The 72089-nt window shown below is 45.7% G+C and overlaps 2 protein-coding genes and 1 non-coding gene across 3 annotated transcripts in view; 1 reads left to right on the top strand and 2 right to left on the bottom strand.

Moving 5' to 3' along the window:
* Positions 1-33188: 33188 nt before the first annotated feature.
* trnat-ugu (transfer RNA threonine (anticodon UGU)) lies at positions 33189-33261 on the bottom strand. Its single transcript has one exon. It is a non-coding gene; the product is annotated as a tRNA-Thr (tRNA).
* A 4361-nt stretch (positions 33262-37622) lies between these two features.
* On the bottom strand, positions 37623-57648 carry hhipl1 (HHIP-like 1). The gene is made up of 9 exons (XM_056296080.1): positions 57032-57648; positions 54810-55456; positions 52400-52543; positions 47208-47536; positions 45557-45683; positions 44646-44791; positions 41754-41835; positions 40387-40469; positions 37623-38747 (listed from the first exon to the last, which is right to left on the bottom strand). The coding sequence occupies exons 1-9, from the start codon at positions 57323-57325 to the stop codon at positions 38167-38169; spliced, it is 2433 nt and encodes an 810-aa protein (XP_056152055.1). The 5' UTR covers positions 57326-57648; the 3' UTR covers positions 37623-38166.
* A 5147-nt stretch (positions 57649-62795) lies between these two features.
* The window catches only part of ccdc85ca (coiled-coil domain containing 85C, a), a 66166-nt gene continuing 56872 nt past the window's right edge, over positions 62796-72089 (top strand). Inside the window, exon 1 of the mRNA XM_056295810.1 lies at positions 62796-63947. Within this exon, the coding sequence (XP_056151785.1) occupies positions 63242-63947 (706 nt within the window). The 5' untranslated portion in view covers positions 62796-63241. The remainder of the gene's footprint in view (positions 63948-72089) is intronic.

The following is a 72089-nucleotide window of genomic DNA, read 5'->3' as shown; positions in this document are numbered from 1 at the left end:
CCCCATTGGCTGTTGCTCTTTCAAAATGAATCAATGCGAACATTTTCTATTACGTAATCAGCTGTTCACAGAGCCGAGGTCAAAACAGCCGCTTTTAAACGTAGTCGTACAAAAACAGCCGTTTAATTAAACGTAGTCACAGTCTAGCCATATACTAGGTTTTAACCTAGTCTCGTTTAAGGAAAGCCAGCCTTTACAAAACCCCCTCAAAGCCATTTGTCTGATCTTAGTGTGACTCGTAATATTCTTTATCCCTAGAAATAACACAATCGGTGTCTGGAGCAGGCGGAGTGTGTTCAAAAATCCATACATCGCTTTTCTCGCAACAAAATTCTTTCTAGTTTTTCTATTGATGGTGATAACCAGGGGGACATGGACATGGGGTCGGGGGGGTGGGGGTGGGGGTATTCATGGCGTTGATGCTTTACAACTCTCATGTCGGCCACAAACTGCAGCGGCTCTGCAGTGAGTCAGACGTGAGGTTAGGTCACCATAACAATACCAGGACAGGCATCTGTTTGGACTGAAAACAAGGCATTATGGGGGAAAAACAGGCACGGAGTCTCAGGCATAGGCTTTAGTACTTCCTGCCGGCAGAAGAAAGGAAAATAAACCGGTGAAGCCGAAGCGACAAGGAAAAAAAAAAGAGAAAGAAAGCCTTCTCATGACAACAGTTTAGGAGGGATTGGCATTGGAGGCCACCATCATAGATGTTTGTGTATTTGGGTATTGTTTGAATATCGGTTAATTGAATTATCACACAGTTAATATTTAGGGTCAGTCATGCGGGTGATAAAACCTAATAACTGGTACATGTTCTCTAAGGTACTGTAATCAAAACATAAATAAGAAAAAGAAAAAAAAAGGAATATCTTAGTCTTTGGTTTGAGATTGGCTTATCTTAAAGATTGAGAATGACGGGAGTCCGGGTAGTGTAGCGGTCTATTCCGTTGCCTACCAACACGGGGACCGCCGGTTCGAATCCCCACGTTACCTCCGGCTTGGTCGGGTGTCCTTACAGACACAATTGACTGTGTCTGCGGATGGGAAGCCGGATGTGGGTATGTGTCCTGGTCGCTGCACTAGCGCCTCCTCTGGTTGGTCGGGGGCGCCGGTTCAGGGGGTGAAGGGGAACTGGGGGGGGGGGGACAGCACAATCCCCCTACGCGCTACGTCCCCCTGGCAAAACTCCTCACTGTCAGGTGAAAAGAAGGGGCTGGCGACTCCACGTGTATGGGAGGAGGCATGTGGTAGTCTGTAGCCCTCCCCGGATCAGCAGAGGGGGTGGAGCAGAGATGGGGATGGCTCGGAAGAGTGGGGTAATTGGACGGGCACAATTGGGGAGAAAAACGGGGGGGGGGGGGATTGAGAATGACTTTTGTAACTTTCAGTCCCACATATGTGCCACTGTCATCCTCCACCTATATCCATCTACTTTATTATTTGACGTTGAATATGAGTAAAAATATACAAATGAAACAAAATCCAGGTGAATAATCAATATTCAACATATGAACTCTTAAACAGGTACGAGTAATAAGATGAACCGTTGGAAAGATGCTAAAACGATCATGGCCAAAAAAAGCAACGGACAACGGTTGATGTAACATACATTATCATATATAATATATAATCTACAACGTATACCGTGAATGTTGTTGGTCAGAGGAGGACTCTTGTTTGAGAGCCTGGGTTGTATTTTCACCTTCGGTTTATTGGCGCTGCGCTAGCGGGATGACCCACGTCTGGGAATGCTGTCATCTGCGTGGGACTTGAAGAGCCTTTGGGAATGTCACTGCTGACTGTCAGGGAATTTGCTGGGAATGTTGCTCCGCCCTGCAAAACAACAGACCAGCTTATCAACGAGGTAGTTTAAACTTGGTCTACACATCGCGTCGCGCTTATTTCAAGATGCTGCTAGTCAGGCGTCCTCACCACGCCGGTAGATAAAGTTGCTTATTTCGAGAGAGCTGACGTGTTTCAGGTTTATAAGGTTTTTCCAGGGCAAATGCCTTGAAACGAGTCTTACAATCAGGAAACAAGTGCAGTTTCTTGAAATAAGCAACAGGATATGCCAGTGGGGTCAGGATTCATGTGCAGTATCTCGAAATAAGCATTCTGAGACTTAAAACAACATAAAATACCTCGATAAGCTCGCCTCTCTTTTTCCACAGGTGAGAGGATATACCGTCAGAAGGAATTGGCGTATTCCTCCAGAATCTGAGTTTTTTTTTTTTTTACAGACTTCCCTCCCCGGAAACAATCTTTTAAAAGTGTGGGTGAGAAAGGGCACGGGAGACGGCGTGAGAAGGTGAGACGGGAAAGATGATTAGAGTGGGAAAGGAGAGCAAAAAAGCAGAGAGAAAAAAGAGTGCACGCACACACACACAAACACACACACATGGACGTGTATGTTTTATGGCCGTTTGAGGGGCAGTAAATAGTGGAGGGCGAGCTCCAGAGCAGGTCTGTTGAGCGTTGCTGTGTGGATACAGAGGATAAAGACCGTTGGACCAGATGTCTGGGAGCTCTGACACCAGAACAACACCAGAGAGCAGAGCACGGCAACTAAAGAGGCCAGATTGAAGAGCCAGAAGTCTCACACGCACGCACACACACACACACACACACACACACACACACACACACACACACACACACACACACACACACACACACACACACACACACACACACACACACACACACACATTCCCAAACCAGAGATCTCGCACAGGGACTCAACATTCACACATTTCACCAAGCAAGTGAAATAAATATACTCCTGCTTCACAACACTACCTCCACTAATAAAGAACTGATAGAGAACTCTGTGTGTACTGCATGTGTGTGTCTGTGTACACGTGTGTCTGCCACGTGTGTGTGTGTGTGTGACATATGTGTATAGCATGTGTCTATGTGTAGCGTATGTGGGTACCGCATGTGTGTGTGTTGTGTGTGCACGTTTTTAGTGTGTGTGTGTACTGTGTGTGTGTCTGCTGATAGAAAACTCTGTATGTGTACTGCATGTGTGTGTCTGTGTGTACATGTGTCTGTAGCATGTGTGGCATATGTGTATAGCATGTGTCTATGTGTAGCACATGTGGGTATCGCATGTGTGTGTATTGTGTGTGCATGTTTTGTGTGTGTGTGTGTGTACACTGTGTGTGTCTGCTGATAGAGAACTCTGTGTGCGTACTGCATGTGTGTCTGTAGCATATGTGTGTGTGGCATATGTGTATAGCATGTGTCTATGTATGGCGCATGTGTGTATTGTGTGTGCATGTTTTGTGTGTGTGTGTGTGTGTGTACACTGTGTGTGTCTGCTGATAGAGAACTCTGTGTGTGTACTGCATGTGGGTGTTTGTGTGTACATGTGTGTCTGTAGCATGTGTGCGTGTGGCATATGTGTATAGCATGTGTATATGTGTAGCGCATGTGTGTGTATTGTGTGTGCATGTTTTTAGTGTGTGTGTGTGTGTGTGTGTGTGTGTGTGTGTGTGTGTGTGTGCCTGCTGATAGAGAACTGTGTATTACATGCGTGTGTTTGTGTGTACATGTGTGTCGGTAGCATGTGTGTGTGGCATATGTATAGCATGTCTATGTGTAGCGCATGTGTGTGTATTGTGTGTGCATGTTTTTAGTGTGTGTGTGTGTGTGTGTGTGTATCCACACACTGCGTGTGTGTCTGCTGTCTGCAGCCACCAATCATCTTGAACACAGCTCCCTCACATTAGAGCGCTTAGCTGGGTGTGAAATATGCTAGCCCATTAGCAAAGCCTCCATGTTTGTTTACTCTCCAGCCACTTCCCAGAACTTATCTAATATATTCCCCGGCCTGCCAAGCTCTCTGGCGAGCACTATCCTGACTCGCTAAAGGCAGGGCATTAAAAACACAGCGCTGGAACAAAACCCGGCTTGTGTTTCTGGCCCTTACACGAGGGCCTTGACAGATGTCAAGATTTCGGTAAGCAAATACCTGTAAGATATTCAGAGGGGCTTAAGCCTCCGCCGGTGGAGGGAGAGAGGGTACTCGCTGCGTGAGACACTCGGGACGACCTAAGGTAGCCCGCCTTTGAATTCGTACAATATTCTCTTTCTGCTCCCGCTGTCCCGTGTTGCTGTTGGCAGCGGCGCCGGTATTCTGGTAGTGTGTGATAATTGCGCGCAACGCTCGGAGACGTCAGCTGAGACTTTTCAAGAGAAAAGATAATGCGAAAAATATGCTGCGAGTACTCAACGCAGTTTTCAGTTCATAATCAAATGGGATTTTAGACCGCCTGAGTGATACACCTCATCACGTTGAGGAAAGCATAGCTGCATAGCTGCTGCGTTTTTGTTTTTTTTTGCTAGGGAACAAACGGTGCAAGAGCGAGTCTGCATGAAGCGTTGCCAGAACATGTCCAAATATGCTCTACGGGGCGTCCGGGTGGCGCGGCGGTCTATTCCGTCGCCTACCAACGAGGGGATCGCGGTTCAAATCCCCGTGTTGCCTCGGCTTGGTCGGGCGTCCCTGCAGACACAGTTGGCCGTGTCTGCGGGTGGGAAGCCGGATGTGGGTATGTGTCCTGGTTGCTGCACTAGCGCCTCCTCTGGGGCGCCTGGTGAAACTCCTCACTGTCAGGTGAAAAGAAGCGGCTGGCGACTCCACATGTATAATATCGAAATGCATGCAAAATATTGAAAAGAAAAATAATTATCCCACCCGATTACCCAGTGGCACATGGCCAGATCTTGTCGAAGGCCTCTCTGATTCGTGATCCACAGGAAGGAGCCCACGGGTTTGGTCTGGGCTCTGGTGGTCTCACATTCCTTTTCTGTTAAGAGCATTTTATATGGAAATTTGTCAAACTAAGAAGATGGGTCCCTTATTGGCGCCTGTTCAGGGGGGAGGGGGAACTGGGGGGGAATAGCGTGATCCTTTCAAGGCTACGTCCCCCTGGTGAAACTCCTCACTGTCAGGTGAAAAGAAGCGGCTGGTGACTCCGCATGTATGGGAGGAGACATGTGGTAGTCTGCAGCCCTCCCCGGATCAGCAGAGGGGGTGCGGCAATGACCGGGATGGCTCGGAAGAGTGGGGTAATTGGCCGGGTACAACTGGGGAGAAAAAGGGGGGGGGGGGGATTTCAAAAAGAAAGTGCTCTACAAATCAATGTACTACATCACAAAGCAGAGGAGGGGTTATGATGGTGGACAAAATTTTACAAAAATGCGAGAGCCCATTTCCTTAAATCGAGAGCGTGAAATACCATTTTGTGCGCATAAGGTACGATTCGTTACCTCTTTTTGCGCATGTTGTGCACATGATTGTAATAATTTTTCTGCACAAAACATTATCTCGTGGCGTCATTATAGGGCTCTGTAACTAGCCATAAAACGCCACTCCTTATCGCGTCTTATGATTCTCGTACGGCAGGTACGCGTTCATAGTGAGCAGCGTTAACTTCGAGGATCTCGACGCAATTGCAGCACCACGTGCACATGAAGGACGGCGACTCTGCTGCTCGCGCCTCATATTCAAGAGCAAAAATCAGCAAAATGTTGGAATGTCAAATATTAAATCTTTTCTATTTAATAATATATTATTCAAATAATATAAATATAAATACTTAAAGATGAAATATTTTTGATTTTGACTGCTGGGATACCCTGTGACCCTGAGAGCAGGATAAGCGGTTTGGATAATGGATATTTTCTATTTGCGAATATTAATATGTACTTTCTCCATATTTAAGTACCAAAGAGAAACATTGCTATCGTGAATTAAGAACGACGTGGGCACAATTTGAAATTTTACAAGCATGATTTGATTAATTTGTGGACATGATTTATTAAATGTGTACTCGAATTACTTTTTTTTTTTTAAATGTCTTGCTCAATTTGGCCCTTCCAGGGGCTGAATACCGCATCAGCTTAAAACAAATAAATAAATATCACCATTTGATCCCACTGTGATGTAACGCATCTAGGCAGTAAACGTGTTCAACTTCTCAGTTTCAACATAAGCCGCCGGTTACGGTTTGTTTTAATTTGATCCGTTTGGTCAAGAGCAAAGTCTAGATGTGTCAAATGATGAACATGTCATCTTCTCATGAAACCCCTTCATCCATTTTCTGTTTCTCAAACTGTCCCATTTCCAAAACAATCTTGGTTTTGTCCCAATATGCCACTATCAATTAGCGGCTGTCCCGGGATGATGACCTCATCACTAATTCACGGCTGAGGTTGCCGGGGGAGTTCGCTAACGGTCGGGCCGTGACACCTGCCATCTGTCTGTTTGCATGACAGCATCCTGAGAGTTTAAGCGTCTGGACCTTAATGGCCGAGATTGGCGAAACAATTATTAATTTAGAAGTGACTCAACTCAAATGGGGTGGGATGGGGGGGGGGCTTAGGAGGAGAAACCCGGCCAACACGTGTGGACCACATTTCATTCACCCGATCTCTGAGCCGTTTGTGTGTCTGCGCATGTTTGAGTGGGGGGGGGGGGGTCAGGTGTGTGTCCAAATCCTTGGAGAAGGGATCAAGGATATCAGCTGCCAGACCAGCAGTTTTCTGCTTTAGGGATATGCGATTGTATCAGCCCGTCGAGGGGGGCGCGTGCACGCCTCTGCGTGAAATTCGAAAGAATAGGAATGTGCACGTGTGTCGTAGTTTATATGGCAATGTTTGTTTTTGGGTTTTTTTTGTGTGTGTACAACCGATGCGTGCACGTGTGCAAAGTGTACGTGCACGCGCCCCATCTCCGGAGTGAGCTCGCTAAGATGCCGCTTTCCTGCGGGGAAGTGAGTGTTAAGTCGGCGTCTTAAGGCCAAGATAGCTTACAGATTTCTGCCAAGTGTTTCTCCGTGCCTGTGATTAAGTAAGTGTTAACAGTGAATGGGATAAATAAGCCAACACTAACAACCTGGCCTCTCCCCGGCGCTTTCTGTCCATTAAAGCCTCCTACCTCCCAAAAATGTCCGAGGCCTGCTAAGTTGTTTTAGATGAAAGCGTCCCCTAGTAAAAGCGCAATAGCAAGGGCACATCAGCAGGGAATGATATTTAAAACTTTATTCATGCAGCTGTTTCCACGCCAAGGCTGCAAAACACACAATAAAGAATAAAAGAAAAACAAAAGCAGTAAAAGAACAAAAGCGAAACCAGTGATGATGAGTTATATAACCTATAAACATTTTCAGTGAGGTCTTGTTAATGGAGAGGGACTGTATAGACTCTGGCAAAGTAAGAGCAAGTATATGTACTTTAAGTGCACTACAGTTTGGGGACTTCCGGCTTTTATCCCAAAACATATTAAAACAAATATCTGCACTTTCTACTCCACTACACAAAGTTGCATTACTTAATTAAAAAAAAAAAAAACGGAATCTATGAATCTATATATAATTATAATTGTGTATATCAAAAACAAGAACCAATGCACTAAACCAATCAGACGGTTCATCAATCAAATCAGTTTAATCGTTGATTTTAAGGTTTGTTAGCGAGATTTTCTTTTGCCTAATTGCAGTTCACGTCTCACTCTCACTCACTGAGGGCCCCCCCCCTTTTCTTCCCAGTTGTACCTGTCCAATTACCCCACCCTTCCGAGCCGTCCCGGTCGCCGCTCCGCCCCCTCTGCCGATCCGGGGAGGGCTGCAGACTACCACGTTTCCTCCGACAAATGTGGAGTCGCCAGCCGCTTCTTGTCACCTGACAATGAGGAGTTTCGCCAGGGGGACGTAGCGCGTGGGAGGATCACGCCATTCCCTGCACGCCATGACCAGAGGAGGCGCTATTGCAGCGACCAGGGCGCATACTCGCATCGGGCTTCCCACCCGCAGACACGGCCAATTGTGTCTGTAGGGACGCCCGACCAAGCCGGAGGTAACACGGGGATTCAAACTGGCGAGCCCCGTGTTGGTAGGCAACGTAACAGACCGCCACGCCACCCGGACGCCCCTGACTTATTGAGTTTTCATGTTCACACGTGGAAATGTTGTTTGTTAGTAGATCTGGATCTCTTAAGGTAAAACTAAAAAGCAGGGATTGGATTTATCAACCATCTGAACGCACAACTGATTAAACTATGACACAACCTACACCTTATGTTGTACACCGTGACGAGCGTCTGCATTAGCATGAGGTACGACAGCAACACTTAACCATATAATACGCTCTGTGCTATCACAGAATTGGATTTTGACAAGCACTTTTAATTTTAATACTTTGAGTACTTACATACTTTTACTTCAGTTGTAACACCAGTGAGGTGCTTTTACTTTTACCACAGTCATGCTGTAAGGTATTTGTACTTTTACTTAAGAGTAAAAACATCCGAGTACCTTTTCCATCACCGCCCTAGCAGGTAACCGGTGGCGCCGTATGTGGGTATAATGTTATGAAGATTCGGTAACACTTTAGTATGGGGAACATAAAAAAACTTAATTACTAGTGAATTAGTAATGATCAAGATGCCACTTTAGTATGGGGAACATATTCTAAGTAACAAAAACTTAATTACTAGTGAATTAGTAATGATCAAGATGCCACTTTAGTATGGGGAACATATTCTAAGTAACAAACACTTAATTTACAGTAATGTAACACTATGAACACTTGTAGTTTTGTGTTCTGTTATGTAAGAACAGACCATATTCATTAAGTGTCAGTAAGGGAGAATAACTCTTCTTGTGGTACTACCACCTTATAAAGGCCATACTAAGCAAAGCATATTGAGATGGTACTACTAATAAGCAATACTTCTGAGGTTATAGAGGGAAAACTCATAGTTAATGGCTTACTGGTTGTATAATAAGGACATGCAGAATAAGGCATTAATGAGTACGTAATAATGACCAATTAAGAGCCAATATGTTGCTAATTTGCATGCTAATAAGCACCTAATTAATGGTGACTACGTTCCCCATACTAAAGTGTTACCAAAAATCCTGTTTTTAGGAATAAAAATGTCTTCACATCTTGATTCTGCACCAAGTGCTGTTATCAGTGACCAGGAAAACATCATAACAAACACTTAATTTACAGTAATTTAACACTATGAACACTTGTAGTGTTGTGTGTTGTTATGTAAGAACAGACCATATTCATTAAGTGTTAGTAAGGGAGAATAACTCTTCTTGTGGTACTACCACCTTATAAAGGCCATACTAAGCAAAGCATATTGAGATGGTACTACTAATAAGCAATACTTCTGAGGTTATAGCGGGACAACTCATAGTTAATGGCTTACTGGTTGTATAATAAGGCCATGCAGAATAAGGCATTAATGAGTACGTAATAATGACCAATGAAGAGCCAATATGTTGCTAATTTGCATGCTAATAAGCACCTAATTAATGGTGAGTACGTTCCCCATACTAAAGCGTTACCGAAGATTCTAAGGGCGCCAGACTAGAGGGGGCGCCACAGCGGTGCTCAAAAAATATTGAAAAGAAAAATAATCATCCCACCCGATTACCCAATGGCATAGGGCCAGATCTTGTCGAAGACCTCTCTGATCCGCGATCCACAGGAACGAGCCCACAGGTTCGGGTCTGGGCTCTGGTGGTGTCACATTCCTTCTCCGTTAAGAGCATTTCGTATGGAAATTTGTCAAACTAAGAAGACGGGTCCCTTACTGGAGGAGCTGTCGATGAGGGGATTGTTGAGCAAGCTGGTAGCGTGGGATGAAGGTAGAGGAAGGGGTTTAACGTTTAGAGAAGGCAGGAACATAATAATTATTTGATTAATTAAATAAATAAAGGGCGCTCAGTCACGTTCTTTATAGGGGCGCAAAGTCCCTGCAGGGAAACCCCAGTCAATCGGGGACCCGAGCCAGCTTGCGGTGCTAAAAGATGGCTATTTACCTCCGTGGAAATCAACAGCCGGCCTACATTACTCCCCCGTCCCACAGAAATGAGGAGGAGGAGGAGGAGGAGGAGGAGGAGGAGGAGGAGGAGGAGGAGGAGGAACAACACCCTGTGCACTCCTCCATTGGGCCCTCTTGTTGCCACGTTACCATTCGGTCCCACGCCCCTCCGTTTGACGGACGCAGAACAAACACAGCAGTGTGTGTGTGTGTGTGTGTTACACATGATTCCACTCATGGCCTGTGTGTGTTTTGCGTGTGAATGTGTGTAGACAGAAAAAGGTGAGAGAGAGAGGGAGGGAGAGAGAGAGAGAGAGAGAGAGAGAGAGAGAGAGAGAGAGAGAGAGAGAGAGAGAGAGAGAGAGAGAGAGGGGGAGAGAGAGAGAGAGAGAGGAGAGAGAGAGAGGGAGAGGGGGGGGAGAGAGAGAGAGAGAGAGAGAGCGAGAGAGCGAGAGAGCGAGAGAGAGAGAGAGAGAGAGAGAGAGGGAGAGGGGGGGGGAGAGAGGAGAGAGGGAGGTCACTGCTATTTGTTTGTGTACCCGCAGCAGAGTGAGGTGACTATTGCATCGATTCCCGGGTCCAAAAGAAGGCCCTCTTATCTTAAACGCTGGCTTTGACTAAATCATATAGAAAACAATAATTTATTAATCTGGCTTTAGATGGTTAACTTATTAAAGGGAAACGGTGCAGCTTTTCAACTTTATCTCCATACATCGGCCCTCAGCAACGCTCGCTATCAGATGGCCGCGTTTCTGTCCGGTCACTCTGTATCATGGGGGGGCGGGGGGGCGGGGGGGGGCTGTGGCCAGGTCAAAAATTTACTCACCGATGACATCATCGACAGGGACGTTTCAGACCGATGATACACATTCACCGCCGGAATCCTTCGTCGAGATCCAGGTAAGTCTAAAAAGTGAAATATAAAAAGCAGAAATGGCCACTCGAGATGGACTTACGCAGCGTCATACGCGTATCGATGCTTTGCCAAAGCGTCGACATATGAAGCCATGACGTGACGACGGGGTGATCATATGACTCTGGTCCTACAAGCACAGTCACACAGTAGACTCTGCCAACATATCAGATATGTTCCCCGGAGGCCATTCTCAAACCATATGTCTCATATATATATACATATATATACTGCTCAAAAAAATAAAGGGAACACCTAAAAACACAATATAGACCTCGATGAATGAAATATTTCAGCTGAAAATCTTTATTTATTAGACAGAGGAACGTGTTTAGAGCAAAATAACCTAAGAATGATCAATGGAAATCAAAATCATTAACCCATTAAGGTCTGGATTCAGAATCATACTCAAAATCAAAGTGGAAAATGAGAACATAGGCTGATCCAACTTCTGTGGAAATTCCTCAAGACGATTCAAAATGAGGCTCAGTAGTGTGTGTGGCCTCCACGTGCCTGTATGCACTCCCTACAACGTCTGGGCATGCTCCTGATGAGACGACGGATGGTCTCCTGAGGGATCTCCTCCCAGACCTGGATCAGGGCATCGGTCAACTCCTGGACAGTCTGTGGTGCGACATCGCGTTGGTGGATGGTACGAGACATGATGTCCCAGAGGTGCTCGATTGGATTCAGGTCTGGGGAACGTGCAGGCCAGTCCATAGCATCAATGCCCTCGACATACAGGAACTGCTGACACACTCTGGCCACATGAGGACGAGCATTGTCATGCATGAGCAGGAACCCAGGGCCCACTGCACCAGCATATGGTCTGACAATGGGTCTGAGGATCTCATCCCAGTACCTAATGGCAGTCATGGTACCTCTGGCTAGCACGTAGAGGTCTGTGCGGCCCTCCAAGGATATGCCTCCCCAGACCATCACTGACCCACCGCCAAACCGGTCATGCTGGAGGATGTTGCAGGCAGCAGAACGTTCTCCACAGCGTCTCCAGACTCTCTCACGTCTGTCACATGTGTTCAGTGTGAACCTGCTCTCATCTGTGAAGAGCACAGGGCGCCAATGGCGAATCTGCCAACCAAGATGTTCTCTGGCAAAGGTCAATCGGGCTGCACGGTGTTGGGCTGTGAGCACAGGCCCCAATTGTGGACGTCGGGCCCTCATACCATCCTCATGCATTCTGTTTCTCACTGTTTGAGCAGAAACCTGCACATTAGTGGCCTGTTGAAGGTCGTTTTGTAGGGCTCCGGCAGTGCTCCTCCTGTTCCTCCTTGCACAAAGGACCAGATAGCGGTCCTGCTGCGGGGTTGTTGTCCTCCTGCGGCCCCCTCCACGTCTCCTGGTGTACTGGCCTGTCTCCTGGTACCTCCTCCATGCTCTGGACACTGTGCTGGGAGACACATCAAATCTTCTTGCCACAGCACGCATTGATGTGCCATCCTGGATGAGCTGCACTACCTGAGCAACTTCTGTAGGTTGCAGATACCGCCTCATGCCACCTCTAGTGGTGAGGGCACTAGCAAAATGAAAAACTAACCAAAGATCGGCCAGAAAAGATGAGGACAGGCAAATGGTCTGTGGCCACCACCTGCAAATCCATTCCTGTTATAGGGGTTGTCTTGCAAATTGTCTAATTTTCACCTGGTGGAAATTAGACAATTGACCAAAAGGTGAGATTGAATCAAAAATCAGTGTTGCTTCCTAACTGGACAGGTTGATATCTCAAAAGTGTGATTGACTCCCTTCAGAGGACAGCACAAACAGGCTCTAACCAGAGTAGAAAAAGAAGTGGGAGGCCGCGTTGCACAACTGAGCAAGAAGATAAGTACATTAGAGTCTCTAGTTTGAGAAACAGACGCCTCACAGGTCCCCAACTGGCATCTTCATTAAATAGTACCTGTTAGAGCCTGTTTGTGCTGTCCTCTGAAGGGAGTAGTACACACCGGTGTAGGAAATCTTCAATTTCTTAGCAATTTCTCGCATGGAATAGCCTTCATTTCTAAGAACAAGAATAGACTGTCGAGTTTCAGATGAAAGTTCTCTTTTTCTGGCCATTTTGAGCGTTTAATTGACCCCACAAATGTGATGCTCCAGAAACTCAATCTGCTCAAAGAAGTGCCCATCCAACCAATCCAACTTGTGGGAGCTGCTTCTGGAAGCGTGGGGTGCAATTTCTCCAGATTACCTCAACAAATTAACAGCTAGAATGCCAAAGGTCTGCAATGCTGTAATTGCTGCAAATGGAGGATTCTTTGACGAAAGCAAAGTTTGATGTAAAAAAAATCTTATTTCAAATACAAATCATTATTTCTAACCTTGTCAATGTCTTGACTCTATTTTCTATTCATTTCACAACATATGGTGGTGAATAAGTGTGACTTTTCATGGAAAACACGAAATTGTTTGGGTGATCCCAAACTTTTGAACGGTAGTGTATATATATATATATATATATATATATACTAGAAGAACCCCGCTACAATGTAGCGGTTTGGTTCTCCACCCGTCTAAATCTCCCTCCTCTTCATCCTGCCAGCTAACCGCCTTCCCCCTGCCCCTAAGCCCCCCCCCACTCCAACTCCCCCCCCCAAATGCTCAGAATCGTCTGAAAATGCCCAGAAAAGTGGTTTTTAGCCATTTTTAGAAAATGCATATTTTGCATAATTATGCATGATTATTATAATTATTTTAATTTTCTGGTCCTCTCTGGAACAATACCTACCACCTCCCAAAAAAATGAGGATCATAAGTGCATTTTTGCAAAAATGCATATATTTTGCATAATGCCAAAACATTTCTAAGTCCCAGAAAACATTTTTTTATATAGGTGAAAAAATCAAAGATGCTCAGAATCATCTGAAATGCCGAGAAAAGTGGTTTTTAGCCATTTTTAGAAAAATGCATATTTTGCATAATTATGCATAATTATGCATAATTTTAATTTTCTGGGATTTTTCCCTTACTCTCTGAGACAATACCTACCACCTCCAACAAGAATTAGGATCATAAATGCTTTAGTTTTCGGTCCCGCTATCTACACTAACACCACACACACACACATTACGAAAATATATGAGTAGATATATATATATATATATATATATTATATACATAGATTAATAATAATAATAAATCCAGCGTATATTGCACTTTTCTAACACTCAAAGCCGCTTTACAACAAACGGGGTGAAACAAGACAACAGATAAACGTACAGGGGTGGATGGGAAGGGGGGCTACGAGAGGGAGAAGCGGCAGCCACACAGGACGCCAGCAGTGCTCTCCCACTTAGACACGTACAAAAGGGCAAGAAAAACAAAAAACAACAGCGCTGATATTGATATACACATATATTGGTATCATCAATATAGCCCCGTGATGGCCTGGTGGCCTGTCCAGGGTGTCTCCCCACCTGCTGCCCAGCTGCTGGGATAGGCTCCAGCATCCCCGCCACCCTGAGAGCAGGATAAGTGGTTTGGATAATGGATGGATGGATGGATGGATGTCATCACATATATGATATATATCAATATCATGTGATGATACATACTGACACAGCACGGTGGAGCCGTGGTTAGCGCAGTCGCCTCACAGCAAGAAGGTCCTGGGTTCGAGCCCCGGGGTAGTCCAACCTTGGGGGTCGTCCTGGGTCGTTCTCTGGGTGGAGTTTGCATGTTCTTCCCGTATCTGCGTGGTTTTCCTGCGGGTGCTCTGGTTTCCTCCCACAGTCCAGACATGTAGGTCAGGTGACTCGGCCGTACCAAATTGTCCCTAGGTATGAATGTGTGTGTGTGGGCCCTGTGATGGCCTAGCAGCCTTTTCAGGGTGTCTCCCCTCCTGCTGCTCAGTGACTGCTGGGATAGGCTCCAGCATCCTCGCCACCCTAAGCAGGATAAGCGGTTTGGATAATAGATGGATGGATATATTGACGCTGCTGACTAAGTGCTGATAAGTGATGGGCAAGGTACCATTCAATGTCTGTTTGAGATGTGGTGGGTGCTCCACGGACTCCAATGTTAATTTTCTGCCTTAACATTTGAATATGAATGACATACAGGTTATGATGAGATGAGTTAAGTTTAGGTAGTGGATAATCTGCCTTGTCCCATACAGACACCGAAGGAGACCTTGCATACCACACATGATGCTTTTGCAAAAACCGTCAATATATGACACTACAGGACGAGAACGGGCTACTGTACAGCTGTACTTGTACAAGCTGAAGTACACTGAAGATGTTTTTAAAACTCGAGCAATGGCGTGAGCTGCCGCCGGCGTTACAGCAGTGGTTTACAGGGCCCGGCGGTGTGAACCCTCGTTGCCGTGGGTTTAATCGAGGACAATTTCTGTTGGACGAACAAGAAAACGTTTTGGTCCGCATTCAGATAGTGGAGTTTTGGGACAAAGCAAGAGAGGCAAGATTGAGATGGCTTGGACATGTGTGGAGGAGAGATGCTGGGTATATTGGGAGAAGGATGCTGAATATGGAGCTGCCAGGGAAGAGGAGAAGAGGAAGGCCAAAGGCCAAAGAGGAGGTTTATGGATGTGGTGAGGGAAGACATGCAGGTGGCTGGTGTGACAGAGGAAGATGCAGAGGACAGGAAGAGATGGAAACAGACGATCCGCTGTGGCGACCCCTAACGGGAGCAGCCGAAAGTAGTAGTAGTAGTAGTAGTAGTAGTTTTGGGACCCCCCCCCCCCAAGATTCCCAAAGTGAGCCAATGTAAAACCAGCAAGTTCGAGACGGCAGATGACTGTTGAGTAAGTACACAATGACACTAGCTAAGGATATGTACGACTTTGTTAAACATCTGGTTTGCTCAAGTTATTAGGCTGTGTAGCTTCATGACTATCCGGGCGACCCCGGTTGGGATAAGCGGCTCGGATAACGGACGGACGGAACTTCACGACTACTGACAGTTATATTTCAATGTTGGAGACCAGACACAGCATAACGTACATGGCATGTTTCTTCATGTTTTTCATCTCATTAGCTCCCCAGATATGACTAGTGGTGCTCAGTGGTAAAGTGATTAGTTTGTAGTATGGCGGCCAGCAGGGCGGTGGCCCGGATTTGAGGAAGCTGGGTCTCCGACAAAAGCGTTCACTATGATATTATAGGAATGGTCGAATCGATCCGAACATGACCGTGAGCAGAAAAATATAATTTTTTGGCTAGCATCAAGTGTATTTGAATTATTAAGGGTTATTTAGTTACCCTGCTTCCACAGATTCAGGTAACTTTCTAGATTAACAAAACATCCACAATAAGCGTGACTGCAGTGTACGGCAAATTCTCAACTGAATGGGGGTTTTTTCCCCCCCGCGGGACGCTAGAGCCTATCCCGGAGCTCATTGGGTGAAAGGCGGGGAAACACTGGACGGATTGCCGGTCCATCGTAGGGCAGGCACAAGGGGCAATTTAGGATCTCCGAAGCGCCTGACTTGCATGTCTTTGGCCTGAGAGAGGAAACCAGAGCTCACGGCGGAAACCCACACACACATGGGGAGAACACGAAAACGCCACACAGAAAGGCCGGGCCAGTGTCCGGGTGGCGTGGCGGTCTATTCCGTTGCCTACCAAACACAGGGCTCGCCGGTTCGAATCCCAGTGTCACCTTCGGCTTGGTCGGGTGTCCCCACAGACACAATTGGCCGTGTCTGCGGGTGGGAAGCCAAATGTGGGTATGTGTCCTAGTCACTGAACTAGCGCCTCTTCTGGTGGGTCGGGGTGCCTGTTTGGGGGGGGGACTGGGGGCAATAGCGTGATCCTCCCACGTGCTACGTCCCCCTGGTGAAACTCCTCACTGTCAGGTGAAAAGAAGTGGTTGGCGACTCCACCTGTACGGGAGGAGGCATGGTGGTAGTCTGCAGCCCTCCCCGGATCAGCAGAGGGGGTGGAGCAGCAACCGGGACGGCTCAGAAGAGTGGGGTAATTGGCCAAGTACAACTGGGGAAACCCCCCCCCAAAAAAAAGAAAGGCCGGGCCGGGATTCCAACCCAGGATCTCCTTGCTGTGAGGCAACAGCACTAACCACTGTGCCGCCGTACAGAATGTGCCAATCAGAATAAAAGGGGTGGGACTTCCTGTTTAATGGCTGCCATGTGCTCACTATTGTACAGCCATGCACAGGAGCCACAAATCCTTACATCAGTGAATATTCTCCATCCATCCATTCTGATCAAAATCATTTTACATCCTTTAAACCGATACCAAAATGTTGTACAGGACCATCCCATAATTATAATAAACACACATTTATAAGCCTTGGTTACGCCCAAACCAGATTTCTGCTCTCAAGCCTATCCACTTGAGACATGTTGCTTTTGTTTTTATTTACAATCAAATGAAGTTAAAAGCATGTGTATTCGTCAGCCGTTTTTTTTGCAGTTTATTGCCACTGATTAGAAAATTAATTCCATCTTCAATTTGTTGTATAATTATCTCCATCTTTCCATGACGCGTATTCTTTAATCTCGTACGTGTGCTCATTTCCATTGAACCCGCGTCATAGTTTACCCCATTGTTGAACCCCCCAGTCCCGAGGTTAAAACCCCCTTGCCTGTCCCCAGCTGGGGGCAATTCATCGCAGATGATAAGTGGGCAATTTTGTGCTTAAGCGCTAATCGTACCCTGGCATATGAACCGCTATATAAAAGAGCCGGAGCGATACAGAGAGAGGTGATGTCACTGGCCAACCTTTCTCCCTCCATTGTGAGGAAATGGGGTCCACCATAATGTTTTCATTTCTGAAGGATTACTTCAAACATAGCCGGCCTGGGGGCCTAACCTCTCCCCCCTGTGTATGGTGAGCGGGAGGGGGGGGGTCTAGTCTCAGGAGAATATGATAACCTATGACTTGACGAAGTATCAACTTACCTCCCGAAATGTCCCAAAACACGTTAGGGTAGATTTTATGAACTAAACAGATCCGCTGGAGGCTGTTTTGTTTTTCTTTTTTTGGGGGGGGGGGTTGTGCCACGAAATACGCTTATTTCTAACATATTAAAAACCCAGGCTGAAGCTGCATTGAAGATACGATTGCGTCATCGTGATGAAATGTCAGTTCTTGAAGCGGGGAGAGGAGGTGTAGAGAGGGTGTGCAAAGTGCTCTCGTCTCACAAAAGAAAAGCACGTTTTAAAACACACGTGTGACAAGGCCCACACAGAGGACGACTCCTGAACGGGGTTTGTGGGGTTACAGGGGTGGGTTAAGGTTTGGTAAGTGCTGGGGTCAGGCATGAGTCCTGGCATCATCAGCTTGGGCAAATTAATGGAGACGCAAAAGGACACTGACAGAATCGGAGTGGACACTTAAATTCAACAAGGCACACACACACACACACACACACACACACACACACACACACTTGGACGGGAGGGCTGTGGAGTACCGGTTGGCGAGGTGAGAATGGGCCCAGTGAGCCCGAAAAACCTTCCCCGTGCCCATCTAAAGCCTTCTGAAGTGGCTGCGCGATGAGTTATTTGCAATATTTGTCAACCGGCGTTTCATTATGTGGGTTTATCTCGGAAATCAGAGTTACTACAGCGACACCTGCTGAGGAAATGGTAACGCGGACCTGAAAGGTTTTTGTGACTTTGTCATGTTTGACTGCAATCCTAATTATTTATCCTAATTCACACTATCCATCTTGCAGGCGTGATATATGGTGGGGGGGGGGCAATTCTCATTTAAAGGGTTACGTCAAGATAATCCACAGACCTTGTTGAGAGCACTTTCATGTAGGCGTAGTTCGGGTCTAAGAAAATAGTTCCTACATGAAACCGCTCACAGCAAGGTCTGCGGATCATCTTGACGTAACCGGGTCAGGATTTCTGGAAAGAGACGTTCTATTTTTTTTTTGCTTTGTTTTTTGGCACTTTCAGCAACACAAGCTGAGCGCCACCCGGTTCCACTGAATTGGAGAGAAGCCAGATATCCCCAGGGCCGATATCCCCAAAACTCGGCAACTCACACCAAAACGCTCTAGATGGATAAGCAGCACTACAGGTAAGAGGAAAAACATCTACTTTTGGGGTGAACTATAACTTTAAGTTTTGTTTTCTTTATGCCAAATTCTGTGCGGACTGTGTGGAGTGTGCTGTGTACCTACGTTTTGTTAACGAATGAAATTCAAAGTTTGACTGAAATTGTAACACTATTTTCTCACATCACTTGTTTTTCCAATCGTCACACATTTTGCAGTGTCTCCTTTAAATAAAAAAAATAAACACAAACGCACACACACATATACATATATGTGTATTATACATTATATATGTGGGTTTCCTCCGGGTGAGCCAGTTTCCTCCCACAGTCCAAAGACATGCAGGTCAGGTTGGATCGGCCGTACTAAAACTGCCCCGAGGTGTGACTGTGTGTGTGTCAGCCTTGTGGCCTTTCCGGGGTGTCTCCCCATTTACCCGAACACCCGTAGGGTGTTTCCTAAGGTAGCTAGCTACCACTAAGATTGACCTGTTTTGGGATGAAACTTATAATACCCTACTAATAAACAACGAAAGTGTCAAACTTAGCAGTGGAGCCATTCATATTGACTATGTTGTATTTTAAATAACTGACCCCAGAAAACTCTTGAATGAAAGGAATAACAGTTTACTGATGGCTTTTTAAAATGTACAAATACTTTTTACCTATTTAGTTGAAATGAAACAAAAAACACATAACACGAATTCAACCCCTTTAAAATAACAAATAGTAACCTTTGAATTAATATGAAACAAAATTACCTCTGCCAAAATTAGCAAATCACTTAATTACCTGATAAAATAAAAGCATAACTACATTTGATTCTACCACAATATTAGGGGAAAAAAAACTCAAACCTTCTCAAATTTCTTTGGCAAAATCCATATTTCTCCCCTTTTTACCACTATTTCCTTACAGCACACTCAGATCTAATACGTAACTGGACTCTAAACACCACGTGGACCCACACACACACACTCATAAGCACATCACCCAAAAAAGTAGCAGGCCTGTGTGTTTGTCCCGTGCAACCGACAAAACCCTCATCCTCAACAAAGCAAAGACGCAGAAAGTCCCAACTCACAGTTCGACGTCAGTTCTGGGCAGGGGCGTCTCCAGGATTTGACGACATTCGGTGCTTAGCCTGGACTTCTGTAGGGGGGTCCGGGGGAATCCTCCCCTGGAAAAAAAATTTGATAAACGAGCTCTATTTTGATGCTTTTTTGTGCACTCCGGTAAATTATTTACATTCAAAGTACACTTCTTAATCATTGAAAAACTGAAATGTGTACTTAATTGGATGGGAAGAGCAAATAGGTGGGACTACCCCAAGATCTGTTATGGGGGGGGGGGGGGTTTGGTAGGAATTTTTCACGTATACCTTGTGATACACATTACAATGAAGTCACCACAAGAGTTATATTTTTATACATTTTTCAGAAAGTCAAAATAATGCGATTTCAATATTTTATTAAAAACTTTTTTGACGTAAATTGTCAAAATGGTGTATGGTATGATGAAATAAGCTAAAGTGAAAACATTCGTTATTTCAGTGTAACTTTAAAAGGTACACCATGACATTGACCTGTCTATACTGACATTTACAACTGACAAATTTCATTCCAATGTACAGGCGTGCGTAGCATTACCATTTTAGCTAATCAAAATTGCTTCACTCTTTGACTCTGGCACACAAACACACAAAGTAAGACCAAATTGTTGTTACCAGTTTCCACGCCTGATTCTGACTCAGCCGCTGCTGCTGCTGGCTCTTCAGTCTGGAGCTCATCTTTGCTGCCCTCTGCAAAAACATGAGGTCAACTTAAATGAAACTCATAATTGATTGGATTGCATTATAATTACATTACATGATCTAACTGTAGCAGAATCTAAACAATACCCCCCAAAGATAATGGCGTAAAGTTAATCGTAGATTTAAATCAATATGATGGTTAACTTTTGTTTGTGCCTATAGTAAAACCAGGAACACTTATGAAACGAAATATAGTTTCCCCCAGCCCACAGCAGCGCAACACAAAGACAAAAACACATGTGCAAAAACTACAAGAACACACACGCTAACTAACACATATACCTAAACTATATAGCTAAAATCAAAAAATAAAAAATAACTGCCCAAGGGAAGGAAGGCCAGCCAGGATGACTGTCGGAATGAAAGTGAAAGAGTGGTTAGTTTGTTTTATGGAAATTGGATTTATTTACGAGAAACCCCTGCTAAAGGACAATAAAAGTATGCTGTGGGGTCAGACGAGTATGGCCCGCTAGCTAAACGGCACCTACAACCATGATGAAGAGAATTTATCTAACTCATATATTTTCAGAATGTGTGTGTGTGTGGTGTTAGTGTGTGTGTGTGTGTGTGTGTGTGTGTGTGTGTGTGTGTGTGTGTGTGTGTGTGTGTGTGTGTGTGTGTGTGTGTGTGTGTGTGTGTGTGTGTGTGTTAGTGTAGATAGCAGGACCGAAAACTAAAGCACTTATGATCCTAATTCTTTTTGGAGGTGGTAGGTATTGTTCCAGAGAGTAAGGGAAAAATCTCAAAAAATTAAAATTATGCAAAATATGCATTTTTCTAAAAATGGCTAAAAAAAATCCTTTTCTCGGCATTTCAGATGATTCTGAGCATCTTTGATTTTTTCACCTATATAAAAAAAACTAGAAGAACCCCGCTACAATGTAGCGGTTTGGTTATCCACCCGTCTAGATCTCCCTCCTCTTCATCCTGCCAGCTAACCGCCTTCCCCCTGCCCCTAAACCCCCCCTACTCCAACTCCCTCCCCCCAAATGCTCAGCATCATCTGAAATGCCGAAAAAGTGGTTTTTAGCCATTTTTAGAAAATGCATATTTTGCATAATTATGCACAATTATTATAATTATTTTAATTTTCTGCTATTTTTCTGGTCCTCTCTGGAACAATACCTACCACCTCCAAAAAAAATTAGGATCATAAGTGCATTTTTGCAAAAATGCATATATTTTGCATAATGCCAAAACATTTCTAAGTCCCAGAAATTTTTTTTATATAGGTGAAAAAAATCAAAGATGCTCAGAATCATCTGAAATGCCGAGAAAAGTGGTTTTTAGCCATTTTTAGAAAATGCATATTTTGCATATTTATGCATAATTATGCATAATTTTACTTTTCTGGGATTTACTCTATGAGACAATACCTACCACCTCCAAAAAGAATTAGGATCATAAATGCTTTAGTTTTCGGTCCCGCTATCTACACTAACTAACACACACACACACACACACACACACACACACACTAACACCACACACACACACATTACGAAAATATATGAGTAGATTTTCTGGGACTTAGAAATGTTTTGGCATTATGCAAAATATATGCATTTCTGCAAAAATGCACTTATGATCCTAATTTTTTGGGGGGAGGTGGTAGGTATTGTTCCAGAGAGGACCAGAACTTAAAATAATTATAATAATCATGCATAATTATGCAAAATATGCATTTTCTACAAATGGCTGAAAACCACTTTTCTCGGCATTTCAGATGATTCTGAGCATTTGGGGGGAGGGAGTTGGAGTGGGGGGGTTAGGGGCAGGGGGAAGGCGGTTAGCTGGCAGGATGAAGAGGAGGGAGATTTAGACGGGTGGAGAACCAAACCGCTACATTGTAGCGGGGTTCTTCTAGTCTACATCGTGATTGTAGGTGCCGAATCCAATTCATATCGTAAATCAACAAACGAGCTCAACCGTTACTGAAAAGTTACTACATGGGCCAAATTCTTACCCGTCCCCCTCTTTTGGAAAAATCCGAAAACGTTTTCAGTTTTGGTTTTTTTTTCTGTACGCGCTGCCATTTCTCCCCTGCTCGTCTCTTCGCGCTTTAACTTGCGTGACGTCACTCGGCGCCGACCATCAGACCCTCCCACGCATGCGCGACGGAGGTGGCGCCCTGCGTGTGTTTTGACAGGCTTAGGAAGACTATCGGACATTCACACACGTTACGTTTTTTTGGGGGGGGTCGGGCTTCGCATAGGCTTAATTTTGAAATTATATTCGGGGCTACACTCAAAACGTTCGGGGTTTAAGCCCCGGCAAAATGACCTGGTGACGTCAATAGTTCTGGACAGTTCGTGGTTCGGGAGGAGGAGACCAGACGGCAGCAGAGGTGAACTTCTCGTCCGGAAGCACGCAAACGGTCCTTTCTGGTTTGCGATGGCGTCCTCTGGCCCAGCGATTCGCTGACTTTAGCTTAGACACCGGTCCTAACCAGCTGTGATTAAGCAAGAAAGGTGTGCTCCTGCCTACAGCTACTTTTCTTGTTTTCCTAAAAACTCACCAAGCTAACTACTCGGCACTTCTCCCGGTCCCCGCGCCTCTCCTCTCCCGCTGACTTCCGTGTTTTCCCTCCGTTTCCTGCGCTAACCCCACCCTCTACCAGTCTCTTCCTTACCTACAGCCAGTTACCGCAGGCGGCACTGAATGACACCCACAGTGACCAATCAAAGAAAATGGCTGCACTACTGTAACTGGCTATTTTCTTGCCCGGTGCGGGATTCGATACGGGGTGTACTGCACCACAAGGCGGCATCACTAACCCCTAGGCTAAAGGGTCAGACCCGTTAGCTAGGGGCTAACGTGTCTTATTAGTAGTTTACAGTCGTCACCCTCTCCCGGAAGCGCGCCCTCGCGCTTTGTTATTCCCGCGCTCCGAAGAGACTTCTGAGGATCTGCACACTTCCGGATCCCACCGCTGCCACCAATGTAACAGGTTATTTTCTTGCCTGGTGCGGGATTCGATATGCAATGTACTGCACCACAAGGCGACATCACTAACCGCTCGGCTAAAGGATAACGGGTCTTATTAGTAGCTTACATTACTATTGTTTGGAACGGTTTATTTCAACTACTTATTCAACTATTTACATTCTAATTTCATTTACGGCTAAGTTATTTTCATCTGTCAGCTAACTATTTTCTTTCTTTATTAAGCTACTTAATTGCCTTACTGAATTATTTTTCATCTTAATTTTATTACGACCTAACTTGTATTAATATCAATCCCCTACTTTTACACGAGGCTATGATGATGTCATCAGACATGCTCATATACATACAGGCAATCAGATCAAATCATCAAAATATGAAAACCGGCCCAGCCATACCAGCAACCCTTGCGTGTACCACTCAACGATCAGCTCGTGAATAATATTGGTCATTTACAAATAGAAAAAAGTTCAAGGTTTTTCAGACATGAAAACTTACATCTAATTACATATTTTGGTCCAACTTTGAATATCTGGACCAAAGAGGCTGAAAATTGCAGATGTTGCAGTTAATTTATTGCATTTTTATTCTCCACATACCCATACTTGAAGTTGTCTCCAAAATTGCCCATCATCTATTGGCACAAAGTGGCCATGCAGTGATTCCAAATTGTCGTTTTGGAGATCTGTCTATGCCCATCCATCTTAAAAACAATGTAAAATGTTCATGTTTTGGTGCTGCATAATCACATTTGAATAGGCAACTGGTCGCCAGGTGTTTTTATTCAAATAACGATTTCTGTTTTAGGCGAAGATAGAATTCAGTTTACATAGTGGAGTTTGGCTTCTGCAACTCCATTTCAGTAATACTTAGGTCAAATCTGAAACCTCGGGAACAAACTACAAAGTGTTACCTTTCTGAAGAGACCGCGTATATGAAGATATTCTGTGTTTGAGATGTGGGCTCAGAAATAAATGGGTTCATTTGATATGTTTGACACAATGGGAGGCAGATGTCTCTGTCCGTGATGCGAAGGTAAACTCCCCCCAGTCTTAAACTGGTTGGGGTCAACTCCATTGTGTTCCCTGGTTGAGAATTGGACTCATGAAACCTGGTGTCATCTCTAGACCTTTTCCACTGAACGCTATCTCACTGTGTGCGGGAGCATTCAGTCCGTAAAAAAAACAACTTAAAAAAAACTTGTTTTCTCAAGAGGTTATCAGTGACCCCTCACATTCACCCAGTCTTTACATTGACCCTGACCAGCCAAACTGGCCATAAGTCACCTGGCCCTCACAATGGGGCAGCAGATAGCTCACCTGACCTTGGAGGAGATAGCGGCCTGGACCTGAAACAGTCCAAGCCCTGAACTTTAACCCATCTTTGCTGTCTATTGTGTTGCGAATCTGCCTAAACGTTGACCAATAACTCCTTTGTTCATCCCAAACGACGCCTTTGTGTGTCCATGCATACAATCCGTCACACACACACACACACACACACTAAGCCAGAGTCCCACACACAGAGTGCCCCTGCTGTTTATCCTTATTATCTTTGCTTTGAGTTCCTGTGTTTGTCCAGTTTTCATGGCGGTCAAGGGTCAACGGACTACAACGTTCCTGGATGAATAGATAAATGAGGCTTTGCTGTTCGGGGTTTTCCAGGAAAAAATGAGAGAAGAAGACGAGAGGGTGTGGGATAGACGGAAGAAAAAAGAAGTTGGGGGGGCGCTGCCTAACCTCAACGAGGAACAAACATCGGCCATGTTTATTAAGGCCTCACATTGGAGGGGGGGGTGCCTATTGCCCCTGTTTATGGAGTTCACCCAGTCTTTGTAAAGAAGAAACTGTCAAAAAGGGACTTGAAAGTGCCAGCGCACACGAAACGGCATCAAAGGTGCCAGCCGTAATATTTGTAATATTGAAAATGCCATATTTGGTACAGCAATTCAGTGTATTAGTAAACGCTCCTCTGTGCTATTTTTCATTGGGTCTGGTGGGGCCCACCATTCCCACCAAATGTGCAAGTGTAACGGCACGTGCACAGAAACTGTGCAGTATCTACCACAAATGGAAACGAAGAAAAAGGAGGAACTTACATGTCAAAGGTGGAAGAGCAAGCGATAGGTGCTAAAATACAAGGCGAAACATTATCCAACGTTTAATTAGGTTTAATTAAATGTTTAATATGGGTTGATATGTTACTCGTTAGAGCTGTTTCCTCACAGCAAGAAGGTCCTGGGTTCGAGCCCTGGGGTAGGCCAAACTTGGAGGTTGTCCCGGGTCGTCCTCTGTGTGGAGTTTGCATGTTCTCCCCGTGTCTGCGTGGGTTTCCTCCGGGTGCTCCGGTTTCCTCCCACAGTCCAAAGACATGTAGGTCAGGGGAATCGGCTGTACTAAATTGCCCCTAGGTGTGAATGTGTCGGCCCTGTGATGGCCTGGTGGCCTGTCCGGGGTGTCTCCCCACCTGGCGCCCAATGACTGCTGGGATAGACTCCAGCATACCGTGACCCTAACTGGGATAAGCGGTTTGGAAAACGGATGGATGTTGCTCAATATCGTTGCGTCGGATGACATTGTCGCTCGTTCTTCTCTCCCCAATAAACTACAACTGGGCTGTCTCGCTGGTGTTACCCAAAACCCGCAACCTCTGAAAATTGTGACCCGCACGTGAACACTTTCTGCACGTTCAGGACAGCGTTGGTTTCGAAGCGAAGTCTGGGATTTACAGTATGAAAATGAACTATTGCGACCACCAGATGATGCCAAATACACCAAGACAGAAGAAATTTAGGATTGCGTTGCAACTTGCATGACAACACGGACATCACCTGCCAGAGCAAATGCCAGCTTGCGACGACTTTGAAGGAGAGTCGTGGGCTGAGGCTATTACAAGTGATCAGCAGTGACACTGGAAAGAAAGTACATCCGCCCGCAATGCCAAGACAAGCTGAGAAGGGGCAGCTGGGGGGGGGGAGAGAGAAGGGGGGGGGGTCTCATTCCACAATACTTTTCCACATCCTGCATAAGAAAAAGGTTCTGAGTTCTGAAAGTATTATTAACCCTGGCAGGGGCGAGGTGGGGGTGGGGGTGCGGGTGCTTTTTTGCACTGCGGTTATTTGTCTTTCCCTTTGAATCAGTGGTCTAGAATTATACTACCGTGCTGTTTTCACCATTCAGAGGGAAGTCTTTTGAGGGGTGTTAAGTTGTTTGGTTTGAGAAACCATAGCCGGTGTTGAGTGTGATGTGTCGTCCCCCCGCCCCCCGCCCCCACCGGGCTCAGAGGCCTTCACACAGGAAATTGCGAATCCAATTTTAGGATTTGTGCCCCCCTCTCTCTCTCTCTCGCTCTCTCCCAAACATGGGGGGTTGTGTGATTGAAAAGTCACAAAGGTGGCATCTAGGATTTACCCCAAGGAGTATTGCCAAAATGAGAGATGCTTACACGGATGGCCTTCAACGTAGTCTACTGACAGCTAACGAAACAATGGCAAGGTTCTCATCATAATACACACCGCTGTTGGGTGGTCTCGAGGGGTGAGCGATAGCGTTTGGGCAGTATATGAGCTGTGTGTACACGATTTACGCAAATTAGATGCAAAAGCTGATAATGCGCAAGTAAAAAATGGGTGTAGCGAGGGGGTCGGCAACATGGATCAGAGACGTCAAGCTGTAAAATAGCAGCTGTGTGGAGGAGGGAGGGGGTGATGTTGGGGGGGGAGATCAGATGGAGGCGTGAGGAGGCTGGCTCCTCTCTGGGGCCAGTTGTTGGACCCCTCATCCCTCCCTAATGACCCAATGGTGTCTGACACCTCACCCCCCCCCCCTCCTTCCCTATTAATAGACTGCTCCAGTCAATGTGGAGTGACCTGTAAATGGAAAGACCATGGGCGAAAAATGGGCGTACAAGGCCCTGGAGTAAGTTAAGACGAGGTTAGAAGCATGGAAGCAGAACGGATGAGGGGGAATGATCTGACCCCTTCATACCCCCCCCCCCCATCCATACCGGCTGCCTCTAATCTGCCTGGACCTGGATGAGGCATTGTTTCTTAGGGATGCCACGTTCTTCCAAAATGATGAATCTTTTGTCTCATTAAATAGCATGGCTGCCATAAGGTCAACATGCATTATTAACATGTGTTATTGGCCAGTGTTATTGTAAATATGTGCTGTTGTCACGTGTTTTGATAAACTTATTGATCCCTACAACACACACACACACACATATCCTTGTGCAGACAAAAACAAATAAATAAATGTTAGTCAAAACTCTTATTTCCCCAAACTCCGAACCCTTAAATCGACCCGAACCCGTAAACTTTCCCTAACACTAAGGGAGACCCTCACAATAACCCTAAACTGAAGCAAACCAAACTTAACCCTAACCTTGACCCTGAGCCTGATTCCAGTGCCAAACATTAATACAAGACCCAAGCCTAACCACACCCCCAAGTTGTAACCCAAGTCATAAACCCTAACGGCTAGCTCAGAAATAACCCTTTTCCTCTTTGGGACCAAAAAAATGTCCCCACTTGGTTGGTGTTTTACTACCTTATGATGACATTTAGTCCTCACAAAGATACATACAAATACTTTGAAGGTTCTGCTGCTACGTAATTGCTGCAGACGGGAAATGGGGAAAGATTCCCGGCGTTCCCTGTGGAGCCAGGATGCAACTCCGGTCTATTTGTGTGTGTGTGTGTGTGTGTGTGTGTGCGTGCGTGCGTGCGTGCGTGTGTGTGTGTGTGCGCGTGGCGGGGGGTGGGGTGATGAACATTTGTAAGAAGAAAGAATAGAAGGGGAAGAAGGGTGGCTCTGGGGTTTGGATTCGCGGAGGAGCTCTATATTGTTCTCTGTGGCGGGCATTACGGTGCTAGCATAAGCATCGCTAGCTAGCTAGCCAGCTACGGTGCTAGCTAGCTAGCAGTTTGGGTGATGCTTTTTTCTGTTCCTTTAAAAAAAATAGATGAGAAATTAAAACACTACTTAAAAACTTAGTTTATAATAATAATAATAATAACATTTGAATAGCCCTTTCTAGACACCCAAAGCGATTCACATTGAAGGGGGTAACTCACTTCAACCACCAATGTGGAGCACCACCTGGGTGATGCACGGCAGCCATTTTGCGCCAGAACGCTCACCACACATCAGCTTGAGGTGGGGAGGGAGGAATCATTGAGCCAGTTACATGGGGGGGGGGGGATTAGGTGGCCAGATGGAGAGAGCCAGGTTGGGAATTTTGCCAGGACACTGGGTAACCCCCTACTCTTTGGGATAAGTGCCATGGGATCTTTAATGACCACAGTGAGTCAGGACCACGGTTTAACATCTCATCCGAAGGACGGTACCTCCTACAGCACAGTGTCCCGTCACTGCACTGGGGCATTGGGGTTTGATGTTTGTTGTTTTTATTAGGACCAGAGTGAAGACTTTCCCCTACTCGCCCGCCAATACCACTTCCGGCAGCAACTCATTTTCCCAGGAGGTCTCCCATCCAAGTGCAAGCCAAGCCCATACCTGCTTAGCTTCTGTCATTTGGCAGAGCCAGGGTACATGTTGGTATGGCTGTCGAATTTCGCTCCCTTCTTGAAGGAGTCAGAAGATAATTCGAGCCAACCAGGTCGACTAAAGGGTCAGACCCGTTAGCTAGGGACTAACGTGTCTTATTAGTAGTTTACAGCCGTCACCCTCTCCCGGAAGCGCGCCCTCGCGCTTTGTTATTCCCGCGCTCCGAAGAGACTTCTGAGGATCTGCACACTTCCGGATCCCACCGCTGCCACCAATGTAACCGGTTATTTTCTTGCCCGGTGCGGGATTCGATACGTAGTGTACCGCACCACAAGGCGACGTCACTAACCGCTCGGCTAAAGGGTCAGACCCGTTAGCTAGGGGCTAACGTGTCTTATTAGTAGTTTACATTATGATCAAATATATTTTATAACAAAAAATGCTTATAATGGAAAACAGAAATATTCAATATAATGGAAGGATTAAAATTTGAAGTATAAATGTCATTATTATTGTATTAACAAAAGTAAGGAAATATGTTCAGGAGTTTTTTTCCCTTCTTTTTAACATTTGTCGTAGTATTGTCAATGGTTAGCTTTCGACGCTAACGTGGCTAACGCGATTTAAACGAGCATTCAAAACATTCTATCGGTATATTCTTACATACATTTCTCAGTCAATACTTACAAACAACGCCTTCCCAAGGCCTGGACGCTTTCAGGAGAGTTGGGAGGGAATTTAAAAGATTTCCTGGAGAACAGAGTAACCACACAACTTCTGTCAATCAGCTTCCGGAATTAGAATGAACTTTGACCGGCGACGTCACGGCCCTTCGACTACTACGTACTTACGAAATCATTCCTATTCTAAGGGGGGCCGCTAGATGGCGCAAATTCACCACAAATAACCACTAAAATGAGAATGCCATGACGCTCGATAAGGCTCCACTTCTGCCTCCAGGTAGGGTTCTTTTATTTTTAAAAAACAAAACTTTAACGACCATTGATACAGTACATCAGTATATTTCTTACCCTCGTATTTGGTGTCACTGATTTGATTCTAGCGATGAAACTGATGCAAGTTTGTTACCGTAGACAGCTGCTGGTGCTGGCTGATGGACAACATGGGGGGGGAGGGGGGTTCTGGTCAGAACCAACAGAGATTTTGGAGGGAGTCGAATTCATCCAGGTCAATGCTAGATTTAAAAAGGGCCCAGCTAAGTAAAAGACCTTCATCATCGTCGGGGGTGAGAGCTACAGGGGGCATCTGACCTTCACGTCCGGAGGAAGCCGAGCTCCAGACTGATATCAGAGGTGAAACAGAATCAGGTTCCGCTGATGAGGAGCTTTCTAGGCCTCACAAAACCCAGGAGAACACCACAAGCCACAAACCCTAACGCGGTGTGTTGTCTGTGCAGATTTGTGTGTGCGTGCGTGTGCGTGCGTGTGTGTGCGTGTGTGTGTGTGTGTGTTTGCATGCTTGTCGGTGCTTGGCTTTGAAGAAGGGTGTGAATTATGTGGGGGTTTGGGTGGGCTGAGCAACCTTGAGGCAACCTTTGACCCTCCTCCCCCAGATATGCAAAAATAATTGGGGGGTTATTGAACCTCATGACAAAGCGAGCCCCTCACACCTCGAATGATTTGGTGTACGTCACACGCATTTCCTCCGTTTTTCCGTTGTCTGATCATCTCTATTAAAAAAAAGAAAAAGATAAAAAGAAATCAAATGTATTTCAAGGCTTTGCGTTCTTTGCTTTTTTTGGCTGGAACATCTGTGTGACAGACAACCGAAGATTTGCTCCTCCTGTTTAAATCCTGGTGCAAAAGGGCAAAGTTCATTTCTCATAACTGATCCCTCCATCCATTCCTAATTCCAATGACCAACCAGGCGAGAGGAAACTACTAAGCGTAAAAGGACACTGCCATCTAGTGGCAAATATCACAAAGTGCGCCAAATATAAGGAACCCTGGCCAACACGCAATCAATGTCTTTTTGTCTGAAATAATAATAATAATAATAATAATAATAATAATAATAATAATAATAATATTAATAATAATAATAATAAAAATAATGTTAAATCAATATTTAACCTTTCTTCTGTTCGATAACCATATCTCACGGGCAAACACAACATTCCTGCAGACCCATCACACCTTGGTGGTCACAGCCTGTTCCAACTCCTCCCCTCTGAGAGGCGCTACAGAGCACGGTACCCCAAAACAACCAGATATACGCAGTTTCTTTCTTCAGGCTGTCCCTCTGATGAACAATTAACATTGCCATAATGAACCTAAGCATGCTGTACATACAGTAAGCACTGTTTATTGTTGCGTTGGTGTTTGCTGGCTTTGTTCTCCTCACTACATGTTGTGTGTATATTTGTATTTATTTGCCTTATGTGTTCTGTGGAGCGTTTGTGTGTTTGAGCGTGGCCGTTGCTACACAACAATGTGAGCCACTAAACCCGGAGTCAGATTCCATGTATGTGCAAATATACATGGCCGAATTAAGATGGTTCTGATTCTGACCCATCGCTGTAGAGGATTAGAAAACTGCTAAAAAGTCAACAAGGGATACCAACACCGGGTGGAGTGACCTTTTCTGGTCTGGATAACGGGAATTCCCGGCGTTGTTGATCTTCCTAAACGTTTTTATACTCGTACTCATATGGGAGAGCTACATAATACAATGTAGCAAATGTGCTATTACTCGATACAATATTACAATGGTATTATTACTATGCTGTAAATGTACTACCGCCACTATTTCCCATAGTTCTAGTATGACACGATTACTATATAGCAGATTGACACCTACAGTACTTCTTCATATAGTACTACTATGACATGTTTACCATGTAGCAAATGTACTAGTCTTCCTTTATATAGTACCACTGCGATGATTACTATGAAGCGACTGTACTACTACTACCAACTTCGATACTAAGTAGCTATTACAGCACTACTGTGATATGATTACCGTGTAGAAAATGTACAACTACTACTACTTCATATAGTACTACGGTGATATGATTACTAGTTGCTAAACCAGTGCCAGCTGGTAAAATTTTAATATACTGTAGACTATCTATCTATCTATCTATCTATCTATCTATCTATCTATCTATCTATCTATCTATCTATCTATCTATCTATCTATCTATCTATCTATCTATCTATCTATCTATCTATCTGTCTATCTGTCTGTCTGTCTGTCTGTCTGTCTGTCTATCTATCTGTCTATCTGTCTATCCGTCTGTCTGTCTGTCTGTCTAAGTATCTATCTATCTATCTATCTATCTGTCTATCTGTCTATCTGTCTGTCTGTCTGTCTGTCTATCTATCTATCTATCTATCTATCTATCTATCTATCTATCTATCTGTCTGTCTGTCTGTCTGTCTGTCTGTCTATCTATCTGTCTATCTATTAATTGCTGGCTCTCTTGCTTTGCATAAAAGCATCTGCCAAATGAGTAAATGCAAATGTGAAGGTGATTTACAATTATGAATTTTAGTAGACGTAAGCGAGGTCGCTGGTGTGACTCTTGCTTATGCACATATTTACACGGGGCTGTGTTGGAGGGTGATGCAAAAGCACAGAAGAAGAGCTAACATGGAAGTCTTGAAGGTTGGCGCGAGTGATTTCTGCACTTTTGAGGGCTGTTGTTGTGGCGAGGGCTGGCGTCAACTCCGTTAATTTGACGCCTGGCATACAAATGACCATCCCAAAACAGTGGTCGGTCCCCCGGACAAAGAGCGACTCCTTGGAATGAGACGGGGCCCATCCTGGGGGGGGCCGTGTGTCAACACGCGGCACGGAAGAAGCAGGCAGCCTTGCTCGCGCGTTGACTGCCTGACTGCTACAGGTGGAGGCTAAACCGTACGGCGCGTTTTAAAGCGTGACGCTGACACGAAAACTGCGTTCGCGTCCGCCGGCGAGTAACAAATGCAATACCGATGTTTATCACTAGGTGTCAGCGTGGAGCAACTGTGTTTTTCGTTTTTTTTTTTTTTTTTTTTTTTGGCCAGGCATCCGACATAAGTGAGAGCGACGGCAAAAAAACGACGTTTTCACAGCGCAGGTAACCGCGTGAGAGCGGTTATCCCATTCAACCGCGGAGAATATGTCATTGTGGAGGCAAAACGTTAGAGGCCCCAGCGAGGATCGAACTCGCGACCCCTGGTTTACAAGACCAGTGCTCTAACCACTGAGCTATGGAGCCCGCTTGGTTCAGCTGGCGCATGGTGACAGATACAAATGTCACACACCCGGCGTGCCGCGGCCTGGCGCGCATACAGCAACGGTCACGTTCACTTACTGTAGTTAGTGTCCGACCTGGTGACGTCACAGGTCGTGTTGGAGTGTGGACAACACAGGATTCCGGGATGTCATTATGGGGACCCCCCCCCCCCCCATGTCATTATGGGGACCCACCCCCACCCCCCTTCTCACACCTGACCTTTATCTGCTGACTTAAAAGGACGTGAAGGGACTTCAGGCTGCCACGACCGCCCCGGATCCGCACGCCTCGCGGCCGATGACGTCACCCGTAGCCTCCCGAAGGCGTCTCGGGTTCCGGTTGGTTCCGCTTTGTGGGTTCCTGCGCTGTTGAGGACTTGAATTCTGATAGGTGGAAATATTCCAGTTAAATTCAACATTGTTCCCCCCCCCACCCCCCCTCTCTCTTTTTTATACAGCCTTTTGTTTTTTATAAGCTTTACTGAACCCACTTTCAACTACTACTACTACTACCACTACTTCTACTACTACTACTACTACTACTACCACTACTACCACTACTTCTACTACTACTACTACTACCACTACACTACTACTACTACTACTACTACTACCACCACTACTACTACTACTACTACCACTACTACTACTACCACTACCACTACTACTACTACTACTACTACCACTACTACTACTACTACTACTACTACCACTACTACTACTACTACTACTACTACCACTACTACTACTACCACTACTACTACCACTACTACTACTACTACTACCACTACTACTACCAATACTACTACTACTACCAATACTACTACTACTACTACTACTACCACTACTACTACTACTACTACTACTACTTTCAGCTGCTCCCGTTAGGGGGCGCCACAGCGGATCATCCGTTTCCATTTCTTCCTGTCCTCTGCATCTTCCTCTGTCCCACCAGCCACCTGCATGTCCTCCCTCACCACATCCATACACCTCCTCTTTGGCCTTCCTCTTCTCCTCTTCCCTGGCAGCTCCATATTCAGCATCCTTCTCCCAGTATACCCAGCATCTCTCCTCCACACATGTCCAAACCATCTCAATCTCACCTCTCTTGCTTTGTCTCCAAACCGTCCAATTTGAGCGGTCCCTCTAATAAACTCCTTCCTAATCCTGTCCTTCTTCATCACTCCCAATGAAAATCTTAGCATCTTCATCTCTGCCACCTCCAGCTCCACCTCCTGTCTTTTCATCAGTGCCACTGTCTCCAAACCGTATAACATAGCTGGTCTCACAACCATCTTGTAAACCTTCCCTTTAACTCTTGCCGGTACCTTTCTGTCGCAAATCCCTCCTGACGCTCTTCTCCACCCACTCCACCCTGCCTGCACGCTCGTCTTCACCTCTTTTCTGCACTCAACTAATAACTAGACACGCTGCCGGTATAGGAGCATAATTCCCATTATTTCACGCCACGTGGAATTGACGATTTGAAACAAATGTACTTAGAAATGTGGAAAAAATGATATCAAAATGACTGCCCAGCTGCTCATTTCTGACCGTGTTCTTGTGTCTGAAATCGTCACTTGTACAAACAACTTAAAGAAAGGTGCTGTTGACCAGGTTTCCTCTAGCCAGTAGTCTGTATGGTTTACCCAAGATACAGGAACAGGATCACGGCCTATTGCTTGTATGATTAACCCAGTGACCTACGACATCTCTAAGTTTCTGGCATCTGTTCTTAACCCGTTGGTAGGCAGTACCGAGCATCACATCAGAACGTGGATAAGGTGAGGGACATCATTATGGAGGAGGATGAGACAATGGCCTCTTATGATGTCAAATCTCTCTTCACGTGCGTTCCTGTTGATGAAGCAGTGGAGGTAGTCCGTGTGAAATTACAAAACGACCCCACCCTTAGCAACAGGACCACCCTTAACACTGACCAAGTGTGTCTGCTCCTGAAGCTGTGTCTTCAGTCCACATACCTCACATACAGGGGGCAGTACTATAGGCAGAGGCATGGGTGTGCTATGGGTTCCCCAGTCTCACCTGTAGTGGCCAACTTGTATATGGAGGAAGTGGAAAAGAGGGCTCTGATGTCCTATCCAGGGACACCACCCAAGCCATTGGTTCAGATTTGTGGACGACACCTGGGTTAAAATTAAATCTCAGGATGTAGCACATTTCACCGACCACATGAACTCTGTGGACACCACATCAAGTTCACCAGGGAGGATGTGGAACATGACAGGTCAGCCTTCCTAGACTGGGAAATTTCAGCTGGTGACCCAGATAACAAAACTGCTGTGGTCTGGACCCGTCCCACACCCGACACTTCATCCAGCCCACATACCACATGGAATGATGGCACTTGGGCGGTCCACTCCTGTTTGCCAGATCTGGGCCAGAACCAAGCCATAGCAATGCCGCATGTGCCACATATTCGCCAAAGGTGGCCCATATTTGTTTTGTGATATTTGGGCCACATTCACCATTTACCACACGGGGCCACTTCAGGGTCACATCCAGATTACATGTTGCCCAGAGCACCGCATCCTTGCCAAAAAAGGCCCATATCTGATTTGGCATATTTGGGCCATATTTGCTATTATACATGTGGGCCACTTCAGCTCACATCCATTTCCTCAGGGCCAGAAAAAGACCATCAGTGCCGCATCACTGCCTGAAGTGGCCCACATCCGGACGCTATCTGGGGATTGGGGACATTTGATTGTTGATGTTTGCCGTAAACCAACACGATCATCAACAACCTCCTGTCCGTTGTCCCTGGGTCATTGACTGCTTTAGGTCCAACACTTACAAAAAATTCGTAAACCATTAACCACATCGTTCATATTATTTATGGTTTTATCGTTATCGATAAAATACTGCGAGTAAGTTGAGTTTCTTCCTCCAGGTGTAATAGTGCTGTTTAACACACTCCACATACCCTTAATGTTACACAACAGTCAGTTCCAGCCAAGTCATTTGATTGGACAAGAGGCCTTCCATGAACCCTGATATTCAGTATAACAGCGCTGGGACTTTTAACTATATGTATCACTCCGCCGCACAGGTGTTCTATTAATAACGGTTAATTAGGCTACATTAACGGTCGTTATCAATATCAGAGTGTAACAAACTTGCACGGCCAAGAAGGATATATTTCTGCAAATAACGTTCGAGTTAAATCACGAATGGTCGTCAGAGGAGGACAAAAAACGTATGCGTGTCACAGGTCTGAAAGCTCCTAAAAAGCTACTGGAGACCATCCGCCGGGAGCAGGAAACGATGGAGCGACGTGCTGCCTGACTGCTCATCAGCATCACACTAGGCCACCCAAGCGACTGTCAGTGTCAACAGACTCTTATTCCATTGGGTGCACAATACATGGAAACGCCCAGATCAACGTCCGCGATACAAAGTAGCCAGTCAGCGGGTAACGCCTGCAGACCTATACAAAGTAGCAAGCTGTGCAGGAAAAGGTTTGCGTCCAGGTTGCCTGGCAACGGTCCAAGTTCTAGAGCGCAGTCGTGGAACTATTTGCTGGCGGAGCTAAATGAATGATTAAATAAAGTAACAAACCATAACCTGTCGTCGCTTATTACTGTTAACTAATACATGGCGGCTGTAGAACGGCGGTGATTCGGTCGTAGGTGCGAGGCCTGCTTAAATATCTTATTATGATATTCCTTCTTACATAGCATCCTCATATTAGTTAACTTGTCTTTATATGTTCTATATTTACTTTCTGCTTCTATGGTTCTATAAGTTATGAATTCTCCCGTCTGAAGCATTGGAAGGAAACTGCCCGGCGTGATTAGAAGTAAGAGGTGTGCCCACAAGTCAGGTTGTGGGGAAACATCAGAATCCCAACAGTGTTAAAAGTGGTGTTAGAGAATTTATTGAAATGTTCAAGGACTGGTCAAAGTTGATCACGACGGACACACATTCATCTTCGTTCAGTAGGTGTGCGGTCTACTGTACGATGAAATTAATGGCACGGATGAAACATGGCATTCAGTTAATTTACACACTTTGTTACTTTTACACAACATTACACAGCCAAGCCAGTTCTGCACAACTTTGCACAGACCGACTTTCATTCAAATAAAAGTTAAAGAAAAATTCAAGTCGGAAATAATCAATCGAAGTATGAAACTTGTCAACTGAGCACTGACCTCAATGAAAGAGGTTGTATTGGCAGTTACAATCCGACGGTTAGCAATCATTAAAGGAATAGTTCGGAATTTTTGAAGTCTATCCCTGTTCGATACTCACTGCTCGTGTAGTAAGTACATAGGTTTCATTTCCATCCATCTTTCTCCATACTGGACAGGCAGTTCCCGCTTGCCAACTACAGTTCAATGCGACTGATGGGGGACAAATCCACAGTCCTCATTCAGTAGTAAAAGAACTCCAAATTTGCAGATTTTTAATGGTTATTTGAGGTCGTTTCCTATCATGTTGCTTCCTCCAACACAGCCTACAAGCAATTAGCAGCACCGCCATGGCACAGCAAAGCAAAGGCCAACAGGGAATTTCTCAATAAAAATGACTAAATTTTTTAAAATGACCACTCGAACTTGCAGTGATAGAATAATATTGCATCATGTGCTGGCTGAACTGTGTAATGTTACTGTACACTGAATAACTATTGTGGATTTGTCCCCTATTAAGTACACTGAACTATAGATGGTACGCTGGAGCTGTGTGTCCTGCATCTAGAAAAGGATGGATGACTGTGGAAGTTAAACTTACCTGTGTACTACACGAGCGGTGAGTATAAAATAAAGTATAAAATAGAATTTAAAAATTCCAAACTATTCCTTTATGCAACACTTTTAGTCAGTGATTATTAGCAGTGAGGTCAGGGTCATTCAAACTGCGTTTAGACTTCCACGACGGAGTCCGAATTGCCGCAGATCACGCCGGCGTCCTCATAGTGGGCGCAGTTATGCAGCCCCACACCTGCATGTCTGCAGTCCAGCAGGTTTGACTCGGTGCCCTCACACTGGACATCGTCTAGAAGAATCCGCAGAGTGTTCCCCTCACCAAACTCCGAGTTCTTGGACGCCTTCAGCGCCTTCCGGAAACCCAGCTGCCGGCAAACCACAGCCGCGTTCAAGGTGGTCCATAGGTCATCGCACACCGTACCCCACTCCCCGTTGGCGTATATCTCCACCCGCCCACGGTCGCTGCGGCCGTGCTCATCCCCAACCAGTCTCACTGCTCCGTTCTGAGGATTGGACCCACTGTCGGCCCTGTGCCTGCCCTTCTTGCGACGTCCCTTTCGTCTTGTATGTCTGGGCGGTCTGGTGGTGGTGGTGGTGGTGGGTGTAGTTGGGAAGGGTGTGGTCAGTTCTGGCTCTGGATTTCCAAGATGGTCGAGGAGCTCCTGGAGCCAGTCATAGGACTCGGTCGGATGCGGCTCTGCCCCATTCTCGGTTGGCGGTTCAACACCGATTAATGCTGACGTAAGAATGCAAATAAGGACACAACTTATGAATAAACAAATACCTCTAAATAAAGTTGTCATTTCAACAAAATATCCATACTTAAACAATGTAAAGATCTTTTTATCGCTCATTTGATGTGTTGTTCCAGCACACCGTGATTCAAATATTGGGTAAAAAATTATGAATTACAATAAAACAAAGCGTTACATCTGTTTTAAAGCGTAAATATACACAGGCCAACACACAGGCTAACAATACTGATTTTGATGCCATCTAGCGGCTGAAGTTTTCACTTTATTGTCCACCCCAGTTATGCAATACATTAGTGCAACATTTCCCAATCTATATGGCCCGCGGCCCACTAGTGTTCTGCAGAAGTATTGCAGGTGAGCCAAGACAATTATTTTTGTTTCAAAAAAGAATTTGCAAATGCATACTCCGCAAATGCCAAAAAAACAAAACAATTAATCTCATGAAAATCAATTTTGAAATACTCTTTTTCAAAATAAATCATAAATTGTTTCTGCCACTGTAGAAAAGTTATTTTTTTATATTTCAAAGTTGTGTATTGACAGGAAATGCATTTGTTAGCACGTAAATGCATTGTGCAACAGGCCTGCTACGGGTTAGGGATGTTGCAGCCCATTTGCACTACATTTGCAAAAAGCATTTATTGGTCAGTTGCCAGATTATATGGATGTGACTTATTCATTTGCAATTCATTTGGCTCGCCAGACTTGACATTATTTACTTTTTTCTATTGATTTTTTCACCCTTTTTCTCCCCAATTGTATCCGGCCAATTACCCCACTCTTCTGAGCCATCCCGGTCGCTGCTCCACCCCCTCGGCCGATTCAGGAAGGGCTGCAGACTACCACACGTCTCCTCCGATACATGTGGAGTCGCCAGCCGCTTCTTTTCACGTGACAGTGAGGCGTTTCGCCAGAGGGACGTAGCGCGTGGGAGGATCACGCTACTCCCCCCAGTTCCCCATCCCCCCTGAACAAGGGCCCCGACCGACCAGAGGAGGCGCTAGTGCAGCGACCAGGACACATACCCACATCCAGCTTCCCACCCGCAGACACGGCCAGTTGGGTCTGCAGGGACGCCCGACCAAGCCGGAGGCAACACGGGGATTTGAACTGGCGATCCCCGTGTTGTAGGCAATGGAGTAGACCGCCACACAACCCGGACGCCTTCGATGTTATTTTCAAACGAACACTTGAATGCTACCGTGAAACAGGTCAAATTACACTTGTGTGTTGATTGTACAGCACTGACAAATGGATCTGGCTCCACAACTAACATTTCACATTACTGGTGCCTAATCTTTATGAAGTGTATTTATGGTGTTTGTATGAGTGCTACCAGAGAAGTAAAACACCACGCCGGCCAGTTTTAACGGCCTATTAGAGAGCGTTCTGTGTTCGACAATAACGATAAATAGCAGAATCGATATTGCTCAAATCCTTCCCTTATTAATTAATTTATTTCACTCTTACACTTCAAGTTTGCACAATCGTGATCCTCTTAACCAAAGTAAGCATCATCAATTTTCTATGATACATAAGATAAAAGCTGAATTTTGTTAGAAATTATATATTAGTTTCCAAAATCAAGAGAAATATGATGCATAAAGCGTTCCTACTTACTTTCCTTTGGAACGAACTTGATGAGGTTGCTCTTCACTCGGACAGGAAGAGGGTCATAGCGACATTTTCTCGGTGGAGCGCGTCTGGAACGAATCAAAATAAAATGTTATCTTCAGCTGAGAACAACCACAAACCTGAGGGAGGAACAAAAAGTTAAAACACAAAAATGATTTACCGAAGTTCACAGACGGTCCTAGTTTTTAATGTGCTGGATGAATCTCAGCTCGGTTAGTTTTAGTGGTGAGGAATAAATTAGGATCAGCTGGGACGTTGGCAAACAACTAAAGTGACAGAGCCATTTGCTGGCGCCAGAATCCACAGTGAGCGAGTGTGAAAGAGAGAGAGAGAGAGAGAGAGAGAGAGAGAGAGAGAGAGAGAGAGAGAGAGAGAGCAAATTTACAACAGCTCTTTATCTAATGAGAAAATAATCTGTAACAATGAACAATGACGTCAGACAGTCACTCCTTTACATTAACATGCACAAAAAGTTCATCTTCCATCATAGAACCAAGATCGATTCGGAGAGAGAGACAGAGAGACAGACAGACAGACAGACAGACAGACAGACAGACAGACAGACAGACAGACAGACAGACAGACAGACAGACAGACAGACAGACAGACAGAGAGAGAGCTCTATTGGAATATGATTCATAGAGAGTGAGAGACAGAGAGAGCGAGGGGAAGAGAGAGAGGCAAAGAGAGGGAGGCAGAGAGAGCGAGAGAGAGAGAGAAAAAGAGCAAGACAGAGATCTATTAGCATATGATTCACAGAGAGTGAGAGAGAGACAGACAGACAGAGAGCGACAGAGAGAGAAAGAGCAAGAGAGAGAGACAGCTCTATTAGCATATGATTCAGAGAGTGAGAGACAGAGTGAGAGACAGAGTGAGAGGAAGAGAGAGCGAGAGAGACAGAGAGAGACAAAGACAGAGAGAGAGAGTGACAGAGAGACAGAGACAGAGAGAGAGAGATCTATTAGACTATGTCAGTGGAGGGAAAGTTAGATGACATAGGTTTCGTACTACTGCCAACACGTCTGCAGCTTGCCTCACCGCCTCCAACACAGAGAGCGGAGGCTTTATGACCTCCACACTTGAGAAAACAGACTGAGAAAGTTATTCCAAAAATCACAGACACAACAAAAGACACGGGTTAGCATGCAAACACCGGTAGCACGTTAGCACCAGCATGTGCTGGGCACTCATGTGTCCATTCTTTCACGATTCATCCTAAATAACTGATTTGAAAGAAGCAGAAAACAATAGATGGAGAAAGTATGCACAGACCTACGAGTGCTTGTTGAAAGCGGTAGTTCAAGCGAGAGAAAAAGAAAAGAAACATCACGGCAACAACACTGATAATTCACCTTGAGGGATCCACCACCTTGTACACAACTCCAGAAGGGGAAGTGGCACTCGGTATTCCTGTCGACATGAAATACAGCTCCCCTGGAGAACAAGATATGGGGAAAAAAGCCAATGTCAGAGTTACAGTTACTGCAGAAGAACAGCAGATGTTTACTACCCGGGTGGGATTCGGCTGAATAAATGTTGACTCAGAAGACGACTCGTGGTCCAAGTCTTCTCTGGCTCCTTTGACTTGTGCATCAAGGAGAGAAGATCAGTCATCTGTAGTTCTCTACAGAGGCGGGTGTGGAAGCACTGACAGGAGCCAACCGTCGGGAAACTGGGAGTTGACTGTCTGTAAGGCAGAGGTGTGGACTCCGGTCACGTGACTTGTACCTTGAGTCAGACTCAAGTCACGATTTTGATGACTTTAGACTTGGTAAAATTGAAAAAAGACTTGCAGCTCAACTTTGACTTTAACACCAGCGATTCATGACTTCATTTGGACTTCAGCCTTTTGACTTGAAGGACGTGACACCTTCTCCAAGCCCAAAGGTAAAGAAGTGTGCTTTTAAAAAGTGTGCAGCAAATCAACGCTCCATTACAGATCCACTTTGAATCATCCATCCATCCATTATCCAAGCCACTTATCCACACCAGGGTCACGGGTATGCTGGAGCCTATCCCAGCAGTCATTGGGCGGCAGGCGGGGAGACACACTGGACAGGCCGCCAGCCATCACAGGGCCCACACACACACACACACACACACATTCACACCTAGGGACAATTTAGTATGGCCGATTCACCTGACCTACATGTCTTTGGTCTGTGGGAGGAAACCGGTGCACCCGGAGGAAACCCACACAGACACGGGGAGAACATGCAAACTCCACACAGAGGACGACCCAGGACGACCCCCAAGGTTGGACCACCCCGGGGATTGAACCCAGGACCTTCTTGCTGTGAGGCGACCGTGCTAACCGCTGCGCCACCATGCCGCCCACTTTGAATCAATCAGTAATAAATACAAATTCTAAAAAGCATTCTTGATTTATGTGAATTTAGTACATGAAATTTTACTGTTGTTAAAATTTTGAAATGGCATTAAATTTCATTAAGAGTACATAATGACTTGTTTAGGACTTGGGACTTGACTTGGGGCTTGTCAGTCCTGTGTTGGGACTTGAGTGCCAAGACTTTGGACTTACTTGTGACTTTGTAAACAATGACCTGGTCCAACCTCTGCTGTAAGGCATTCCCGAACATAGCTACACTAGACTGAAACCAATGTATGCTAAAGACAATTCCAGTATGTCATGGAAACATGTACATAGTGTAATACTCATAATGTCTTCACAGTTCCATTCCCACTGTACATTCTGAGCAGGGGCTTCCACTCTTTGAAAAATAATTTTCCAGGACATTTTCCATGACTTTTGGATAGTTACTTTTTGCAAAAAAACAAGAGCTGAAACAATAACCCAATAGTTTTACTAATTTATTATTCATGAAATACTCTACTGATAATAATTTCAACGACTGAGGAATAGAAAGTTTTTGACTTATGTTCTGGTATTTTTGGAATTAACTATGGGTTCAAGGTGGAGGTGGGATTATATCAAGGATCGGCTCTGAGCCCTTTCTTGTTTGCAATGGTGAGGGACAGGTTGACGGACAAGATCAGGCAGGAGTCTCCATGGACTATGATGTTCGCGGACATTGTGATCTGTAGTGAAATTAGGGAGCAGGTTAAGGAGAGGTGGAGGTATGCACTGGAGAGAAGAGGAATGAAAGTCAGTTGGAGCAAGATAGAATACATATGTGTGAATGAGAGGGAAGGCAGTGGAATGGTGAGGATGCAGGGAGTAGAGCTGATGAAGACATATGAGTTTAAATACTTGGGCTCAACAATTCAAAGTAATGGGGAGTGCAGAAGAGAGGCCAAGAAGAGAGTGCAGGCAGGGTGGAGTGGGTGGAGAAGAATGTCAGGAGTGATTTGTGACAGAAGGGTACCAGCAAGAGTGAAAGGGAAGGTTTACAAGATGGCTGTGAGACCAGCTATGTTATATGATTTGGAGACAGTGGCACTGACAAAAAGACAGGAAGTGGAGCTGGAGGTGGCAGAGTTGAAGATGCTAAGATTTTCATTGGGAGTGACGAAGAAGGACAGGATTAGGAAGGAGTATATTACAGGGAAATCTCAAATTGGATGGTTTGGAGACAAAGCAAGAGAGGCAAGATTGAGATGGTTTGGACATGTGTGGAGGAGAGATGCTGGGTATATTGGGAGAAGGATGCTGAATATGGAGCTGCCAGGCAAGAGGAAAGGAGGAAGGCCAAAGAGGAGGTTTATGGATGTGGTGAGGGAGGACATGCAGGTGGCAGGTGTGACAGAGGAAGATGCAGAGGACAGGAAGAGATGGAAACGGATGATCCGCTGTGGCGACCCCTAACGGGAGCAGCCGAAAGTTGTAGTAGTAGTAGTAGTAGTAGTAGTACTCTGGTATTTTTTTAATCGTCCTACCACCCCCACCCCCCCTTTCAGCACCGCTGTTCTCTAACTTTACAATTTTTCCATGATGTCAATAATATTTCTAGGATATTTGATCGATTTATAATTCTCCAGGTGTTTTCCATGACTGGAAAGTCTATAAATCTCCAGGATTTCCGGGACAAATGGGAATCCCGTTGAATGTGTAAACTGGCTCATGTGGTTTGAATGGGTGTGTTAATGCAATATAGAATCAGTTTTTATTTGCCAGGAATAAAATATGGGGCGAAAATCATTTCTGGTAGCATTGGTGCAAAGATGTTCACGAGTAGAGTTTCACACACAGTACAAACTGAAACATGTAAAATAGTTTAAGGACAATGGGACCTCCCATAGAGGGCAAAGCAGAGGTACACTACCTGCTTCATCCTCTGCAAAGGAGATGATGTACTGGTAGTAGTTGTTTATAAGTCCAGGAAAGGTGCACGTCTGGCCCATGCCCATGCAGATCTCATGGTATTCCCAGCGCCTTGTGTTTCTGTCCTCCTGAAGACTCATCAAGCGCCTGGATAGAAACAGATGATATTCAAACGTCTCATTCACTGATATACGCAATCACTCACCTAGGGTTGACCAAACACAAACACACACACACACACACACACACACACACACACACACACACACACACGACATCAGGTAATCACAAAACTCAGGTCATAGAGCAATCATCTAAACACCTAGTTTACTTCCCGGTTCACTGCTGTTTTGGCTTTGACGTCATGTAATTCCAATTTCCAAGAACAACCGGATGCTCCGAGCAAAACCTTCCACTCTCTTAAAGGAATTTCACATTGTTTTCTTCTTATTCAATAATAATACAAACAGAACTTCCACCCCCCCCCACCCAATTGGATCCGGCCAATTACCCCACTCTTCCGAGCCGTCCCGGTTGCTGCTCCACCCACTCCGTCAATCCGGGGAGAGCTGCAGACTATCACATGCCTCCCCCGATACATGTGGAGTCGCCAGCCGCTACGTTTTACCTGACAGTGAGGAGTTTCACCAGGGGGAGATAGCACGTTCCCCCTACCCCCCAAACAGGTGTCCTGACCGACCAGAGGAGGCGCTAGTGCAGTGACCAGGACACATACCCACATCCGGCTTCCCACCTGCAGAGACGGCCAATTGTGTCTGTAGGGACACCCGACAAAGCCGGAGGTAACACGGAGATTCGAAGCGGCGATCCCCGTGTTGGCAGGCAACAGAATAGACCACCACACCACCTGGACCCCAACGAGAAGTTAACTTTTAAGAGGCTGTACCTTACCCGCTCATGAAGTCTCCAAAGATGTAAATGCCATTCAGATTAGGGTATTCACAGCCTCGATAGACGTAGCCACCAGTGACAGACTTGCCCATCTTGTGGGGGTATGCATAAATAGGTAGGACATCATCTACAGAGAGAAAAAAACATGAAATCATCAGTGCCGGTAACATTACAGTAGAGCTGAATTTTAGGTTACTACAGGGTGTGAGTTATAAGAAAATACATAATTTAGAGGTTCAAGTCAAACTCTTGAAGCTCACCTGTAAGTAAAAATAAAATCTATACACCCAAATTCAAGTTATGACGTCGACTTTGGTCTGTTTCAGCCCAGGCAAGATTAAAATAGCGAGTTGGACTTAGCTCGCTACTGTACAGTTGCAGCAGATAGCACCTAAATAAATCTTCCGCTAACTTAAGCATGGGTACTTCAGTACCGGAAATACTTTCAGAGGGCACATTCTCTATATGGTGATTCAAACTGTGTTTTTTTTGGGGGGGGGGATGCCTTCCACGGAGTGATCAAAATCCTGATTACTACAACATTTTAATAACGAAGACAAATATAGTTTGAAGTCTCAGGTGAGCACCTCAGATACACTTCGGGGCGTTGCTACGTAGCTAAAAGGCCAACTTTACCTACACGTGTATGACAAGGCAATGGCTGGAGCAAAGGTAAAGAGTTAAGAAACAATCAGACAGTCATTATCTGATGCTGGAGATAAAGAAAAAGCCTTGATGATGATTAAACAATCTAAATTAACTACAGAGTTATGCATGCTATGTAGGTCAATTATATCAATATTTTGGTACACGGCGGCGGTCAAACAGAAATGTGACAAAACCTCTCCAGGCTGTAACTTACGACCAAGGCGGTCATTTTGACCGTTATGGATTTTCTAAGCTTAATAACTCTGGGGAAAAATAAAGATACACACCTACCGCTCCCTGGACGCTCCTAAGATTGACTACATTTGCATCAAAACGAGTTTTAGATCAATTGCACACACACACAAAAAAAAAGTTATAATAAGATTTACCTAAAACGACCTTGATCGGGTCAAAGGACCGCGCGTAATTTGGACGTCATCGCGCACGTCGCGTCACTTCCTTTGCGACGTTCATTGCGCGGTCCTAGAAACACGCTAGCGTTCTCCGGTGCAGAGAAATAGTCCAGACTTGCAGTATTTACAGGCGTTGGACAGCGGCCATTTTAAAATGTTTGAAAAACAGTATTAAAGTTGTTAAAATGTTAATTTTGGTGTCAGCCATTTCTTAACAGACATACTAGCATATGCATTAATATCCTAATTGGGTATTTATCTTGACAGAACATAAGAGTTTAAAAACCGGCGGTCATTTTGACCCCCCGTGGTCGTTTTAGGTGGGAGTGAAATCCCGGTCGTTCTTGGTTTGTTTGTGAGCGACGGTTGAAACAATGATTTCTTTATCGGGGCAAAAAAAAAACAAACAAAAAAAACAACCTTTCACAGTAATGTTTTGATGCATGCACAATAATCCAGGTAAGGAAATCCCTTTCTGGGCTTTCACAGTAATCCCCAGGGAGCTGAAGTATGCTTTGGAAAACATGGGAAGGGAAGATATTCCCCAAACCAAGCTTTCAAAAGGACTTGAGTCGCCGGCGGATGCCCACCTAGCGAGCTGTTGGCGCACAGCTTCTTGTCATAGCAGGAAAATCCCTCTTTGGCTCTCCAGCCGTAGTTCCGGCCTCTCTCTATGATGTCCACCTCCTCAAACTTATTCTGTCCCACGTCCCCGCAGAAGATGCGACCTTTGCCCTCTTTGGTCAGGGGGTCGCCCCGGTCGACCGAGCACCTCCACATGTTGCGCACGCCGTACGCGTACACCTCGGGGCGCGCCTCGGGATTGTGCACGAAAGGGTTGTCCCGGGGGATCCGGTACAGTGGGCCCCTGTCGTTGTCGTCCACATCGATACGCAGGACTTTGCCGAGCAGAGCTGACCTACAGCAGACGAGGCAACATGAAGACGATCATATGTTAAAGGTGCAAAAAAAAATTGGGAAATATATATAGATATGCTAATCACAGCAGCAGCCAATTAAATTTCTTAATTACCAAAACATCAGGTTTTGTAGGCCCCTCAAATTTCTTAAAATTGAATATCAGTAATATTTGGATTAGCATACCAGCGGGTGTCTCTTTTTATATATATATATATATATATATATATATCTAACTGTAACTTATAAAACTACATATTTTCCCTTCAACTAACTCATCATTATTTCCAGTGTACGTACCTACCCTTACGGATGCACCACATGAATTTCATAAGTGGGGAAATCACGGTGAACATGGTCAAATCTCATTGGGCAGGAAGCTGTGCTTTGGTAAACACGTGATTTTGGGGCCTTTTTTTGCGGTTTAACGGGTGACATGCACGTGCAACACAGAATACTTTCATCTTAACATGCACAGAACATCCAATTATAATAACACGAATACTTGTGCTAAAACACGGGGTGCACATGTGAAGCACATATAACCAAACTGAAATTTCATGCGTTTTCTCCGTAAAGGTAAATGAATACCTGCATCTGGCATTATTTCGATTTGCATCAACCAGCTCAATGTGTTTTTGGTAAATTTGGAAAACATTGGAAACGTCATCAGCATGGCGCCATGATGGATGGCAGCCTCGGTACAGCGCTCTCTAGTACTTTCTTTGTTTTTGTTTATGCTCTGCGTCCAGTTACCTAAAACCGATTACTTTCACTAGCAAGCTGCTTAACATTAGGCCGTTAACTCCAGATAGTCTTTCAGCAGCTCTCTGTGGGACGTGGAGGTGACGCAGGCCAGCGTGCTGGCGAGGCTCCGACAGCAGGGATTTCGATCTGCACTCCCAGCGATTCGCCTGGCAAATCTCCACTCCGTGCCCAACGACACGGACGAGCTGCTTCTCCTCAACGGCACGAACAAGGACTTTGCACGCGCTGCTGCCCTTTGTTTCACGGAAACCTGGCTCCGCAAGTCCACTCCTGACACCGGATTACATCTGCCGGATTTCCGCCTACACCACGCAGATGGTGTAATGGTGCTACTGGGGAGAGCGAAGGGCAGAAGAATTTACTTCTGCATAAGCGACGGTTGGTGTACGGATGTCACAGCGTTAAATAAATACTGCAGCCCGAACTTGGAGTCATTGTTTATAGATTGCAAACCATTTTATTCACTGCGGGAGTTTCATCTTTTATCCCCGGTCAGTGTTTATGTCCCACCCCAGGCCAGCATGAATGTTTCCGCACTGCAAACCCAGGCCGATCAGATTACCGGCTTCGAACAAAAACATACGGACTCACTTTTCATAATCCTTGGGGACTTTGACAGAGCAAAATTAAACCACTAACTTCCAAAATGCAGACAGCGTTTTGGAAATTGTCCCACCAGGTAAAATAGCACACTGGCCCACTGCTACACAATTCTTAAAGATGCATATTGCTCTGTCCCCCCAGGCAGCTTGGGAGCAGTCTGATCCCTGCTTGGTTCATCTTATTCCAACCTACTAGCAGAAACTAAAATCTGCAAAGCCTGTGGTTAAAAGTGAAATGGACCAGCGAAGCAAAGCAGGGACTGCAAGACTGTTTTGATTGCACCGATTGCAGTGTATTTGAAGCTGCAACTGGCAACCTGTACAAACTAACTAGACACTGTGACATTTTACATCAGCTTTTGTGAAGACACGTGTGTGCCTACAAAGACCTTCTAAACATACAACAATAACAAGCCATGGCTGCCGGCAGCCATACCAACATGTACCCTGGCTCTGCCAAATGATGCAAGCAAAGCAGGTATGGGCTTGGCTAATACTTGGATGGAGACCTCCTGGGAAAACTGAGTTGCTGCCGGAAGTGGTATTGGTGGGCCAGTACCCTCTGGTCCTAATGATAATAATAATAATAATAATAATAATAATAAAAAAATCAAAATCCCAATGCCCCATTGCAGTGATGGGGACACTGTGCCATAGGAGATGCCGTCCTTCAGATGAGACGTAAAACCGAGGTCCTGACTCACTGTGGTCATTAAAGATCCCATGGCACTTATTGCAAAGAGTAGGGGGTTCTCCCAGTGTCCTGGCAAAATTCCCAACCTGGCTCTCTCCATCTGGCCACCTAATCATCCCCCCATGTAATTGGCTCAATGATTCCTCCCTCTCCACCTCAAGCTGATGTGTGGTGAGTGTTCTGGCGCAAAACAGCTGGCGTGCATCACCCAGGTGGTGCTACACATTGGTGGTGGTTGAAGTGAGTTACCCCCTTCAATGTGAAGCACTTTGAGTGTCTAGAAAAGTGCTGTATAAATGTAATGATTATTACTATTATTATGGTTCACAGCCAAACTAAGACAACTTCAGCAGGCCAAGCAGGTTGCCTACAGTAGTGGTGATAGAGCTCTGCACAAGCAGGCCAGAAATTCACTGACAAAGGGTATCAGAGGGACTAAAAGAAGCTACACTGAAAAACTGGTTTTCAGCCAGTGACCCCACATCAGTGTGGAGGGGCTTGTAAGACATCACAAACTACGGAAGACCATCTCCCCATGCTGAGGCAAACAAAGGCCTGCCTGACAACCTGACTGTCTTCTATTGCAGGATTGAGAGGGACAAATTCACACCCCTAACCCACTCTAGCACAATGACAAAAGCACCATCACACCTCTGGCAACCCCCCTACTCTCCCCCTTGATACTCAGGCTTCATTCAAGATACGTGTAGAGGATGTGAGCCAGCTTTTCCAGAGACAGAAGACCAGGAAAGCATCAGTCCAGATGGTGTCTCCCCATCCTGTCTTAAAGCCTGTGCTGACCAACTGGCTCCAATCTTCACGCAGATCATCAACAGATCACTGGAGCTGAGTAAAGTCCCCTCCTGCTTCAAACGCTCCACCATCATCCTGGTCCCAAAGAAACCCTCCATTAAAGCACTGAATGACTACAGGCCTGTCGCTCTGACGTCTGTGGTCATGAAGTCTTTCGAATGACTGGTGTTGGTCCACCTGAAGAATGTCACAGGACACCTGCTGGACCCTATGCAGTTTGCCTACCAGGCAAACAGGTCAGTGGATGATGCAGTCAACATGGGACTGCACTACATCCTACAATACCTTGACTGTCCAGCGACATATGCAAGGATCCTGTTTGTGGACTTCAGCTTGGTGTTCAACACCATCATTCCAGAAATCCCCTCCTCCAATCTCTCCCAGCTCACTGTATCCCCTGCCATCTGTCAGTGGATCACCAGCTTCCTGACAGGCAGGAAAAAGCAGGTGAGGCTGGGGGAAGTTACTTTTGGTATACGGACAGTCAGCACTGGTGCTCCCCAGGGATGTGTCCTCTCTCCACTGCTCTTCTCGTTCTACACCAACGACTCCAAGAACCCAGCTGTTAAACTACTGAAGTTTGCAGATGACACTACGGCAATCGGACTCGTCCAGGGTGGCAGCGAGTCTGCTTATTGGTAGGAGGTTGAGCAGCTGGTGCTCTGGTGTAGTCGGAACAACTTGGAGCTGAACATGCTCAAGACTGTGGCGATGACAGTGGACTTTAGGAGACACCCCTCAGCACTGCTCCCCTCACAATAGCCAACAGCCCTGTGTCAACTATGGGGACCTTCAAGTTTCTGGGAACTACCATTTCCAAAGACCTGAAGTGGGAGATCAACATGGACTCTATGCTTAAAAAGGCCCAGCAGAGGATGTTCTTTCTATGGCAACTGAGGAAATTTGGTCTGTTGAGCCAGCTCTAGACTGCAGTCATTGAATCTGTCCTGTGCATATCCATCACGATCTGGTTCCAAGCAGCAACAAAACAGGATAGGAACAGACTGCAGGGAACACTCCCCTGCCCACCCTGCAGAACTTGTACAAATCTAGAGCCCGGAAACGGGTAGGCAGAATCAGCACAGACCCCCCCACACCCAGGACACAGTCTGTTTGAACTCCTACCCTCTGGCAAGCGCTACAGAGCAATTTGTACCAAAACCATCAGACATAGGAACAGTTTTTTTTCCCCACAAGCCATCTTTCTCATTAACACTTAACAGCATGGTGCAATAATGGAAACTTATTATGTAAATATGACACTTTGTAAAAAGCCCCCCCTGGACAAGATGTCTCACCTACATATCTACGATGTGCACTACCTCTTTAAACCAGATGTGCAATACAAAGGTTTGTGCAATACAAGGTACAACTGTAAATACAGATACAACTGCTGTATGCTGGTTATAATTATTGCTGTTATTTTTGTGGTTTTAACATAAGTACATGATATAGTATGTAGTTGTGTGGTGGATGGTAGGTGACTATATAGTGGATACTTCTGGTACATAAGACAACGTAGTGTAATATAGTGTGGGTATATAGTATTGCATATGAGCATGATGGGTTGTGGAGTTGTGGTATGGTATATAGTATAGGGTAAGTGTAATATAGTATATGAGCAATATGGTATATGGGCATGGGTTGTTGATTATTCAACCATAACAAAACTCTGTATAGTAGTGACATACCTGTTGTGCAGACATGCTTGCCTCCAGTGTCCTGTTTGTTGTCCCATTTATTTCTTCTGTCTTTTTTGTTTTTGATTTGTTTTCTTTTTTTGTGTGTGAGAGATGTATGCAAGTGCTAGAAGCTGCTGTGAACCGGAGTCAAATTCCTCATGTGCACAGGCACACTTGGCCAATAAATTTGATTCTGATATGTTCTAAAATGGGATAACATCCCTCTTACTTTGCAATGATTATTTCAACAGGTTCTCTATCGGAGTTCAAGTATCGCTGTTAGATAAAAACGTCTGTCTTCTTACTTGTTCTGGGCATTGCCATATCTCCCAAAGGGGTCTCCTGCCATGCCTCCATCCCCTGTGAAAATGTACAAGTAGCCGTCATCCGCGAACAGCAGCTGCCCTCCGTTGTGGTTAGACGCAGGTTCGTCAATCTCCAGAATAACCCTGGAGAAGAGAACGAGCACGACAGTGGATTAAAGCAACCACGAGGCTGCGCAGTGTGTACGTTTAGTCCATTCGGTTACACGCCGTAGTACTCAATGTATACACTGGGAGTGGGTAATAATTCAGTATTATAATTTACCATCTTTCAGTTGCATTGAATTAAGATAATGTTTGGATATTGTCGTATCATGATACAATTTTTTTTTTTGGATTTTCCTCCTTTTGTCTCCCCAGTTGTACTTGGCCAATTACCCCACTCTTCCGAGCCGTCCCGGTCGCTGCTCCACCCCCTCTGCCGGTCCGGGGAGGGCTGCAGACTACCACATGCCTCCTCCGATACATGTGGAGTCGCCAGCTGCTTCTTTTCACGTGACAGCAAGGAGTTTCACCAGGGGGGGACGTAGCACGTGGGAGGATCATGCTGTTCCCCCCAGTTCCCCCTCCCCCCCTGAACGGGTGCCCCGACCGACCAGAGGAGGCTCTAGTGCAGCGACCAGGACACATACCCACATCTGGCCTCCCACCTGCAGACACGGCCAATTGTGTCTGTAGGGACACCCGACCAAGCCGGAGGTAACATGGGGATTCGAACCAGCGATCCCCGTGTTGGTAGGCAGCGGAATAAATCGCCATGCCACCCGAACGCCCCGCAATACAAAATTTTGTTGTCAAAAATAATATTTAAGTATTATTTGAAAACTAGTTTGGGTTTGTTATCATACTTTTACAATACCAAACAGTTCAATGCAATGAACCTCAGTTGGATTCTCACACATGGTATTTTCACATATGTAATTGTGATATATATACACTACCGTTCAAAAGTTTGGGATCACCCAAACAATTTTGTGTTTTCCATGAAAAGTCACACTTATTCACCACCATATGTTGTGAAATGAATAGAAAATAGAGTCAAAACATTGACAAGGTTAGAAATAATGATTTGTATTTGAAATAAGATTTTTTTTACATCAAACTTTGCTTTCGTCAAAGAATCCTCCATTTGCAGCAATTACAGCATTGCAGACCTTTGGCATTCTAGCTGTTAATTTGTTGAGGTAATCTGGAGAAATTGCACCCCACACTTCCAGAAGCAGCTCCCACAAGTTGGATTTGTTGGATGGGCACTTCTTTGAGCAGATTGAGTTTCTGGAGCATCACATTTGTGGGGTCAATTAAACGCTCAAAATGGCCAGAAAAAGAGAACTTTCATCTGAAACTCGACAGTCTATTCTTGTTCTTAGAAATGAAGGCTATTCCATGCGAGAAATTGCTAAGAAATTGAAGATTTCCTACACCGGTGTGTACTACTCCCTTCAGAGGACAGCACAAACAGGCTCTAACCAGAGTAGAAAAAGAAGTGGGAGGCCGCGTTGCACAACTGAGCAAGAAGATAAGTACATTAGAGTCTCTAGTTTGAGAAACAGACGCCTCACAGGTCCCCAACTGGCATCTTCATTAAATAGTACCTGTTAGAGCCTGTTTGTGCTGTCCTCTGAAGGGAGTAGTACACACCGGTGTAGGAAATCTTCAATTTCTTAGCAATTTCTCGCATGGAATAGCCTTCATTTCTAAGAACAAGAATAGACTGTCGAGTTTCAGATGAAAGTTCTCTTTTTCTGGCCATTTTGAGCGTTTAATTGACCCCACAAATGTGATGCTCCAGAAACTCAATCTGCTCAAAGAAGTGCCCATCCAACCAATCCAACTTGTGGGAGCTGCTTCTGGAAGCGTGGGGTGCAATTTCTCCAGATTACCTCAACAAATTAACAGCTAGAATGCCAAAGGTCTGCAATGCTGTAATTGCTGCAAATGGAGGATTTTTTGACGAAAGCAAAGTTTGATGTAAAAAAAATCTTATTTCAAATACAAATCATTATTTCTAACCTTGTCAATGTCTTGACTCTATTTTCTATTCATTTCACAACATATGGTGGTGAATAAGTGTGACTTTTCATGGAAAACACAAAATTGTTTGGGTGATCCCAAACTTTTGAACGGTAGTGTATATATATATATACATATATATATATATATATATGTATATGTATCAACACAGATACAGGAAAAAAAGTTTTAATGTACTGTAGTACAGGCCTGTTTCATGCATCGTGCACTCATCAGCTGCTAAACATATAGTATATATATATTAGATATTGTGTAAGATTCAATATGATTATCTTGATATTTATTTAATGATATTTTCTACATCGAAAAGTACTACCATACATGTATACTGTATACTTGCCAGAGTATCCATCCCTACCTCTCGGAAGAATGATCCACAACATTCATGTCGCTGGCAGAAACATGGAATTGGCTGATCCTGATCCTTTCGTCGAAACCCACCTCCACTGAGTAATACACATACAACTTCCCACTGTACTTGTAGTTGGGGTGAAAGGTCAGCCCGAGAAAACCCCTCTCGTCCCCTTCCCACGATGACGTCAGCACCGCTTTGGTAATGTTCAGAAACGGCTTCTCCAGTCTGGACCGGTCTGGCAAGTAGGTCCACACCAACCCCACCTGCTCCGCGATAAAGAAGCGGTGCGTCCCGTCATTGGCGTGCACCATGGCGAGCGGGTTCCGCAACCCGTTGGCCACTTCCTCGAGGCACAGCTGCAGACAGCCCTCTGAGTCGGACTGGACCCGGCCCAGGTTCTGGGTGAGCTGCTGGTTGCTGAGGAGATGTGGGTAGCAGTAGTCGACGTCGTCGAGCTGCAGGTGACGACAGAAGTGGGCCTGGTCATGTTTGGCGTCGGCCAGATGCGGGTCATCGGACAGATAGGTGACCATGGAGCTGCACTTCTTCCAGAACTGAGTGCAGTAGTCGGGGCAAAGCCCAGGGATGGTTCGCATCGGGGTGCTGGGGTCCTCGGCATCAAAGAGGTGAGCCGCAAAGGGAGAACACTCCTGAGAAGACAAGAATCAAAAACAAGGATAGAGAGAGAAGAACCGGGACCGAATCATTGTCTTCCTTGTCACAAGTAAGTCTCAAGTCTTAGCACCGAAGTCCCAAGTCAATTTCCTAATCAAAAACAGGCAAGTCCTAAGTCGGAAATTTTGAGTTTGAAGTTCTGAACAAGTCATTATGTGCCCCCCCCCCCAACTCCCGTTCCCCTCTTCTCCCCATTTGTATCGGGCCAGTTACCCCCACTCTTCCGAGCCGTCCCGGTCGCTGCCCCGCCCCCTCTGCCGATCCGGGGAGGGCTGCAGACTACCACGTGCCTCCTCCCATACACGTGGAGTCGCCAGCCGCTTCTTTTCACCTGACAGTGAGGAGTTTCGCCAGGGGGGCGTGGCGCGTGGGAGGATCACGCTCCCCTCCCCTCCCTCCGAACAGGCGCCTCGACCGACCAGAGGAGGCGCTAGTGCAGCGACCAGGACACATATTCGGGCTGCACACTCTTTAAAGTCGTTTTATCTGTGGGTCTGGAGACGGCGTCAAGTATTTCGAGTCAAAAAGGCTCAAGTCCAAGTCCAGGTCACGAGACGCCGGCGTGAAAGTCCAAGTCGACTTCCATGGGGTTGGGTTTTTTTTCTTCTCCATTTCGTCACGTCGAGTCTCACGTCGTCACATTTGTGACGAACTCGCCGCCCGTGAGAGGCGGCGCTGAGCGACGCGGAAACATCGTTGTCGCGATAATCACGCGGCCAGTCGTCATCATAGTGTAACGCGCATGGATTAGTAGACACGCTGGCCGCTGACTCGCAGGTCTGAGCCTTTAGTCGAGCGGTTAGCGATGTCTCCTGCGGTGCGGGCGACACAGGTTCGCTTCCCGGCCGCGCCAGTTCCAGTGGTTGCGTTGTCCCCCCCGAATTCGCTACAATATGAAATCCCAATCGTACACTGTTACATAGTAACGCCGTGCTTAGGAATCCCCGCCGAACTGTCCGGCAATGTAACGCGTAACACCGTGACGATCGTAAAAGTGGCCTCGGAAGCCAAGTCGGTTCAAAGGCGTGGGGGCGTGGCCTGATGGGAAACGCGTGCCGCGGGCCCGTGATGTTAAGTGGTTCCACACAAGTGTGTTAAGTAGCCTTTAGTCGACGTTACGAGGTCACTTGGCTTAACAGCTGCGTAACACGGCTGTGTTTGAACCTGCTGATCCAACGTGTTAAAGCAAAGCCGACATTTAATTTTTGATTTTCATTTTTTTTAGCGTGCTGTAAAGACACTCTGAGCTGCACTCCACGTGTGAAAGTGGCTTTATGAATAAAGCTCATTATCATCAACAGAAGGGGGGTGAAGCGGGGGGGGGGTGAGGTGAGGTGAGGAAGAACTGCGTGAGACTGGAATACAAATCGATACCCCTCCGGTTTACCAAGGGGCGCTCCTGCGGCGCGTGTCTGTCGTGGGCTACACTGGGCTGCTTCTGGTTCTGGCCGAATCATGGTCCAGCTTCTCCGTCTGGACCAGCATGCTCGGCCGCGTCAAGACGAAGGCGGCGCCGAGAAACGCGAAGCCGAAACGACGCAAAGCCGTACCTGGCACAGCAGCTCCTGGACGTGGCCGGCGCAGCTGGCGTAGGCGTTGTAGCCGAAGTTGCCCACGATCTGGTAGAACTTGTCCTGCAGGAGTCGGTCCTTCGCGGCGTCGCAGCAGCCGAACTCCTTGTACGTGACGCAAAACTCCAGCTCCGTCTGCGGCCGGAAGGGGGGCTTGAAGTCGAGACACTGCGGGTGCGGCAGCGCAGGTGAGAGGCACAACGCCAAGACGCAGACGGCCCTGAGCGGCGAACGCCACACGCCGCCCGGCACCTCGCAGGCACGACGCCGCATTATGGCGCGATTTGGCACAGCTCGGGTGTCATGCAACGAGAAGTTGTGCAAAAAAAACACCCCCCCTCTCTTCCTCTCGTCGACCGTCCCTCTGGGGGGGCAACGCAAATAACGCGCCGACGTTAGAAGTGCACTTTGCCCCCACTTTCAATCATCAACCCTTGGCACGGCTGCAGCTGGCCCTTGTTTACCAGGCGACGTATCATCCCTGATCCGGCCGCTGCAATGACATGACCTGTCCTCAGCTCACCCGCAGACCGGAGCGCCGTCCCGACTTGTTCGCTGCGGTCCACAAGAGTCATCCTCCCTCTCCCTCCTACTGAGGCTGCCCACTCACCCACGAACCGAACAAAATGGGAGCGCGCACGCACGCGCGCACACACACAGAATCGCAGGAGTATAGGGCGCGAGGGGGAACGGACAGTTGCAGTTACAGTACAGTACACAGTTACGTAATTACTCAGCATCGGATTTATTGGCCGCGTGTGTTTCCACATGCGAGGAATTCGTCTCGGTTTGGCGGACACACGCGGACCAAGATTGGGCAACGCGCGGCACGCGTTTGGGAAGGCTGAGGGGGGGGCGGAGGGTGGTTCAACGGGAATAACCGAGCTTGTTAGGGATTAAGGAATGCTGTCGGTACACAAGCACTGCTGTGCAGCGGCAGGTTGCGGAGCAGTGACAGGAGGCTGGAAATCGCACTATAGCACTCACACACTCTCACGCACGCACACTCTCTCACGCACGCACACGCACACACAAGCACTTTTGTGCTTCTATCTTTGTGACCACTATCACTGACTACATTCATGCCCTTAACCCTTAACCCTAACCATCATAACTACATGTCTAACCTTTAACCCTTACCCTAACCCTAAACCCAAGCCCTGACCCTGGAACAGACCCTTAAGGACGCGAGGACCGGCCAAAAACAAGTCCTCACTTGTGGTTATAAACTCCCAACGCAGCTGAACAAGAACACACTGGCTCTTCGCGACGGCCCTGGGAAGACATGAATGTAGTACACACAAGGAAAACACATCTGTGACCTATTGTCCTGCAGTACTACTTGCACTACTTATTAAAACTTACTATAGTGTTATTACGTAACATAACACAGCTAATCATGATAATGATACTAATAATAATTTCATTCCAGCCATTTAGCCGACGCTTTCATCCAAAGCGACTTGCAATAAGTGCCTCATTTAAGGTAGGAGACCAGGAGAACGGCTAGTCACCAGAGGTCATAGTGCATCTAAACAAGCAGCTGAGAGCAAAGCTAGTGCTAAAGTAAAGGCGCAAGAAAGAGATTTTATTTTTTTAATGAGTGAATACAATAAGGGCTAAGAACAAGTAACAGGGTAGTAGGGTGATCTTCTGGACTGCATGGATGTTAATAATAATAATGATGATAATAATGATAACCAAGTACAAGACCAGCCAAGTAGCTGACCGAGTACAAAGAGCTGGAGGTTGAGGTAAACAGGATGTGGAGAATGAAGACTGAAACAACACCAGTGCTCATCGGAGCTCTAGGACTCATGAAGAAGGGAATGGGAAAGTTCACCAGCCGTATCCCAGGCAACACCAACATCCATGCAGTCCAGAAGATCACCCTATTCGGAACAGCCCACATATTAGGACGAGTACTGTCAATCAAGTGACATCTGCCCTACAGTGCCTCAGGTCCATAGTTTGGACCCGGCTCTACAGGATGTAAAACAGGAAACACGAAAGAATCAATAATAATAATAATAATAATAATAATAAAATACATTATTCTTCCTCTCCTCTCTATTCTCTTGTTATGTTTCCAGATTTGGAACATATATGTTGTTGTTGTTGTTGTTATTGAACATGTAGGAACATACATATATGTTGTTGTTATTGTTGTTTAAGAACATCTTGGAACATATAGTATGTTGTTGATGTTGATGAACTTATAAGAACATACACGTTTTTGTTGTTAAACATACATATAGGAACACATGTATATGTTGTTATTGTTTAACATATAGGAACATATATCATATATGTTCCTATATGTATGTTCAACAATAACAACATATATTATATATATATGTTGTTGTTGAACATATAGCACCATATGTGTTGTTGTTGAACATATAGGAGCATATATGCTGTTGTTGTTGTTGTTGAATATATTGGACCATATATGTTGTTGTTGAACATACAGGAACATAAATTTTGTTCTTATTTTTGTTGTTGTTGAACATATAGGAACATATAGCTTATTGTTGTTGTTGAACATATAGGCACATATATGCTGTTGAACATATAGGCACATATATGTTGTTGTTGTTGTTGTACATATAGGTGCATATATGTTGTTGTTGAACATATAGGAACATATAGGTTATTGTTGTTGTTGAACATATAGGCACACATATGTTGTTGTTGTTGTTGTTGAACATATAGGCACATATATGTTGTAGTTGTTGTTGTTGAACATATATGAGCATATATATTGGTGTTGCTGTCGAACATATAGGAACATATATGCTGTTGTTGTTCTTGAATATATTGGACCATATAATATGTTGTTGTTGAACATATAGGAACATAAATTTTGTTCTTATTTGTGTTGTTGTTGAACATATAGGAACATAAATTTTGTTCTTATTTTTGTTGTTGTTGAACATATAGGAACATATAGGTTATTGTTGTTGAACATATAGGCACATATACTATGCTGTTGTTGTTGAACATATAGGCACATACGTATATGTTGTTGTTGAACACATAGGCACATATATGCTGTTGTTGTTGTTGAACATATAGGCACATATGTGTTGTTGTTGAACATATAGGCACATATATGTTGTTGTTGAACATATAGGCACATATATGCTGTTGTTGCTGAACATATAGGAACATATATATTGTTGTTCATAAAGGAACACATATGTTGTTGTTGAACATATAGGAACATATATATTGTTGTTCATAAAGGAACATATATGTTGTTGCTGTTGTTGAACATATAGGAACATATATATTGTTGTTGTTCTTAAAGGAACATATATGTTGTTGCTGTTGTTGCTGAACATATAGGAACCTGCACTTACTCACATTTTATGGGGCTTCAAATCCAGTGATAAAGGAGATAAAACGTGGAGGCCTCGATTTTCTGTCAGAGCATAAAATGTGAGGCGTCTCCTCCTGTCTGACGTTAAAACTGGCGATAGCTGTCCTGCTGATATTTTCACCTTTAAGGCTGGTTTTTTCTTTATTACATCAACACTGTGTTACGTATCCTGCGTTGAGTAAGCCTGTTTTTCCAAGTTCTCCACAAGATGGAGCTCTCACCTAACCATATCAATTCCCTATAGAATCGAAGTCCTGTCAGTGGGATACCCTATTACTTGCCCTATTATTTATTATCTCATTACTCTTCAGAACAGGCATGAGAGGGATAAGTCATGCTAGACATGAAAACGGTTTGCATTCTAGTGTCATGTTTCTGAAGGAATAAACAGAGGGCGTATTGTTTAAATTCAGGTCAGGTAAAGAGGGAGTGGCGTGCAGCCTCACAATGCAATTGGATTTCGTCCTAATTGATTAAGACACAGCTCTGGTCTATAGAATGGGGAGAGCTATATATTCAAGTGGGCCTCCTGTGTAAATTAGGCCATTTCCGCTTCCAGGTCACCCCAGAACTTTTATGCGAAAAGCTTCAGATGAACTTTATGTTGAAGCCAAAGCCTCTGCAGACAAGGCGCGCGTCTTGTTCACGAAAACCGAGCGTTTTTCAAAGTGCAGGACGGACAGTTTAAAGATCCCCGTCTCCCTCATAAATTGCAGGCTCCCGAGAGCTGAAATAAGAGTGTCATATAGGGGGACATGTCTGCAGCACTTTTTATTTGTATTTCAGGTTCGACACGGCCATTATCAGGCCTCCTGTAATAGCAGCATTCTGCTGTGCTGGCCTATTTCTGCTCTTCATGAGAGACAGGTGGGGACACCAACAAAACCTATTGTATGCAACAGGGGAGAGCTGGTAGAAAGTTACCAGAGTTTTCATTGCACAGGAACGTAAGCGCTACGGCTCTTTCATGAATAGAACAGAATAGAATGGATGGAGCAATAGGCCTACTGCACAGAATGCTAACGAGACATTACTCGTTAAACTCTACAAAGTAATTCAAGGTGGGTCAAGACTGTGATAGAAGTTTCTGAAATGGCAGAAGATCATTTTTCCCCCATCCATTCGCTCTCCTTTCTCATGCCTCCACTTCAGAAACACCCAAGCTAATCCATCACAAGCCATTAGCATACACTTTGCTCTAATTGGCTTGACACGGCCCAGACATCCCGAGGGATTATCCTGCAGCGTTCTGGATGTCTCTCTTCAGCCAGTACACCGGCCTATAGGACAGTCCTGTCTGTCTGTCTGTCTGTCTGTCTGTCTGTCTGTCTGTCTGTCTGTCTATCTATCTATCTATCTATCTATCTATCTATCTATCTATCTATCTATCTATCTTTCATTCTTTCTATCCATCTTTCATTCATTCTTCTTTTTTATCTATCTATCTATCTATCTATCTATCTATCTATCTATCTATCTATCTATCTATCTATCTATCTATCTATCTATCTATCTATCTATCTATCTATCTATCTCTCTCTCTCTCTCTCTATCTCTCTATTTTTCTTTCATTCTTCCTTGATTTCTTTCATTCTTTCTATCTATCTTTCTTTCATTCTTCTTTTTTATCTATCTATCTATCTATCTATCTATCTATCTATCTATCTATCTATCTATCTATCTCTCTATTTTTCTTTCATTCTTCCTTGATTTCTTTCATTCTTTCTATCTATCTTTCATTCATTCTTCTTTATCTATCTATCTATCTATCTATCTATCTATCTATCTATCTATCTATCTATCTATCTATCTATCTATCTATCTCTCTCTATCTATTTTTCTTTCATTCTTCCTTGATTTCTTTCATTCTTTCTATCTATCTTTCATTCATTCTTCTTTATCTATCTATCTATCTATCTATCTATCTATCTATCTATCTATCTATCTATCTATCTATCTATCTATCTATCTATCTATCTATCTATCTATCTATCTATCTATCTATCACTCTCTTTTTTCTTTCAGACCTTCTTTCTTTTGGCTTAGGTCTCGGTAGGTGTCGTGGAACAGCGCGGTCCTACACTACTGCTGACGGGAACGTCGTGCGCGGAGAACGCACGCTCCACGGCGTCCTCTGCCAACTGAGGATCAGAGAAATCTCTCTCTCTCCCTCTCTCTCTCTATCTCTCTCCCTCTCTCTCTCTCTCTCTCTCTCTCTCTCTCCCTCTCTCTCTCTCTCTCTCTCTCTCTCTCTCTCTCTCACACACACACACACACACACACACACACACACACACACACACACACACACACACACACACGCACACACACACACACACGCCGTCATTCGTCGAGTCCTGCGTCCGAGGAGTGGCTACGCTCTGGATTTGGGTCCGTGCGTAAACGGCATGGTTTCGCGTCTCTGCTACGAGAAGTTAACCGTGTGGCTTCGGAAGTTGGAAATAAGCGGATGCTCCCTCCACATTTAGGGGATTTCATTGCAGCCTCGAGCTTGTTGTTTCCACCTACCGAGGGACCAGCAGCTCCGCCGTGTGTTTGCCCACCACCTGCGGCCGGTTTGTGGTCCTAAGACACGCCACGGGGATTCCCACGACCGGAGTTTGGTCAATTCATTCCGGCTACGTGCTCGAGAGGCTCCGATCTGTCATGGATTTGGTTTTCGTGATAATCGCGCGTCTAAAGCTTGGTTAGTGGACACGTGTAGGAGCAGTAAATATAGATATATAGACATATAGATATATAGCGGTATATATTCTGATCGCGTCGGACCGGCGGCGGCGGACATGGCCAAGAGCGCCGCAGACGGAGCGGATTTCAGCAAGCTCCCCGACGAGGAGCTGCTGAGGCTCGGAAGGGACGAACTGCTGCGGAGGCTGCGCAGGGTGGAGGGCGAGAAAATGAACCTGATGGTGGAGCACGGCAACATGATGAAGGACGTGAACCGCAGCCTGCAGGTCCACCTCCACGAGATCCGGAGTCTGAAGGAGGTGAACCAGAAGCTGCAGGACGACAACCAGGAGCTCCGGGAGCTGTGCTGCTTTCTGGACGACGACCGGCAAAAGGGGAAGAAGCTCTCCCGCGAGTGGCAGCGTTTCGGCCGCTACACGGCCAGCGTCATGTGGAAGGACGTCGGCGTGTACCAGCAGAAGCTGACGGAGCTGGAGGCCAACCAAGAGGCGCTTGTGCGCGACAACGTGGAGCTGAAGGAGATCATCCTCATGCTGGAGGAGGAGCGGAACGGAGCCGGCTCCCGGAGCTCCATCGACAGCCAGTCCAGCCTGACGAACCTCAACGGGGGTTCGGTCCCGGTTCGGGATGTTGGGGACGGTAGTAGTACCTCCAGTACCGGTAGCGCCGGCAGTCCAGACCACCACCATCACCACAACCACACGCACAAACCATCCGACGGCAAGATGGCATCCATGAGGAGGTCAATGGACGACCTTTCTGGGTCCCACTTCCACAGAAGTGTTCACAACGGATTTAATGGTAAGTTTTTCCGAGGCGCTCCATACATGAATAGCCAGTCCCTTGTGACGTCTCCAGCAAATGCGGTTTCCTAATTCCCTAGTGGTTTACATGTCTAATGAACTTCATGGATGGAAGTGACAATCAGATTTTGGCTGTACTAGCGCGTGACTCCACACACACAGCTTCATCAATGTAATTTCAGAATAAACGTCACGATATACACAAGTAGCGTCACAAAGGATGCAGCGTTAGGCAGACTGAACTATTAATGCTCTATGCAAAACTAAAATCAAGCATGGTCCACTTTTTTGTGGCTGCTCTTGAAGAAACATACTCCAGCACGTCTGACAAATAATATAATTCAATCTGATCCAATGGCATCTTGCACAACTACCTTATTTCCCCTCTCAAATCCCCCGAATCATTGCTAGTGACAGAAATTATTTGCACATGGGATCTTTGAAAGTTAAAAATTGCATACATCTGGAAAAATGATGCAAGTCCTCTTTGTTCTTTAATATTGCGGTGCTTGTAGCGGATAATAAATACCACAATCTGGAGTATTTTTAATATCATCCAGCCCTAGAATTCACGCAGCAAGCCTGGCAGATGCACTTCTCCTGCCCACTTGTCAATGAACGGTTTGTGCCGACATCTCCATGAAGTAGTGAAGCTAGATTACGGCACGACTCGGTCAGGATCACTCAGCCTCCCTCGCGATTGAAATGATGCTCAGGAGTCAGAAAACAACAGATTACTACCCAGTTTATAAAGAAAAGACAAAAGAACGGCCCTTATTTGTACACTGATGCACCAGTTATGGCCCATTGTGCCAGGAAACAAAAGTAGTAATGGGTTGCCCTACCCAGCAATATAGTATGTGTATGTGGTGAATTTAGGGGCAGCCGGGAACCGCCGCAGCCGGCAAGCGAACCTGGGGCGACTGCACGAACCAGTCAACTAAAGGGTCCGACCCGTTAGCCGACTGGTTAACGTAGTCGCCTGTGGTGCGGGAGACCCGGGTTCGTGTCCCGGCTGCGGCGGTTCCCGGCTGCCCCCCTGCATTGGTGTCAGAAGTGGGATGGCGAGACCGTGAGGCCATCGGAAGCGCAGTGTAACGATCATGAACGAGCAGACTCGCTAGCCGGTTGGCTAACGGGTCGGACCCTTCGGTCGACTGACTAGCGCAGTCGCCCGTGGTGCAGGCGACCCGGGTTCGCGTCCCGGCTGCGGCGGATTCCCGACTGCCCCCCGAATTCGCTACATATATGAAAAGGCCCCGTCATTCGGTCATGTCTTCATTCTTGTAACACACACACACACTTAAAGGAATCAACAGGTTAGGGCCCAACTGCATTACCCCCCCCCCCCCAAGTCTAACAGTACGCAGGTCATGTACATGGGCATGAGCGCACACACGTGCGTGTACGTGTACCTGTAGTTGTACTTGTAATCCCAGAGCCAGCAGAGGAATGCAGGAGAGGTGTTTCCTCACATCGTCTTCGCCCTGCAGGGAGAGAGGGCATGTTTGCTTTGCAGCTTGTTGAGAAGCCATTAAGCGCATGGTGTGAAATATCTGGTGGAGCACGCCTTATGTGGTCAACCTGACACACATCTGTCTGCCCAGATGTGCTACCACACAGTAAGTCGTACTGCGCTAACTGTAGATTGACCGCAGCTGTTTGCTGTAGAAATAAAGCAAAGTAATAGCTTTGTGCACATGCAAGATTAAATGATTATATGTGGCAACAGAGATGGCTGGTGTCCATGAGGTGTGTTCTGGCGTTATATAAAAGGAGTAATTGTAAAGATAATGACTGTCTGTAGTATCTGCAAAGATAAAATACTGTAGCCTAAGGCCTTCTGTAAACTGACGAACGCACCAGCAAACGACCTCTCCCTATTACCTCACAAAAATGTGAAAATGTCAAGTATGCAGACCATCTAGGGCTAATACTCTAATCTGGGATTACATCAATTCAATCATTCATGTTTATAGATTCTTGTGAGGAAGATTTACTGATTTACAAAAAAAATCAATCTGTTAACGACAGCTCAACATCCACGTTTTTGGATTAGAGAACTGGACGTCTGAGGGCAGTGATTTTGTTTGTGGGGGGTCCCGCCAGTGACCTTGTCGTCCGGTCTCCCAGCAGACCGTGGTGGCTCTCTGGTGTCTGTCTGCCCGGCCCCGTCCTGCACAGATGGCGTGGGCCTAATTGCCTCAGCTCTTCGCCGGTGAAGTCAGACCTAATGAGGATTTAGCACCCCTGCGGTGCCAGCGGGACTGCCGAGTCGCGTCAGCAAGTCACCTCTTTAGAACACACCCAGAGATGGGATAGCGGCTGAATTGCGAGTTAGCTCTCGACCGTCTGTCCTCGCTGTCTTATTCTAATAAGCGGTTGATTGTGGCTGACTGGAAGACAAAGGGCTTGGATGGTGACAGTGTTAGCATCTCTTTGCTTTGCAAGTTTTGGGTATCACCGGTGTACATACTTGCTCAGCAGGTTTGACTGTCTCTGACCGATACCTGTTGACTAAAAGTTGCAAGACAAGTGATTTAAAAAAAGGAGTTAACGGGGCGTCTGGGTAGTGCGGTGGTCTATTCTGTTGCCTAGCAACACGGGGATCACCGGTTCGAATCCCCATGTTACCCTCGGCTTGGTCGGGCATCGCTATAGACACAACTGGCCATGTCTGTGGACCGTGGGGAGCCGGATGTGGGTATGTGCCCTGGTCGCTGCGCTAGTGCCTCCTGTGGTTGGTCAGGGCGCCTGTTCAGGGGGGAAGGGGGAACCGAGGGGGGGGGTGCGTGGTCCTCCCACGCACTACGTCCCCCTGGCGAAACTCCTCACTGTCAGGTGAAAAGAAGCGGCTGGCGACTCCACATGTATCGGAGGAGACGTGGTAGTCTGCAGCCCTCCCTGAATCGGCAGAGGAGGTGGAGCAGCGACCGAGATGGGAAGAGTGGGGTAATTGGCCGGTTACAAATGGGGAGGGGGAAAAAAAGGGGGGGGCAGTTAACATGTCGTCCCCCTTGAATGGTGCAGCGACTCCCCTGGCTTAATCTGTCACAATCAAAGTAGAAATTATAACCCGTCTGTCTCTCGTAACGGTATTTCCAAGGCAAAACACATCATTCCCCCAAATCCCTTACTCCGTTCCATCATGGGGGGATTAAAATGTTTAGCTTGAAGAAATGCAAGCACAGGTCAGATTTCCGCAGGGAAGAGAACCAAGAGCAACCAAGTGGTGATTCGCTTTTATGTCACGTATTGAGAACTGTGACAGATCGCTATGGTATAGTTTGTAGCTGTGTACATTGAAAGGTACAACCCTGAAACAATAAAACCATACTTCAGAAACATCTCATCTCAGAGGCTGAGGGTAATGGCAGCAGAATGTGTAAAAAAAAAAAAAAAACAATGTTAGTGTAAATGGTTGCAGCTTAATGCTGCAAGAGGTGAAAATGTTCAGGTGGAGTAAAGGCATGCCTGTGTCGAATGTTAAGACTTTAGCAGCACCAGTGAGAGGCTTGTACTTGTTTAAAAGTCTGGGATCTTTTTGGCCTCCACGGGGCGCCATGTTGGGCCAATCACTGATATTTTGTCAATGCCGGAGCGTGCTGTCAGGATGCATCATTCCCCACAAGTTTCATCAAAACTGAAGACTGGAGAAGCAGTGTTTGGGATATTGCTTGTGACAGATAGGCAGACAAATGGCTTGATGGATGGATGGTTGGACGGATGGATGGAAGGATGAAGACAGATAAATCGATCCAGATTGTGGGGGACAAATAACAAAGGACTCGTATCACTGAGTTTGTAGGCTTTATTGAAATGTGTTTACCCAGTTTAAGGGACATAAGTGGAGTTGAGTGAAACTTTTCTAATTATGTATATTCACAGTAATGTGTTGAAATCGGGCTTTCCCTACTCCTCCTGAAACCATGTGCACATTGCAGTACTCCACTGGAACTCAGGTTAAGTGCACAGAATCATGCCAACATCTGGTCTTAATTCAAGCATGACCATATTCTCCTCTTTGGTGGATTACCCAACTTCTTAATGCATTGGTAGAATTCTTCAAGAAGTTGGGCACTTCGTCACTGCTCCAAAAAACAAAACAAAAACAAAACCTGATTCCAGTCTGCATCGTGTTTGCACACACAACCATACAATGACAAATAAACTGGATGTGTTTGTATTCCATGTGGTACATTAAGTACACCAAGAGGAATACGTTTGTGTTCCGCCGTTACTCGCTTAAGCACGAGAGAACACGAGAGATCGTGTTTTATTGCAAATAACATCACAGCTGGGATTTGGTCGTGGGTGACCCCAGCTGGGATGTTATTTGAGATAACACACAACCTCAAGAGTTTTATTGCTTTTATGCAGTGCTAACAAAAGAAACCCTTAACACATTGCTTGAAATGTGTATTCCATAGTTGCAATTTCTTCCATCGAAAAATTATGTTCCACCGCAAGTGGCTTGTTGCTATGCAGTCAGGAAGTTAAAAACAAATGTCATGAGCATATAAAATAGCTTAGGTAGTAACACATGTAACACTTAAACACTACAAATGACACTAATAAAATGAATAACTACATGGTAAACACTGCTAGCTAGCTTGTATCCCTTCAGACAGAGAAATATTTTCCGACATTGCCTTTCATTGTGCAGTTAGAGAGGAACTGTGTGCTGTTGGATGTGTGTTAGCATTAGCATAAGATTAGCTTGCTCGGTTCACTGGTGGCGTCTCACTGTCGGGCTGTCTGGATATTTAAACGATATTTTGAAACATATCCATTGTTGACATCTTCTGAAATCAGCTGTTGATGAGATCAGCTGGTCTCTCCTGATGTTATGGTAAATAACACACAGCTCTCAGCCAATCAGATCGCTCGATCACAAACATATCTATGTTACAGAAGATTAAAGTTCTGTGCAAATTACTCCTAAGCATGGGTTTGCTGTCAACTTCTTTACTTGCTGGTTTTGGAAATGTGCTGTGTCAGACTGCCGACAGGTCAGTGGTCGCTGTCCCAGTGGTGTTTTCTAAGCTCTCATTCAAAAATGGTGTGTGCACTGTGTGGTTTTATATGCCATTGGAAAAACTCCATTGGAGACTTCAGTGTGCATTTTACTGGGTTCTGGTTTTGTTAACATGGCAGTTTGAATTTGATTGTGTTTCTGCCGCTCATTGTTGCAGTGCACAAAAAGGTTAGCTGCAGTTCGGGATAACTTGCTGGTGGAGTTTTCCAGTCTGTCTCTCCTGTACGAGCTCGTATGCTAAAGAAGATACTTTACTTTCTGCTTACTGCACACCCCCAGATAGCATCCGGATGTGGGCCACTTCAGGCAATGATGCGGCACCGATGGCCTTCTTTTGGCTCTGACAAAATGGATGTGAGCCTGACGTGGCCCACATGTATAACAGCAAATATGGCCCAAATATGCCAAATCAAATGTGGGCCTTTTTAGCAAAGATGCGGTGCTCTCGGCAACATGTGATCTGAACGTGACCCTGAAGTGGCCCGTGTGGTAAATGTTGAATATGGCCCAAATATCACAAAACAAATATGGGCCACCTTTGGCAAATATGTGGCACATGCGGCATTGCTATGGCGTGGTTCTGGCCCAGATCTGGCAAACAGGAGCGGACCGCCCAAGTGCCATGATTCAACGTGGTATGTGGGCCAGATGAAAGTGTCGGTGTAGGACGGGTTCTGGCCACAGCAATTTTGCTATCTGGGCCTGTTTCTATCATATTTCACTGTAATTTAATCAATTTCCCTCCACATCTTTATGATGGTTTTGTATTCCACTGACATTAAACCTTTCTGGCTGATATAGTCTTTCATATTCCAGTATCACCGACGGTATGCAAAGGTTTCATATTAAACTTCAACTCTGTAACGGCTTATGTTTCATATGCTACTGACTATCAGTTGTTGCACATGTTCCATATTCATCCTCTGTAATATGGGCAGTATCTAATGTCTGCCTCCGTCGGTTCCTGTCGATGTCTCACATTTTACTTGGCAGCGTAGAGGTCACAGTGGGAGGTGACGCGTAGAGGTCACAGTGGGAGGTGACCCCGCTCTTCGGGTTATTGTCTGTTTATTGGTTGGTTCTGCTTTCTGGCTTATTAAATCAGCCAGTGTGGCGGGGAATGAGGTGCCACCGTCCTGCTGACAGTAAAGCTACTTATTTACAAGCTGCAGGGCTGTGTGGGTGGTGAGGAGGGGCCAGGACAGACTTTTTAAGCCCTTTCCTTATTTACACCCCGACATGTTGCCTAGTTATATATGAGGCTCACTCATCCAGATTGCGATGACTGTAAATTCACCAGATTACATTTTGGCATCCCAGAAATACCAATACATAGTCCTTCACTTGTGTGTGTGTGTGTGTGTGTGTGTTAGACAGGAAGAAGATGCTACCTGATTTACGTTCACATTGAGTGCAGCAAACGGTGTGCGGACCCGTGTGCAGCGGGTGTTCTCCCCACAATTTCTAAAAACAAAATCAAGCTGCCGGCCTTCAAGGGGGGAGTAACTTATTAATATTCATGTGTGTTAGGGGCGTCCGGGTGGCGTAGCGGTCTATTCCGTTGCCTACCAACACGGGGATCGCCGGTTCGAATCCCCGTGTTACCTCCGGCTTGCTCGGGCGTCCCTACAGACACAATTGGCCATGTCTGCGGGTGGGAAGCCGGATGTGGGTATGTGTCCTGGTCGCTACACTAGCGCCTCCTCTGGTCGGTCGGGGCGGCTGTTCGGGGGGAGGGGGATGGGAACAGCGTGATCCTCCCATGCGCTATGTCCCCCTGGTGAAACTCCTCACTGTCAGGTGAAAAGAAGCGGCTGGCGACTCCACATGTATGGGAGGAGGCATGTGGTAGTCTGCAGCCCTCCCCGGGTCGGCAGAGGGGGTGGAGCAGCGACCGGGACGACTCGGAAGAGTGGGGTAATCGGCCAAATGCAATTGGGGAGAAAAACAAGGGAAAAATAAATAAATAAATAAATAAATAAAGCTCTGTTGTCAGTCAGCACCTCCACACCTCTGAACAAAAAAACGTGGCTGAACCCAAACGGTAGCTGTTGAAGTTGCAGTATAACCGTTGGCAAACGTTTTCTATGAGCTTGGTGTATTATATCTATCCGTCCTTGAGCCACGACAAGTTTGCCTCTTCAAACGTACCTGCCACCTTCTACCGCATTTGGCTGCTATGACGAAGTTGCGAAACGCCGTCATGTAGTTTTTCTCGGGACGTCCTGCCAGACGGGAACCACTAAAATGAGCGACCGCCAGTGCAGTTATGCATGGGATCTCCAGGGATGAGCTGCTGTCTTAAACCCTCAGGATTAAAAAGTATTACAAGGACATTTACTTGCATGTAAGTCTGTGGGACGCGCCATGAGGCCTGCATTCATTTGTTTTGCCGTAAAATCAGCCCTAGAGCTTTATTAGGCTGTTTGCACCAAAAATAGCACAAGAGACCGAAAGCTCAAAAAGTTGCACCGTGTAATCATCATGACATCACCCTCTTGCCCCAATCAGCCAATTCAACCGCTTCACCTCCTTGTGAAATGTGCAGATTGCAAAGGTCGGCATGCCATGATTAAAGGCGACGGGGGCGGCGTTCTTGGCTGACGTTGGCGGCGGCACCGTAAATCATTAAGCAGTTACCTTGTTGCCCGCAGAGCCTTTATACAGTTGCAGTTGCAACACATCTGGCTTGTTCCCCCTCCTCAAGACCGTCGAGGCCTTGATAGTCTCCAAGACTGTCGAGGCCTCGACTCATCACCATGAACGTCTCGTTTAGGCTTCTTATTTTTCAGCATTTTGAAGGGATTTTTGTGCTCCGTGTGTGAAAGAGACAGGAATAAGAGATATTATACCCTTGTGCAAGTTATATGGCGGTCTTTGTCTGGGGTAACATCAGTTTCAGTATGAATCCATGACATTAGTCAGTTATTATGAGATTTATTGTAAATATCCATTTTAGCTTGTGGTTTTTGTCTGGTTGCCTCAGTGTTATTTTAACATAGAGCGTTTCAGGTCAACAGATATTTGTGTGTTTGGCCACAAGGCATGTTTAACTCCTCACCTCTGACCTCTGTGCCCCTACGTGCTGCAGCATCTTCAGTG

This window comes from Lampris incognitus, chromosome 16 (genome assembly GCF_029633865.1).
Source record: "Lampris incognitus isolate fLamInc1 chromosome 16, fLamInc1.hap2, whole genome shotgun sequence".
Lineage (NCBI taxonomy): Eukaryota > Metazoa > Chordata > Actinopteri > Lampriformes > Lampridae > Lampris > Lampris incognitus.
The sequence above is the reverse complement of the archived record's forward strand: the minus strand, read 5'-3'. Positions and strand labels throughout refer to the sequence as shown.

Bases quoted from the DNA above. Each gene is read 5' to 3' on its own strand.
- hhipl1 (XM_056296080.1), bottom strand. From the start codon at position 57,325: ATGCGGCGTCGTGCCTGCGAGGTGCCGGGCGGCGTGTGGCGTTCGCCG. The intron at 52,544-54,809 runs GTAGGGATGGAT...TCTCTTCTCCAG, and splicing joins GTGGATCATTCTTCCGAGAG to GGTTATTCTGGAGATTGACG. The intron at 41,836-44,645 runs GTAGTGTACCTC...CTTGTTCTCCAG, and splicing joins CTTTGCAGAGGATGAAGCAG to GGGAGCTGTATTTCATGTCG.